General features: G+C 49.2%; 2 protein-coding genes across 3 annotated transcripts; one reads left to right on the plus strand and one right to left on the minus strand.

The window, feature by feature from the left end:
• Positions 1 to 824: 824 nt before the first annotated feature.
• Positions 825 to 20,913, minus strand: TAF5L (TATA-box binding protein associated factor 5 like). The gene is made up of 4 exons (XM_048505225.1): positions 20,580 to 20,913; positions 18,371 to 18,546; positions 3,053 to 3,267; positions 825 to 2,744 (listed from the first exon to the last, which is right to left on the minus strand). Exons 1-4 carry the CDS (start codon positions 20,585 to 20,587, stop codon positions 1,947 to 1,949), a joined length of 1,197 nt encoding a protein of 398 aa, XP_048361182.1. The 5' UTR covers positions 20,588 to 20,913; the 3' UTR covers positions 825 to 1,946.
• Positions 20,914 to 20,968: 55 nt separating this feature from the next.
• URB2 (URB2 ribosome biogenesis homolog) lies at positions 20,969 to 46,142 on the plus strand. Of its 2 annotated transcripts, none has more exons than XM_048486366.1 (10): positions 20,969 to 21,038; positions 22,900 to 23,036; positions 24,112 to 24,288; positions 26,325 to 29,712; positions 31,233 to 31,393; positions 32,860 to 32,970; positions 34,126 to 34,368; positions 36,779 to 36,869; positions 39,211 to 39,350; positions 42,801 to 46,142. In XM_048486366.1, the coding sequence occupies exons 1-10, from the start codon at positions 20,987 to 20,989 to the stop codon at positions 42,996 to 42,998; spliced, it is 4,698 nt and encodes a 1,565-aa protein (XP_048342323.1). In that variant the 5' UTR covers positions 20,969 to 20,986; the 3' UTR covers positions 42,999 to 46,142. The 2 variants fall into 2 exon arrangements, with proteins under 2 accessions (XP_048342323.1, XP_048342334.1); XM_048486377.1 differs by lacking the exon at positions 20,969 to 21,038 and adding an exon at positions 21,049 to 21,165.
• The last annotated feature ends 24,576 nt before the right edge of the window (positions 46,143 to 70,718 follow it).

The raw sequence follows: 70,718 nt of genomic DNA on the forward strand, positions 1-70,718 counted from the left end.
CATTACCTTTTTAAGCCCACCTTTTAAGATCTTCGTGCCACTTCCCCCACACACAAGCACCATGCAAGGCTTGACTGGGACACCCTTCATAGCTATGAGGATTTGAATCCTAATCAGACACACTAATCGATGTGCTGCATTGGTTCTTAGGATGATAGTGCATATGGTACCAATACAAATTGGGGCTTCCACAGTGCCCCCACGGAACTGCAGACTTCATAGAATCATGGCACTACATTTCTAGGTGCTCAACATCCATTTCTTTGTTTTTCAGCTAGCATGATACTTACCTAACTTCCCACTTTTTCAATTTACGTTCAATCCAACAGCAGTTCTTGAAGAAACTGGCTGAATGTGGTTCTCCCATACTCTGAGATAAGTTTATGTCTTTTAAAAGCATGTGCACACTGAAATCCCTGTAGCCCAATAAGAAGCATTCTGTTTGGATTGGAAACACACAAGCTCACATCTTAACTCTGCTCACAGGCTTTGCTGGTAGCTTTAGACAAGCTAGTTGGTGCTTTTCAGGCATTAATTTGCCTTTTAGCTCCTAAAGAAAATCCCTGATATATCTGGTTCCAATATTAAACATAATAGTGTTGGAGTACTACTTACCTGAATACTGAGAACCGTGCCGTTATTTATTATCTGCATTATGCTTCTGTGTGTGGATAGTGCTTTCATAAAGGCTAGTGACTGACAGGATCAGTAACTTTTCCACCTTGTGCAAACACACAAGCTTGTCTCCCTGGTTTAAAGCAGTGCAGAGATGGTGGTAAAATGACTTTAATCTTCCCACTCAATTCCAAACAGAGATGCCAAACCTTCCTTTAAACTAAATGCTTTAATAGAAAAACAAAAATACAAAATCTCTTTCCTGAAAGCAGAAATATTCAATCTTCTCTTTGAATGACAAAATTAAAGTTTGCTTTCCCCACCCCCACCCCCAAACCTTTCATTTTGCATGCTCACGTTTCCTCAATGAAAACTTCATGAAACTTATATTTCATTATTCAGTGGAAAACATCAGAAATTGGCCAGTTCATACTCTTTCACAATAATTTAGAAATACTTTCTCCACGTTCTGGGCACATTTGTCATTTACAGACAGTATTTTTGGCGAGATGAATTGTGCCCTTTTCTATTCAGTGTCCAAACATTCCTTAATAAATGCAAGCATATTTTTTTCTAGTTCAACAGGTGGGTTGCTTATTTCCTCCAAATTAATAATCTACTCTTTTGTATCGCCATCACAGAGCAATCGGATTTGGAAAAATCCCAAACTTCCCATCTATCAACAGCTACAAATATTATAGCCAGTGTTAACAAATCAAATCCAAATCGCATCTCTTCATAGAGACAGGCTATGCTCACATTCAAATTGCCTTTTTATAATTAAAAAAACTAAAAGCAAGCTGGAAGCCTGTCCCAAAAGTATTTTAAACATTATTGTAATGTCACTTATTTTTGAGAACTCCTTTACAATGAAACAGCTTTTCTAATCAATAGGATGACATGGTTCTGGTCCCACAAAAAAGTCAGTGGGGAACTGTGCTGAACAATTGCTGCAGACACTCTCTCACCAGCCTGTGCTAGCAGAAAGAAGGATGTGCCCATAATGGAATATATTTAAGTGCATATGCAAGGTGCACATGCCAAGGATTTTGGTTGTTACAGACCATGTTTTGGGCTGTCCCTTATTATAGCATAATATTCGGGGTTGTTGGCTTCCCCACATTGCTTGCACTACCATCATACAATGACAATAAAGATTTATTGGCCTCCCTTCTCTGACTTTTTGTAACAATGCAAAATATCTTCAAGTACAGCATTTCCATCATTCTGGACATACCCACCAATGGGAGAAAGAATTTTTTTCACAGTCAATTATATATAATCTCAATTTATAATAGACTCTGGCTTTTTATAACCCCCTTTTAAAAAAGTTAATGTTCTTGATTTTCTTGTGCAATTCCAGTCACTAAAAGGAGGTTACAGGCCATGAATTGTACACTCAGTACATTATTCATCTGTCCAGTATATACACCAACTAGCTCACTGGAGGAGCCATCAATGGGAGCATTGCAATGAGTGTTTCGAATGTCCCAAACCCGAACAGAGTTGTCCATTGATGCAGAAGCAATCAAGCTACTGTCCGGACTAAAAGTAAGGCTGGTGATATTATCTGTATGCCCCCTCAGTTCTTTGTAAAGAATGCCAGATGCCAAGTCCCACAGCTTTAACCGCTGGTCTTCACCTGCTGAAGCCAAATACTTACCATTTGGAGAAAATGCAAGTGACAGCACAGGGCCACGATGACCTGTGAACAGGCGCACAGTGTTTCCTTGCTGGGTACTCCACAGCCGAACTGTTTTGTCTGCGGATCCTGTTGCCAAGTAGTTAGAATTGGGATGAAACTTAATGCAGTCCACATCTGCCAAATGGCCTGCATATATTCGCAGTGGGTACGTCCGATCAAATGACCAGAGTCTTGCTGTGCGGTCATGGGAACCGCTGGCAAAATATAAGCTGCAGGGACTGATGTCCAGATCCCAGATAGGATAGGCATGCCCTTGGTACAATACAGTGTTTGTAAAACATCCAAGGTCCCAGTATCTGATGGATGTGTCTTCAGAACATGACAGAAGTCCTGAACTATCTGACAAGAACCTTGTGCTATATACCGGTCCACAGTGCCCTCTGAGTATCTTCATTTCCGTACCCATGTTATCATCATCTTCATCCTAGATGGAAGAACAAAGGAAATAGTTTAATTTGTTCAGTGCATACAGAGTTAAAGGCTTAAGATTTCTCTAACCAAGATAGCAGCCAAATGTGTAGTAGGATGTGTAAATATGTATCTATGCAATAATCTCTAGCAGCATTTTTACCTATTGAAAATCTAAAGGCAACAGCACCAGCATTTTTAAGCAGTGGCGAATTTGCCTAGGGACATGGGGTACCCCTTGTCCCCGGGCGCAACAATTTCGGTCACGTGAGGGGCGCCAAAATGTCCCCCCACAAACTGCACCATTTTGCCAGCAAGCTTTACACCAGCAGTCGGCTCAGGCTGCCTCAGCCCCGCCCACTCTGGACGGTGGCCCACTGGCCCAGTCCCATTGTGTAGTGTGCTCCGAGTCCCAGCTCCCAGCAAGCCACCAGAGCAGGAGGATCGGGAGCTCCGCCTCCCTCCGACCCAGCATGCCTTGCCTTCTCCTCGGCTGACTGGCCCGCAGAGGGAAGGGAAGTCGAGCCGGCCCCTGGAGCCTAGCAGCAGCAGCACAGGCACATTGAGAAGAAGTAGGCTTTCGCTTCCTGCAGACTTCAGCCGTCTCTCCCACACACTTTGAAGCCGCCCTGCCCCTCCTTCCTCGCCTGCCCCGCTTTCTCTCTGCACTGCGCCCCACCTCAGCACGTTTGACCAGGTAAGTGAAGACCGGCCTGGCAATGAGGGGTGGAGGGCGCTCGGCCAGCCACCATGCCCCCCCCACTCGGCTCTTCCCTGGTGTTGCCGCTGCCTCCTTGCAAAACCGGGTGCAAAAACCAGGACCTTGCAAAACCGGGCTTACCAAGCCCACAGGCGCTGCGCCCAGAGAGCGCACGGGAGTCCCTTTGATGACTTCAAGGGGCAGCCACAGCGAACAGAGGAGAGGTTTGTCAGCTCGATGGCTGGGCTGGCCCATCGCTCCTCCTCCTTTCCTCGCTAGGCCAGTTCAACTCTAGCAAGGCAGGTGCAGGGCTGGATTATGCGCAGGGGATGGCAGCTCTTTGTCCTTGCTGAGGAGGAGGAGAAGGAGGAGGGCGGCCTGGATTGCTTCTCAGTGAACCGAGGAGAGGTTTGTTGGCTCAATGGCTGGGCTGGTCCATTCCCCCCCCCCCCCCGCCGGACCAGTTTGACTCAAGCAGGGTAGGCGCGAAGCTGGATTGCGCGCAGGGGACGGCAGCTCTTTGTCCTTGCTGAGGAGGAGGAGGAGGGATACCTGGGTTGCTCCTTCAGAGCCTGTTTGGCTGCTTTCTTTCTCTCTCTCACACACACCCCTCCTCCAGGAGATTTGGGGATGGTGGATCCTGGGGAGGATGGGGGTCTCAGTGGGTTGCAATGCCCCACAGCCCACCCTCCAAAGCATCCGTTTTCTCCTGGAGAATTGATCTCCGTGGTCTGGAGAGGAGCTGTCATTCCAGGGGATCTCCAGGTCTCACCTGGGTCTGGCAATGGCATCTTTAGCCCACTGTGGTCCAGTCAGCTGTTTCTCAGGCTAACAGCCTACCTCATAGGGTTGGTGTGAGGACAAAATTAGTAAAGAGAACTGGTGGGGAGAGAACCATGTGTGTTTTGCTGGGGGTAGGAGATGTTTTGTGAGCTGGTGCAAAAAAACATTGTTTGGTTGTGGTGGGGGAGGATGGCCGGCCATACGGGGGGCGCCCAAACTCAGGTTTTGTCCCCAGGCTCCAGTTTGCCTAGAAACGCCTCTGTTTTTAAGAACTTGAACAAAATTCTGTGTGCTTTTTAAAGCAGCTAGTCAACTTCTACTATGAAGCTTGAATTCCTAATCACAACGTAACATATAGACAAAACCAGAAAGGCCAAACACAAGCCAATGGGAAACAAAGACAGTCAGACCTGGAGAATATTGTACTTCTTAGTGAATGCCCATCTTTAGCGAACAAATTGAGACAGCAGATGGTTTCGGAAAAAAGCTCCATTGTGACCAGAGGCCTAGCTGTTAGAACTACAGCAAACAAAGTAACCTTTCCAAAAGTAAATGGTTCCCTCCTGTTCCTGGCATTTGGTATCTGAACTGGTCAAGACTCCCCACAGAAAAATGTTACATACTCCCAAGATTTCTGAAGGATGCCTGATCTTTAATTAGCAGTTAACATAGTTCAATAGCAGTGTACACCTGAATGGCTCTACCGTAGTATTCAAAAGAACATATCAAGATTGTGATGACTCTTTCAAAATGCACAGCAAATTCTCCTCTAGTATGGAATTGAGAGAAAATTACCTAAAAGTATTACACAGGTGGTATTTAACCCAGCATAAACTAGCAAAAATTTATAAGGACCAATCCCCACTATGTTGGAGGTGTAAGAAAGAAAGAGGAACATTAATACATATGTGGTGGAATTGTTCTAAAATCAAAGGATTCTGGCAGAAAGTTCATAGTATAACGAAAGAGATTATGAAGTTAAATTTTGATTTAAAACCAGAATTATATCTACTGGGAATAGGTATTAAAAGAATATTAAATATTAATAGAGACTTGTTTTTGTATATTTCTACTGCTGCCAGAATGAAAATAGCCAAGACATGGCGGAAGGAACAACCACCCGCGATTGAAGATTGGTCGTTACAAGTGGCAGAGTACATGCAGCTGGACAAGCTTTCAACCATCGTAAAAGACTTGCAGTGGAAAAGGTTTATGGACACATGGACACAATATATCCAATACATAGAACGAGACAGTAAAAACAGAATTATTCAAAATTTTGTAAAACAATAAAATTGAAATGATCTTTGAGAATGTTACGAAACTAGAATAGCTAGTAAAGGAATAAAGACATACCTTCATTTTGCTGGGGGGGTGGGGGGGGGGGGGGGTGGGGGGGGGGGGGGGGGGGGGGGGTTGGGGTGTGGGGGGGGGGGGTGGGGGTGGGGGGTGTGGGGGTGGGGGTGGGGGGGGGGTGGGGGGGGGGTGGGGGGGGGGGTGGGGGGGGTGGTTGGGGGGGGGGGGTGGGGGGGGGGGTGGTGGGGGGGGGGGGGGGTGGGGGGGGGGGGGGGTGGGGGGGGGGGGGGGTGGGGGGGGGGGGGGGTGGGGGGGGGGGGGGGTGGGGGGGGGGGGGGGTGGGGGGGGGGGGGGGTGGGGGGGGGGGGGGGTGGGGGGGGGGGGGGGTGGGGGGGGGGGGGGGTGGGGGGGGGGGGGGGTGGGGGGGGGGGGGGGTGGGGGGGGGGGGGGGTGGGGGGGGGGGGGGGTGGGGGGGGGGGGGGGTGGGGGGGGGGGGGGGTGGGGGGGGGGGGGGGTGGGGGGGGGGGGGGGTGGGGGGGGGGGGGGGTGGGGGGGGGGGGGGGTGGGGGGGGGGGGGGGTGGGGGGGGGGGGGGGTGGGGGGGGGGGGGGGTGGGGGGGGGGGGGGGTGGGGGGGGGGGGGGGTGGGGGGGGGGGGGGGTGGGGGGGGGGGGGGGTGGGGGGGGGGGGGGGTGGGGGGGGGGGGGGGTGGGGGGGGGGGGGGGTGGGGGGGGGGGGGGGTGGGGGGGGGGGGGGGTGGGGGGGGGGGGGGGTGGGGGGGGGGGGGGGTGGGGGGGGGGGGGGGTGGGGGGGGGGGGGGGTGGGGGGGGGGGGGGGTGGGGGGGGGGGGGGGTGGGGGGGGGGGGGGGTGGGGGGGGGGGGGGGTGGGGGGGGGGGGGGGTGGGGGGGGGGGGGGGTGGGGGGGGGGGGGGGTGGGGGGGGGGGGGGGTGGGGGGGGGGGGGGGTGGGGGGGGGGGGGGGTGGGGGGGGGGGGGGGTGGGGGGGGGGGGGGGTGGGGGGGGGGGGGGGTGGGGGGGGGGGGGGGTGGGGGGGGGGGGGGGTGGGGGGGGGGGGGGGTGGGGGGGGGGGGGGGTGGGGGGGGGGGGGGGTGGGGGGGGGGGGGGGTGGGGGGGGGGGGGGGTGGGGGGGGGGGGGGGTGGGGGGGGGGGGGGGTGGGGGGGGGGGGGGGTGGGGGGGGGGGGGGGTGGGGGGGGGGGGGGGTGGGGGGGGGGGGGGGTGGGGGGGGGGGGGGGTGGGGGGGGGGGGGGGTGGGGGGGGGGGGGGGTGGGGGGGGGGGGGGGTGGGGGGGGGGGGGGGTGGGGGGGGGGGGGGGTGGGGGGGGGGGGGGGTGGGGGGGGGGGGGGGTGGGGGGGGGGGGGGGTGGGGGGGGGGGGGGGTGGGGGGGGGGGGGGGTGGGGGGGGGGGGGGGTGGGGGGGGGGGGGGGTGGGGGGGGGGGGGGGTGGGGGGGGGGGGGGGTGGGGGGGGGGGGGGGTGGGGGGGGGGGGGGGTGGGGGGGGGGGGGGGTGGGGGGGGGGGGGGGTGGGGGGGGGGGGGGGTGGGGGGGGGGGGGGGTGGGGGGGGGGGGGGGTGGGGGGGGGGGGGGGTGGGGGGGGGGGGGGGTGGGGGGGGGGGGGGGTGGGGGGGGGGGGGGGTGGGGGGGGGGGGGGGTGGGGGGGGGGGGGGGTGGGGGGGGGGGGGGGTGGGGGGGGGGGGGGGTGGGGGGGGGGGGGGGTGGGGGGGGGGGGGGGTGGGGGGGGGGGGGGGTGGGGGGGGGGGGGGGTGGGGGGGGGGGGGGGTGGGGGGGGGGGGGGGTGGGGGGGGGGGGGGGTGGGGGGGGGGGGGGGTGGGGGGGGGGGGGGGTGGGGGGGGGGGGGGGTGGGGGGGGGGGGGGGTGGGGGGGGGGGGGGGTGGGGGGGGGGGGGGGTGGGGGGGGGGGGGGGTGGGGGGGGGGGGGGGTGGGGGGGGGGGGGGGTGGGGGGGGGGGGGGGTGGGGGGGGGGGGGGGTGGGGGGGGGGGGGGGTGGGGGGGGGGGGGGGTGGGGGGGGGGGGGGGTGGGGGGGGGGGGGGGTGGGGGGGGGGGGGGGTGGGGGGGGGGGGGGGTGGGGGGGGGGGGGGGTGGGGGGGGGGGGGGGTGGGGGGGGGGGGGGGTGGGGGGGGGGGGGGGTGGGGGGGGGGGGGGGTGGGGGGGGGGGGGGGTGGGGGGGGGGGGGGGTGGGGGGGGGGGGGGGTGGGGGGGGGGGGGGGTGGGGGGGGGGGGGGGTGGGGGGGGGGGGGGGTGGGGGGGGGGGGGGGTGGGGGGGGGGGGGGGTGGGGGGGGGGGGGGGTGGGGGGGGGGGGGGGTGGGGGGGGGGGGGGGTGGGGGGGGGGGGGGGTGGGGGGGGGGGGGGGTGGGGGGGGGGGGGGGTGGGGGGGGGGGGGGGTGGGGGGGGGGGGGGGTGGGGGGGGGGGGGGGTGGGGGGGGGGGGGGGTGGGGGGGGGGGGGGGTGGGGGGGGGGGGGGGTGGGGGGGGGGGGGGGTGGGGGGGGGGGGGGGTGGGGGGGGGGGGGGGTGGGGGGGGGGGGGGGTGGGGGGGGGGGGGGGTGGGGGGGGGGGGGGGTGGGGGGGGGGGGGGGTGGGGGGGGGGGGGGGTGGGGGGGGGGGGGGGTGGGGGGGGGGGGGGGTGGGGGGGGGGGGGGGTGGGGGGGGGGGGGGGTGGGGGGGGGGGGGGGTGGGGGGGGGGGGGGGTGGGGGGGGGGGGGGGTGGGGGGGGGGGGGGGTGGGGGGGGGGGGGGGTGGGGGGGGGGGGGGGTGGGGGGGGGGGGGGGTGGGGGGGGGGGGGGGTGGGGGGGGGGGGGGGTGGGGGGGGGGGGGGGTGGGGGGGGGGGGGGGTGGGGGGGGGGGGGGGTGGGGGGGGGGGGGGGTGGGGGGGGGGGGGGGTGGGGGGGGGGGGGGGTGGGGGGGGGGGGGGGTGGGGGGGGGGGGGGGTGGGGGGGGGGGGGGGTGGGGGGGGGGGGGGGTGGGGGGGGGGGGGGGTGGGGGGGGGGGGGGGTGGGGGGGGGGGGGGGTGGGGGGGGGGGGGGGTGGGGGGGGGGGGGGGTGGGGGGGGGGGGGGGTGGGGGGGGGGGGGGGTGGGGGGGGGGGGGGGTGGGGGGGGGGGGGGGTGGGGGGGGGGGGGGGTGGGGGGGGGGGGGGGTGGGGGGGGGGGGGGGTGGGGGGGGGGGGGGGTGGGGGGGGGGGGGGGTGGGGGGGGGGGGGGGTGGGGGGGGGGGGGGGTGGGGGGGGGGGGGGGTGGGGGGGGGGGGGGGTGGGGGGGGGGGGGGGTGGGGGGGGGGGGGGGTGGGGGGGGGGGGGGGTGGGGGGGGGGGGGGGTGGGGGGGGGGGGGGGTGGGGGGGGGGGGGGGTGGGGGGGGGGGGGGGTGGGGGGGGGGGGGGGTGGGGGGGGGGGGGGGTGGGGGGGGGGGGGGGTGGGGGGGGGGGGGGGTGGGGGGGGGGGGGGGTGGGGGGGGGGGGGGGTGGGGGGGGGGGGGGGTGGGGGGGGGGGGGGGTGGGGGGGGGGGGGGGTGGGGGGGGGGGGGGGTGGGGGGGGGGGGGGGTGGGGGGGGGGGGGGGTGGGGGGGGGGGGGGGTGGGGGGGGGGGGGGGTGGGGGGGGGGGGGGGTGGGGGGGGGGGGGGGTGGGGGGGGGGGGGGGTGGGGGGGGGGGGGGGTGGGGGGGGGGGGGGGTGGGGGGGGGGGGGGGTGGGGGGGGGGGGGGGTGGGGGGGGGGGGGGGTGGGGGGGGGGGGGGGTGGGGGGGGGGGGGGGTGGGGGGGGGGGGGGGTGGGGGGGGGGGGGGGTGGGGGGGGGGGGGGGTGGGGGGGGGGGGGGGTGGGGGGGGGGGGGGGTGGGGGGGGGGGGGGGTGGGGGGGGGGGGGGGTGGGGGGGGGGGGGGGTGGGGGGGGGGGGGGGTGGGGGGGGGGGGGGGTGGGGGGGGGGGGGGGTGGGGGGGGGGGGGGGTGGGGGGGGGGGGGGGTGGGGGGGGGGGGGGGTGGGGGGGGGGGGGGGTGGGGGGGGGGGGGGGTGGGGGGGGGGGGGGGTGGGGGGGGGGGGGGGTGGGGGGGGGGGGGGGTGGGGGGGGGGGGGGGTGGGGGGGGGGGGGGGTGGGGGGGGGGGGGGGTGGGGGGGGGGGGGGGTGGGGGGGGGGGGGGGTGGGGGGGGGGGGGGGTGGGGGGGGGGGGGGGTGGGGGGGGGGGGGGGTGGGGGGGGGGGGGGGTGGGGGGGGGGGGGGGTGGGGGGGGGGGGGGGTGGGGGGGGGGGGGGGTGGGGGGGGGGGGGGGTGGGGGGGGGGGGGGGTGGGGGGGGGGGGGGGTGGGGGGGGGGGGGGGTGGGGGGGGGGGGGGGTGGGGGGGGGGGGGGGTGGGGGGGGGGGGGGGTGGGGGGGGGGGGGGGTGGGGGGGGGGGGGGGTGGGGGGGGGGGGGGGTGGGGGGGGGGGGGGGTGGGGGGGGGGGGGGGTGGGGGGGGGGGGGGGTGGGGGGGGGGGGGGGTGGGGGGGGGGGGGGGTGGGGGGGGGGGGGGGTGGGGGGGGGGGGGGGTGGGGGGGGGGGGGGGTGGGGGGGGGGGGGGGTGGGGGGGGGGGGGGGTGGGGGGGGGGGGGGGTGGGGGGGGGGGGGGGTGGGGGGGGGGGGGGGTGGGGGGGGGGGGGGGTGGGGGGGGGGGGGGGTGGGGGGGGGGGGGGGTGGGGGGGGGGGGGGGTGGGGGGGGGGGGGGGTGGGGGGGGGGGGGGGTGGGGGGGGGGGGGGGTGGGGGGGGGGGGGGGTGGGGGGGGGGGGGGGTGGGGGGGGGGGGGGGTGGGGGGGGGGGGGGGTGGGGGGGGGGGGGGGTGGGGGGGGGGGGGGGTGGGGGGGGGGGGGGGTGGGGGGGGGGGGGGGTGGGGGGGGGGGGGGGTGGGGGGGGGGGGGGGTGGGGGGGGGGGGGGGTGGGGGGGGGGGGGGGTGGGGGGGGGGGGGGGTGGGGGGGGGGGGGGGTGGGGGGGGGGGGGGGTGGGGGGGGGGGGGGGTGGGGGGGGGGGGGGGTGGGGGGGGGGGGGGGTGGGGGGGGGGGGGGGTGGGGGGGGGGGGGGGTGGGGGGGGGGGGGGGTGGGGGGGGGGGGGGGTGGGGGGGGGGGGGGGTGGGGGGGGGGGGGGGTGGGGGGGGGGGGGGGTGGGGGGGGGGGGGGGTGGGGGGGGGGGGGGGTGGGGGGGGGGGGGGGTGGGGGGGGGGGGGGGTGGGGGGGGGGGGGGGTGGGGGGGGGGGGGGGTGGGGGGGGGGGGGGGTGGGGGGGGGGGGGGGTGGGGGGGGGGGGGGGTGGGGGGGGGGGGGGGTGGGGGGGGGGGGGGGTGGGGGGGGGGGGGGGTGGGGGGGGGGGGGGGTGGGGGGGGGGGGGGGTGGGGGGGGGGGGGGGTGGGGGGGGGGGGGGGTGGGGGGGGGGGGGGGTGGGGGGGGGGGGGGGTGGGGGGGGGGGGGGGTGGGGGGGGGGGGGGGTGGGGGGGGGGGGGGGTGGGGGGGGGGGGGGGTGGGGGGGGGGGGGGGTGGGGGGGGGGGGGGGTGGGGGGGGGGGGGGGTGGGGGGGGGGGGGGGTGGGGGGGGGGGGGGGTGGGGGGGGGGGGGGGTGGGGGGGGGGGGGGGTGGGGGGGGGGGGGGGTGGGGGGGGGGGGGGGTGGGGGGGGGGGGGGGTGGGGGGGGGGGGGGGTGGGGGGGGGGGGGGGTGGGGGGGGGGGGGGGTGGGGGGGGGGGGGGGTGGGGGGGGGGGGGGGTGGGGGGGGGGGGGGGTGGGGGGGGGGGGGGGTGGGGGGGGGGGGGGGTGGGGGGGGGGGGGGGTGGGGGGGGGGGGGGGTGGGGGGGGGGGGGGGTGGGGGGGGGGGGGGGTGGGGGGGGGGGGGGGTGGGGGGGGGGGGGGGTGGGGGGGGGGGGGGGTGGGGGGGGGGGGGGGTGGGGGGGGGGGGGGGTGGGGGGGGGGGGGGGTGGGGGGGGGGGGGGGTGGGGGGGGGGGGGGGTGGGGGGGGGGGGGGGTGGGGGGGGGGGGGGGTGGGGGGGGGGGGGGGTGGGGGGGGGGGGGGGTGGGGGGGGGGGGGGGTGGGGGGGGGGGGGGGTGGGGGGGGGGGGGGGTGGGGGGGGGGGGGGGTGGGGGGGGGGGGGGGTGGGGGGGGGGGGGGGTGGGGGGGGGGGGGGGTGGGGGGGGGGGGGGGTGGGGGGGGGGGGGGGTGGGGGGGGGGGGGGGTGGGGGGGGGGGGGGGTGGGGGGGGGGGGGGGTGGGGGGGGGGGGGGGTGGGGGGGGGGGGGGGTGGGGGGGGGGGGGGGTGGGGGGGGGGGGGGGTGGGGGGGGGGGGGGGTGGGGGGGGGGGGGGGTGGGGGGGGGGGGGGGTGGGGGGGGGGGGGGGTGGGGGGGGGGGGGGGTGGGGGGGGGGGGGGGTGGGGGGGGGGGGGGGTGGGGGGGGGGGGGGGTGGGGGGGGGGGGGGGTGGGGGGGGGGGGGGGTGGGGGGGGGGGGGGGTGGGGGGGGGGGGGGGTGGGGGGGGGGGGGGGTGGGGGGGGGGGGGGGTGGGGGGGGGGGGGGGTGGGGGGGGGGGGGGGTGGGGGGGGGGGGGGGTGGGGGGGGGGGGGGGTGGGGGGGGGGGGGGGTGGGGGGGGGGGGGGGTGGGGGGGGGGGGGGGTGGGGGGGGGGGGGGGTGGGGGGGGGGGGGGGTGGGGGGGGGGGGGGGTGGGGGGGGGGGGGGGTGGGGGGGGGGGGGGGTGGGGGGGGGGGGGGGTGGGGGGGGGGGGGGGTGGGGGGGGGGGGGGGTGGGGGGGGGGGGGGGTGGGGGGGGGGGGGGGTGGGGGGGGGGGGGGGTGGGGGGGGGGGGGGGTGGGGGGGGGGGGGGGTGGGGGGGGGGGGGGGTGGGGGGGGGGGGGGGTGGGGGGGGGGGGGGGTGGGGGGGGGGGGGGGTGGGGGGGGGGGGGGGTGGGGGGGGGGGGGGGTGGGGGGGGGGGGGGGTGGGGGGGGGGGGGGGTGGGGGGGGGGGGGGGTGGGGGGGGGGGGGGGTGGGGGGGGGGGGGGGTGGGGGGGGGGGGGGGTGGGGGGGGGGGGGGGTGGGGGGGGGGGGGGGTGGGGGGGGGGGGGGGTGGGGGGGGGGGGGGGTGGGGGGGGGGGGGGGTGGGGGGGGGGGGGGGTGGGGGGGGGGGGGGGTGGGGGGGGGGGGGGGTGGGGGGGGGGGGGGGTGGGGGGGGGGGGGGGTGGGGGGGGGGGGGGGTGGGGGGGGGGGGGGGTGGGGGGGGGGGGGGGTGGGGGGGGGGGGGGGTGGGGGGGGGGGGGGGTGGGGGGGGGGGGGGGTGGGGGGGGGGGGGGGTGGGGGGGGGGGGGGGTGGGGGGGGGGGGGGGTGGGGGGGGGGGGGGGTGGGGGGGGGGGGGGGTGGGGGGGGGGGGGGGTGGGGGGGGGGGGGGGTGGGGGGGGGGGGGGGTGGGGGGGGGGGGGGGTGGGGGGGGGGGGGGGTGGGGGGGGGGGGGGGTGGGGGGGGGGGGGGGTGGGGGGGGGGGGGGGTGGGGGGGGGGGGGGGTGGGGGGGGGGGGGGGTGGGGGGGGGGGGGGGTGGGGGGGGGGGGGGGTGGGGGGGGGGGGGGGTGGGGGGGGGGGGGGGTGGGGGGGGGGGGGGGTGGGGGGGGGGGGGGGTGGGGGGGGGGGGGGGTGGGGGGGGGGGGGGGTGGGGGGGGGGGGGGGTGGGGGGGGGGGGGGGTGGGGGGGGGGGGGGGTGGGGGGGGGGGGGGGTGGGGGGGGGGGGGGGTGGGGGGGGGGGGGGGTGGGGGGGGGGGGGGGTGGGGGGGGGGGGGGGTGGGGGGGGGGGGGGGTGGGGGGGGGGGGGGGTGGGGGGGGGGGGGGGTGGGGGGGGGGGGGGGTGGGGGGGGGGGGGGGTGGGGGGGGGGGGGGGTGGGGGGGGGGGGGGGTGGGGGGGGGGGGGGGTGGGGGGGGGGGGGGGTGGGGGGGGGGGGGGGTGGGGGGGGGGGGGGGTGGGGGGGGGGGGGGGTGGGGGGGGGGGGGGGTGGGGGGGGGGGGGGGTGGGGGGGGGGGGGGGTGGGGGGGGGGGGGGGTGGGGGGGGGGGGGGGTGGGGGGGGGGGGGGGTGGGGGGGGGGGGGGGTGGGGGGGGGGGGGGGTGGGGGGGGGGGGGGGTGGGGGGGGGGGGGGGTGGGGGGGGGGGGGGGTGGGGGGGGGGGGGGGTGGGGGGGGGGGGGGGTGGGGGGGGGGGGGGGTGGGGGGGGGGGGGGGTGGGGGGGGGGGGGGGTGGGGGGGGGGGGGGGTGGGGGGGGGGGGGGGTGGGGGGGGGGGGGGGTGGGGGGGGGGGGGGGTGGGGGGGGGGGGGGGTGGGGGGGGGGGGGGGTGGGGGGGGGGGGGGGTGGGGGGGGGGGGGGGTGGGGGGGGGGGGGGGTGGGGGGGGGGGGGGGTGGGGGGGGGGGGGGGTGGGGGGGGGGGGGGGTGGGGGGGGGGGGGGGTGGGGGGGGGGGGGGGTGGGGGGGGGGGGGGGTGGGGGGGGGGGGGGGTGGGGGGGGGGGGGGGTGGGGGGGGGGGGGGGTGGGGGGGGGGGGGGGTGGGGGGGGGGGGGGGTGGGGGGGGGGGGGGGTGGGGGGGGGGGGGGGTGGGGGGGGGGGGGGGTGGGGGGGGGGGGGGGTGGGGGGGGGGGGGGGTGGGGGGGGGGGGGGGTGGGGGGGGGGGGGGGTGGGGGGGGGGGGGGGTGGGGGGGGGGGGGGGTGGGGGGGGGGGGGGGTGGGGGGGGGGGGGGGTGGGGGGGGGGGGGGGTGGGGGGGGGGGGGGGTGGGGGGGGGGGGGGGTGGGGGGGGGGGGGGGTGGGGGGGGGGGGGGGTGGGGGGGGGGGGGGGTGGGGGGGGGGGGGGGTGGGGGGGGGGGGGGGTGGGGGGGGGGGGGGGTGGGGGGGGGGGGGGGTGGGGGGGGGGGGGGGTGGGGGGGGGGGGGGGTGGGGGGGGGGGGGGGTGGGGGGGGGGGGGGGTGGGGGGGGGGGGGGGTGGGGGGGGGGGGGGGTGGGGGGGGGGGGGGGTGGGGGGGGGGGGGGGTGGGGGGGGGGGGGGGTGGGGGGGGGGGGGGGTGGGGGGGGGGGGGGGTGGGGGGGGGGGGGGGTGGGGGGGGGGGGGGGTGGGGGGGGGGGGGGGTGGGGGGGGGGGGGGGTGGGGGGGGGGGGGGGTGGGGGGGGGGGGGGGTGGGGGGGGGGGGGGGTGGGGGGGGGGGGGGGTGGGGGGGGGGGGGGGTGGGGGGGGGGGGGGGTGGGGGGGGGGGGGGGTGGGGGGGGGGGGGGGTGGGGGGGGGGGGGGGTGGGGGGGGGGGGGGGTGGGGGGGGGGGGGGGTGGGGGGGGGGGGGGGTGGGGGGGGGGGGGGGTGGGGGGGGGGGGGGGTGGGGGGGGGGGGGGGTGGGGGGGGGGGGGGGTGGGGGGGGGGGGGGGTGGGGGGGGGGGGGGGTGGGGGGGGGGGGGGGTGGGGGGGGGGGGGGGTGGGGGGGGGGGGGGGTGGGGGGGGGGGGGGGTGGGGGGGGGGGGGGGTGGGGGGGGGGGGGGGTGGGGGGGGGGGGGGGTGGGGGGGGGGGGGGGTGGGGGGGGGGGGGGGTGGGGGGGGGGGGGGGTGGGGGGGGGGGGGGGTGGGGGGGGGGGGGGGTGGGGGGGGGGGGGGGTGGGGGGGGGGGGGGGTGGGGGGGGGGGGGGGTGGGGGGGGGGGGGGGTGGGGGGGGGGGGGGGTGGGGGGGGGGGGGGGTGGGGGGGGGGGGGGGTGGGGGGGGGGGGGGGGGGGGGGGGGGGGGGGTGGGGGGGGGGGGGGGTGGGGGGGGGGGGGGGTGGGGGGGGGGGGGGGTGGGGGGGGGGGGTGGTGGGGAGGGGAGGGGGAGGTGGAAGGGGGGGGTTGGGGGGGGGGGGGGAGGGAAGGGGGGGGGGGGAAAGGTGGGTGGGGGGGTGGGGGGGGGGGGGGGAGGGGAGGGAGGGGTGGGGGGGGGGGGGGGGAGGGGGGGGGGTGGGGAGGGGGGGGGGTGGGGGGGGGGGGGGGGGGGGGGGGGGGGGGGGGGGGGTGGGGTGGGGGGGGGGGGGGGGGGGGTGGGTGGGGGGGTGGGTGGGGGGGGCATGGCCAATTGGCCATGCTGACAGGGGCTGATGGGAATTGTAGTTCCTGAACATCTGGAGAGCCGCAGGTTCCCTACCCCTGATCTAAAACCTTTATTCCTATACTGGATGCACTTTAAAAAGAGCTACTATGTACAGTGATACTGCACAAATGTTTCCCTTTCTTGCTAATCTGACAGCAATTAAGCAAGAAATTCAGCAAGGTGTTGAACTGTTGATGAAAGCATACCCAGAAGATGTTGACCTGAAACTTACTGATGAACTTCAGCACTTTCGATTGTAGGTGAGACAAAGCCATAGGCCTACAGAAGAACACTCTCTGACTCATACAAACCTTTATCAAATTATATACAAGGAAAAAATTCAGAGGCCTTCCCTAGCATGGAAGCAGTCTTGCAGCTATTTCTTGGCTTAATGGCCACTAACTGCTTGGCAGAGAGATCTTTTTCAAAACTTAAAAGAATTAAGAATGAATTAAGGGCTACAGTGCCTTAAGAGAGGTTGTCTGCACTGAGCATTCTGTGCATTTGAAAGTGACAAACTTAGACAAACAAACTTTGATGAATGTTTGGATGATTTTGCTATGAGGAAGGCTAGGAAAAAACTTTTCTAGTCTTAGTGGATTTAATTATTGTAGTTTTTTTAAAAATTGATAGTATATATTTTAAAACTGACTGTTTAATTACAAAATAAAGTAGTCATGATCATTTTGTTAACACTTCCCAGGCAATAAAGTTTGTAAGCTCAAGGTTGTTTTTTTTAAGGATAACAGTAAACACAATTTCATTTTCCTAAAAATTCCTGCTTACTCTAGAAATGTTTACAAAGTTAAGGCAAACGTTTTTCACAGTATTAATTTTAACATTTATGCTTTTTTTCCAATCACTACAGTATTTAACATCTTATGTCCATCCTTTAGAAAAGGAATTGTGGAATTTCAAACACCCATCATCATCTTTGGCTTTAAACACTCTTATTTTGTCCTGTAGTTGTAAGGGTGGGGGATCGTGAGGGGTGGAGTCTCAAAAGTGGAATAACCTAGGGCCTCTCTTCATCAAAATCTGATCTTGACTTCAGTGCTGCATAGAGATTAGTGATCAAATCCCTGATTCCTATGAAAACCCACTATGTGATCTTAAGCCAGTTGTTCTCTTTCAACCTAAGCCACCCCCCACGTGGCTGTGCAGATAAAATGGGGGAGAAGAGAGCCATGGACACAACCTGAGCTTCTTGAAGGAAGGACAGGAACTATACATCTACCCAATTTTTATCCTAGCTGTTTTCCAAGGAGCTCAGTACACCCAATGTAACTCTCTCAACCTTCCCTTTATTTTCATGCATAAATTTAGTTAATTCCCATGTGTTTCCCCTGCGTTGTTCAGTTTTCCCAGGCCTTTTAACCAGTAAGAAATAGTTGATGATAAAGCAACTACTGGAACAGGTTAAGAGCATTTGACCTGATCATCAAATAACCCAAGTTGGTTCATGGTGGGCACATGCCTGGTTTATTTTTGGGCTTACATGCTCCTTTCCTCCACTCTTTGTGGGCAGTGCACCAATGAAAACTTTATGGTTCCAAGGACTTTAATCTAACTCCAACTTGTGATATCTGGATTTAATGAAAACCTGAATTTTATTTCTTTCCAAGTAACTGGGATTCTAAACCAGGATGACACTATCATAAGATCCCATGAAGTGGGAAATAGACTCCAATTTATTAAAATGCCCACATTCAGACAGCACCAGAAATTGGCATTAGATTGGAGGTTTCCTAAACTTTGCAGCTTGATATTTGGGGGCACAAGAAAAGGACAGAGAGAGGCAGAGTGGGTAAGCTCAACAATAAATCAGAGAAACAATCTGGTTCATCTGAGAATAGACCAAGTACCTGAAGACCCTGGAAGTGAATTTGGGATCCAAAAAAATGTTAGGTAACAGGTTCCCCATGGGTGTTTAAGGATTCCAAAGAGCTGTGAGCTGATAGCGCCAATGGGGCTGAGTCGGGGCATGAGACAGGGGCATGGCCAGGCATTCCTGGGCGGGGCTGTGGCAAGGATGCAGCCGCTGCGCCGGTCCTTGGGCGGGAAACAAATGCACGCAGGCGCAGGCTGCCACGCACGCCGGTGCACCTCCTGCTAGACTGCTTCAAGTTCTGCGCGCTACTGCTGAGAGGAGGGGCGTAACTAAGGCAAAAATCACGTGGCAAAATCACCAACTAGTAACCCCCTCTCGGCACACACAAATAATTAGTAACCTACTCTCGGGATCCTGTGAGAACCTGCTGGATCCCACCTCTGCTGAAGACTAACAACCAGGGAGGGAGAATTTAGAATAAATGATATTTACCATAAATTGTATCCAACAAAGAAACCAAGGTGACTCTACTGTTTAGCTCTAACAGTTTGCTGATATTACATGCAGAAGGAGATCTAAATCATTTAAACTCACTGCATTCAAAATGCAGTTCTTAAGATTCCTGAATTTAATAATTTAGCCACACAGTTCTCATCTGAGTCATTTCAGAACAATATGAATGACAACATGCCTACTGCATACTTCATTGTTTTATAGTCTTGTATCAAGTACCAGAGTTAGTAAAGTTTGATCTCCCTGGCTTAAGAAATTACACCTTTTCAGTCTTTGACACAGCTGTGTTCCACCTGGGTGCCACAGAATCACATGATCATTTGTGTTGTAGTCTCTTTCTAATTGGTGTTTAGCAGTTTCACTTTACTGAACAGGAGCTTGCCTTTTTTCCTATGGATCCACAAGGAAATCTTGCTGATTACCTGTTAGATTAGCTGCCATTTCTTCTGCAGTCTGGCACAGTCGCAGCCCTTGTTTCGGAGGGCCTTCTGAGTCTACATACTGCCGGCGCTTGAGGTAGCAGGAAACTGCCATCTGAATCTGTTCTGAGCGTACACGTTTCATGATCTCCAAAAGAAAAGGAAGCAGGTTTGGGTCACTAAGAGATGACAATAACATGAAGTGGTTAGGATCACAATTTCGTAATGCACAGCTGCCACATTAGACACTTATAGGAAACTATAACTCAGCATTTCCTTTGTTCATCCCAAATGTTTTTAGAGTACAAGATAAATTCTTTAAAATGTACACTGGCAGATACTTGCAAAACACTAACTTGTAGAAGTCCAGCTGAGAAGAACAGAGCATTATGATACTGAAATGCTTTTAGCACCAAGGATACCTGCATGAAACCCTTACCTGACATTGGTGACAGCTTCAGAGTCATGACTGGCTTTAGGTTCACATAGGGAACATTCTAAGGTATTATTTTAACCATAAGCAGCTACACTATTGCTATTTAGGTGTTCTAGGCAGCTGACAATCAGTATACAGTTGATCCTAGCTAAATGCAATCTCTCAGCACTGTTTACCCTACTACAACTTTTCAGTCTGAAATGTGAATAATTAAGAGTCAGTGAAAGAGAAAAATTAAACAAAACTGAAACTAGCTACATCCTTTAGGTTTCATAATTTGCTAGAAACATGAACTTGCTTAGCAGTTTCTATATCTGGGAAATGTCAAAAATACATTTCACTTTCAACTTTATTCTTCACAGGTGTTATTGTTCTTTATATTTATAAAGTTAAAGGAAATGCTAGCTTTTGCAGAAAGCATAGCTACAAAAAAACTTCATAGAATCGAGTATCAATTAGAACTAAAGAGACTGCCAGAAAAATTACTGAGGCAATCTGAAGCAGAAAACATTCTGAGTATAACAACTTTTGAGATGGCTTTGTTTATTTGTTACATATGTATCCCACTTTTTCTTCAGCAAACCTCAAGGAAACTTCCATATTTACTCAAACTTGCTTAGCTTTTACAAAATTGCTATATCATGTACTTTTCAGACCATGCATTGGTTCTTATATAGAAGAATACATGTTAAAGCTGGGAGTTATCTTCACTGAGAGTTAGGCCCGTAAAATAGAAACTCTATTTTCAGCACATGACCCGTAAGATATTTTCAAACATTACTGAAGACCCATAGAAATCACCAAAATTTTCCTACAGTTAACCCTTGCCAAATCCAAAAGCAATTCAGCTAACATTCACTTTGATCTAATATTCACTTTGATCTGAAATGCAGGGAGAAAAACTGGTAAAATTTTATCTTCCAACACCCCACTAAGAAGCTGACTCTGGATGACAGACAAAATATGTCCCTTCTCCACATTTTAGGCCAAATCTGCCAAAGTTAAGGAAGTTTGCTACCTACAATCTGAACAGAGGATTTGGAAGTTCTGTGAGCTGCATTATCAAATAACACAAGCAATTTGGTAACATAATAATTTATCTTCAGCAATTCATGGATATGCTGTTCGGGAAGTTACCTCTGATGGCTACTATAAGGGATAATCAAAAAGATTGGCTTCTGCCCACAGAGAGTGTAGCAATCTATCATGTGCCACAGTGGATGCAATCAAGATTAACTGCTGAGCCACATGTCTGATTAGAGTGCAAGCTTCTCAGGGAAGACATATCATTTATTAGGGTTAGACTGCAAAACACGGAGTACACTGATGGCACCTCACCAATACCAAGCCCCATTGCGCAGCACCCTAGCCAACAAACAGGTTTTAAGGATCGAAGCTCCTTTTTGTTCCAAACTTTGCAGATAGTGCAAAGCTGCAGGAAAAGGGGCCTTTTCTACTCAAAGAACTAGCAGAGAAGCAACGTGGGAAGACAGTCAAACGGGAAGCTCTTGAAAAATGCACGAGGGGAGACGGGGCCAGGATGCACGAGGGGAGACGGGGCCACTGAAGCTCAGCTTTGCCTGCCGGCACCTCTGCGCGGCGTAGATGGACAGAGGCAGAAGTAGCAGCTGCGGGAAGAAGACGGGCGGCTGCCCGCCTCCAGCCAGGGAAGGGCCTTCCGCGCGCCACACTTGGCTCATCTCGCCGCTGTACCCGCCCGGGAAGAGCAGCCACCGCTGCTGCTGCATGCGCAAGGGGAGGGGAAGGAGTACTCACTTGAGCATCGCAGGCGGGGAGAGGAGCGAGAGAGGCGGTGTGTGACTCCTGCTGCAGGCACGAGACAGAATTCCTGGGCTCGCTCGCACCGTCAATCGCTGCGCCCAGGGGCGCGAGATGCCGCCGCCGCCGCCGCTGGTACCGCGAAGCCCGGCACGCGCAGCCTTCTCTCGTTACTCGCGCTCCTACTAAGGCGGCTGGCTTGGTCGTTCCGGGCTGCTGCTGCTGGTGGGGTGGCCGCTGCTTCTGGCGCCGCGGCTGTTAGCAGCCGCTCCATGACTGACGGGCTGACACAGAGAAGGAGGAGAGCGAGCGGGGTTGGAGGAACGAGGGAGGGAAAGAAGGCTGTCGCGCAGACGCAGGTCACCGACCAATGGGAAAACTCTCAATTCGGCGTTCGGCTAGCAATGTCTGCCCAATCGTTGCTCTCCCTCCTTCAACTCGTTGATGCGGCTAAAGGTTAGGGAGAGGAGAGAGTGAGGATGTGCCGGAAGAAGACGCACGTGCGCGGAGGGACCGGGCAAGGGGGTGGGACTAGAGAGCTGGAAGCGTGGAATTGCGAATGAGAGGAAGGGGCGCCTCTGCTGTGAGTTCGGGGGGGGGGGGAGGGGGGGTTGCTACTCTTTTGGCTGAGTTGGAGTTACGAATTAGAAATGCATGCTCTAATAATGGGGAGAAGATAACGAGGGAGTCACTCGCAGTTATGACTTGGGAAGGGTCTCCATGGAAGTGGTTCTGGCTTAATTCTAATCTAAATTATGCGATGACATGTTCTATAAAGAGACATACATTCTAGCGGAGAAATGTGTTTTAGGGGGTGCAAGAAAAATACTTTATTTCGACAGTGTTGACGATTGGGGGTTTGGGCTTCTATAAAAATAGTGTGATGTGGGTTGCTAGGAGCAGAAGAAAGAGAGGAAGGAGTCAATACAGTGTCCTTATAAAACTGTACTGGTCTGCCATTAAGTTACCATGGTCTTTGCTATGGGTTAAACTCAGACTTCAGGAAGTCGAGGACCCCTCTTCTATTTTGACTATTAACAGCATTTCAGTCTTCCCCCCCCCCCTTTTTTTCACTTTCCTCACCAGTTTTCACTGTTTAGTTCCTTTTCAGAGCATGTGCAGCAAGCAGTGTACACATTATGCAGGCTCTGACATGTCATCAGAACGAAACAGTAAATTCCTTACCTTCCACACTTTGACAGCAAGCTTAAGAGAAAAAAGGCTCTATTGTTTGTACGTGGCTTCAGAGGCTGACTGATTTTGAAGGGCCATGATGCAAAAGGCCCTGGCTCAATTTAGAATTGATCTCACAGCATCCCTTGGTTGTAAGGGACTTTGTGCTACGTGCAGAAATAAACTTGCTTATTGATTAAAAACTTAAAAGTCAGAGGCTGGGGGAACAGATTTGGGAAGTGACCTGGAAGAACTTTCAGAATTCACACAGAAATTTAAGAAACAGTACTGCATAAAACATTACTTGCTGATATTCAGCTGAAAATAGCAATTGGCTGTTAATGTTTGTGGATGCAAAGTAGAATTTCTATCACAATGACGAAATACAGTTCAGTTTTATACCTAGCTATGATTGTATTAGGGCTGTATCTCCTTGGAGCCATTCAATTAATTAGAGTTCCTATGGCTCAGCTCTCAGATTCCTAGCAACTAATCAGTGCATTTTCAGCCTAGTGCTGTGTGGTGACTGTGGGGTCTGAGCTCTCATCTTTTGAAAGAGGGAAAAGTTCCTGCAGTAGAGCATCTATGCCCCTATTCCTAGATAACTGAGAAGGCTTAATTTTCGCATTGGCCAGTTTGGTATGAGCAGGATTCATGCTTTGTTCTACACAGCCCCCACAGTGGTCCTTGGACTTCAGCTTCAGAAATGTTCTACTAAATAAATAGAAAAGAACAAAGGCCACAAAACATCCTTTTGTTGAAGTACTTAGAAGCTCAAGGTTCTAATATGGTATTCTTATTCTTATTCTTATTCTTATTATTATTTTCCTCTTCCTTTTTTCTCAGTTGAATCTTCTCTTATTACTCTCTAGTTTATGACAGTGAAGATAATTGATATTTATATAGTGCATGTTAAGAGTATGGAATACTTAAACATATTATCTCGGTAGTCTTTACAATCTTGTGAAGTACACCAGTATCATTACCCTCATTTCATGGATGGACAAATTATCTGTTGATAGCACAGGGACAAATAGAATATACCGAATTGCCTTGAAAAGAGCTTTTTTGTGGCAAGAAACTGGATTTGTAGCACAAATAATACAACAACTGAACATTTTTTTAAATATGTTTGACATTTCAGGTAGTATCTCCATGGCTGCGATTTACTCTGGCATTCACCTGAAGCTGAAAAGCTCAAAGACATCTTGGGAGGACAAACTCAAGTTGGCTCAGTTTGCTTGGATTTCTCATCAATGTTTTCTTCCAAATAAAGAACAAGTAATGTATTCCCCTAAATTTTGTAGCAGTGTTTTCCCAAAATGTTGTTGTGGCATAATGAATGAGTCCTTTAATATGTTTAATCCCAAGGAATTTCTTCAGGCTGTCAAGGAGGCCTGGTTTATTTGCCACTAAGCATTCAATAAAACAAAGATTGTTGTATATAAATGTCCAAATAAATACTGGATTATTAGGTTCTCTGAGAACTGCCTTTCTTTGTAAATAGTATCCCTCCTTCATTTAACCTTCCTGGCCTATTTTACTGATTCATCAAATTTTGAGTGTACAAAGGCCTTTACTGAGGCATATCTGGATAATTTACAATTGGAAATGATAAGAGGTCATTGTAATGAGGCTGCAACTCTTGCTGTCTTATTCCAGTGTACTGATTTATTATTCTACACTTGGAGTCCCATCTGCACAAGGTCTTATGCAGGCTCACCCCAACACACTTACTCAAAGTCATCCAGTGATCTACATCGCACATTGGGTTTGAATCAGGATTTCTCAGATCTAGTCCCAGCATTTTTAACTTCTGTACATATCTGTGATTCTTGAACAGTCCCATCCAGGAAACCTGCAGGGCCAGACCTGTTGAACTTTATCAATACAGCTGTATCATATACAGCTATTTCATATATTTCAGACCTGTTTTTATTTTTTTATTTGACGCTGTTGAGATGTGGTTAGTTTGTGAAAGGATGCGGCTTGAAAAGAATCACTCAAAACCTGGTTTGCCTTGGCATATGCTAGTTTCATTTCCTTCTCTGTTGCCTGGGCATTGAACCAGAGAACAATACTCTAATCATAGTTAGGGGTCTGGTCTTCAGTCAGTATAACCAGTGGTGAGATTCAGCAGGTCCATACCACTTCGGCAGAACTGATTGTTAAAATGGAGCTTTTAAACAACCAGTTGTTAAATTATTTGAATCCCATCACCGGAACCAGTTGTTAAATTATTGAATCCCAACACTGAGTATAACTATGGTTTAATTAAACCTTGGTTTTACACCATGTCTCTTCCCCTCCTTAACTCTAAAGTTTAAAATGCCACCTTTTTTTTTTTGGAACATAGGTCTTACTGGATTGGGTGAGTCATACACTGGTTTCTTGTTACAACAAGAAACTTGAATTGTCAGATGAAATTATTGAGAAGCTTTGGACATACCTGGACAACATTCTTCATAGCAAAAAACTGCAGTGTCTTCTCAAGGAGGGAAAAACAATCACCCTACGTTTTTCAATTGCACAGGTAATTTAATGCTTACATGCTTATAGGATTGTATGACTTTGTTCCACACTAGGTAGACCATGGCCCATGCTGGGCTCATTCACCCTCTTTGAAAATTGTGTATGAGCAGCCAGTGTAACACAGCAACAAAGAATGCAGATTTTATCTTTGGCTATATATCAACAAACGCATAGGGTCTAGTTCATGAGATTTGATAGTACCACTCTATACTGCACTGGTTAGACCCCATTTGGAGTGCTGTGTCCAGTTTTAAAGGTCTTTTTATAGACCAGGTCAGAGCCTCAGAGGAGAGTGACAAGGATGATTAGGGGTTTAGAGACTAAGTTTTATGAAGAAACTCTATAAGTTGGGAATATTCAGCCTGGAAAAAAAGGTTGAGGGCAAATCTAATTACTTTTTAAACTATTTGAAGAGTTGTCACTTAGAGGAAGGTAGGGCACTGTTTCAGTTGATAGTGGAGTACAGGACCCTTAATAATGGGTTTAAATAACAGGTGGGAAAACATAGATGTGATGTTAAAAAACTTTTGAACAATAAGGAGAGTATAGTGATGGAATTCATTTGCCAAGGAATGCTGTAGGTTCTCATTTCTTTAAGGTGTTTTAGCAGAGATTGGAGGATTATTTGTCAGGGATTCTTTAGGTCATCTGGCATGGTGTAGGGGTTTGGACAGAATGGTCTTTATGCTTGTTCCAGCTTTTTAATTTATGATTCTATCCCACAGGCCCTCTGCCCCGTCTCTTCAAGAGTCATTTTATTGTATTTCTCTGCTGATTTCAACGTCTGTTAGTGCTGACATCTGTCGGCCGTGTTCCATTATGATATTTTAGATGTCCACACAATTAAGTTTACATATATCAGGTTTATAGCAGTACACATGTGCATATAAATAATTAGATCTGTAAGATATTAGCATGGTGACACATCCAGTATACCCAGTTGTCCCAGGTCCCTGTCTGACACTGTAACCACTTCGCCACACCAGCTTTCATGAGCATGTGCAGAAATTTGTTTACTTCAGGTTTTTCTCCCTCCATTTTTAAAAACATATTTCAGATTTTTCTGTAAACCAAAAGTGTTGCAGAAACCTATATTCTAATCTGGCTGGACATGTTACAATGGTTTTTTTTTTTTTTGACTGCATGGAAGCCTCCTATGGCTATTAGAATTGAATTTTATTTGTTTTTCTTCCTCTGAAAAGTATATATTATCTGTGAATGAGAAACAAGTGTAGTAAAATATATTTAAAATGTTTAAGTTAGATGCCATCTCAAGATTATGGGTTAAATAGGCCCAGCTACCCATAGTCTGATCCTATGCATGTTTGCTTAGCAATAGACTGGAATTAAACAAAATATATCTTTAATCTAGCAGTGCACCAAAAATTGCATTAAAAGCAAAGCAGGCTTGTAGGCCATGTGTCACTAACTGTGCAGTGCACTTTACACCTGTTATGGTTCCTGTAAGTATCACAGATTAATCCAGTTACACAATATAAATGGACCAAACATGTTTTGACCATGAAGGCCTTCCTCAGTGGCTACAATCTGCTATTATATACACACTAAATGAAGGAGTAAAGAATGTTGTAAAACTATGTGAGGTCATGTATATTGTGTTAATGCATTAATCTGTGTTACTTTTAGGAACCACACTCTTTCCTGTATATTTCAGTCTCTCCAAGCACTATACAGTTTTCTTTGTAATTGGTGTCTTACCAGAAAGGCTAAATTTCCACACAACCATCTGTAGGGGATTCTCTGCTGGCTTGTTTTTGGGCCTTCACTCATAAGAACAGTTGAATTTGCAAAGAGCCTCAGTGGATGAGTTGAATACTGATATTTAGTAATTGAACAGGACACGGCGGGCGGGCGGGCAGGGAGAAACCTCATACTGGATGGATTAGCATAAATCAGTCACAGTATATGTGCATAAGTAATGCCAGATAGCAAGCAAAGAAAACTGACCTTTTGAGCTTAATTCTTGTGTGGAATGTTGACCATTAATAATTATTTGTTTTTTGTTTTAATCCCCAGGTTATAAACAAAAGGCTTTCTGTTTCTTACACTCAAAAGTCCTTGACGGATGTTGGTACAGTACTGAATTGTTGTAGGTCTATCCTTTCAATTTCTCCCCTCACCGTAGTTTATACCTCAAAATCTGAACTGCTGGTGGATCTTCTAAGTCAGCTGACCTGGTTAGCATGTTGGCAGTTGTCCTCAGAAGATGCTGTGTCCTTCCAGTTGTTTGAAGTCCTCAAATTGACCCTTGGGCAGTACCTTCTGACTCAGAGGCAGCAAGCCAATGCAAATCGTGTATTTGGACAGGTGACCAAATTTTTGCTTCAGCCATGCCTGCTGTTGAGACATTTATTGACAACCAGGGTGTGGAGACTGACAGAGGATGGCCATGGATGTCAGCACCTGAACAGGGACATCCGGAATGGCATAGAGGCTTTGGTGAAAGCCGGCATTTTCCAAACAGAACTCTTGCTGTCTTACAGAGAAGAACTGCTGCCAGAGAAGGAATCCCACAACATAAAGAAAGGAACTCTGAAAACTCGCCTGCTTTCAGCTAGTACCATCCAGATGGTGGTTGGGGACACTAGCTTTTGTCAACCAGCTCTTCATGGGAAAACAGTAGCAAGTTCAGTGCCTCTTCTCTTTAAACTCTTTCTGGAGTCTTACAGTAGGGCTGAAGACCACTTAGTTTGTTTTCACATGCTCACCAAACTTTTTGGCTGCCTAAAAATTTCTCGCCTGCAGGGGGTTCTTTGGACTGACCAGCTTTCCCCATCTGAATGGGGTCCAGAGCTCCTTGCAGTGGAGCAGCTTCTGAACTCAGTGCTGAGCAGCAGTATCTATAATGTTGCTGCTGACAGAATTCGACACAAGGAGGTCCAGTTTCACTTCTATCGTCAGGTGGCACAGACACTGGTGAATCACCCGCAGGCCACCATCCCTGCTTGGTTTAGGTGCTTCAAGGCCTTGATCTCACTAAATCACTTGATTGTGGAGCCTGATTTAGATGACTTGGTGGCTTCGGCTTGGATCGATGCCGAGGTTTCTGAGCCACGTACAAAAAAGGCTCAGGAGGCTCTTGTTAGTTCTCTCTTTCAGACTTATACCAAGCTGCGGCAATTCCAGAAACTCATTCAAGTGGTCTTGTCTATCATCTGCCGCCCTGCTGCAGAAGAATTAAGGCTCCCGCTTCTGCCTGCTGGCATCAGGACCAAGCTCTGTGAGTACCTTCTAGAACTGCCGCCCAATCAGATACTGGACATTTTGCACCTGATACTGGAGAAATGTCAGACTTCCATTATTCCTGATGTTAAAGGGGACTCAGACATGGCTTTGAAGCTGAAGTCCATGAGTTCATTGCTGCATTGTGTTTTGTTCAATATGAGGAGCTTAGATGACTCCACTCCATTGCATGTGGTCCGTCGGGCTCAGAATCTTCTGGAGACCATGCAGAGCGGGATGATCCAAGCTTTGTTGGATCTGCTGAAGGACTATCAGGCAGACGATACAAAGCTGGAGCATTGGGTTGAGAAAATTGGGGACTCTGTTCTCCTGCTTTCTTGCACCTGGGTAGCAACTGATACTTTGTTTGGTTTAAATTGCAGCAAGTATGTTTCCCTTCTAGGCAAAGCAGCTCTTGCTGTTGTTGATTCAGCTATAGATTTTCCAGACTTCTCAACTGTTCTTCCTGGTTTTGATGCACAGTGTTGGGAGAAAATAACTAAACTTCTCAGTTGTTCCTTCTCAGGGAGTAGATATTGTATAGAATGGCTGATGCTTCAGAAAATGCAGAGAATGTTGATGGGCTCCAGCTGTCAGACGGAGGTATCATATCAGACTATGCAGCATGCTGCAGCTTTTATCCTTCATTCTGGAAAGTCTTGCATGACTGAAATTGAGCCTGAACCATGGGACGGCAATGTAGGTGCCATAAATAGCTCCACTTACCCAACTGCTCACTGGCACCTTGTCATTTCAAATCTTCCAGTGTTGAGTCCCTTTCTTTCTGTCAGTGATACACTCTATGTTGCAGATGTGCTTCTGGAGATACTGCTGGTGAACCCAATGCAAACAGCTTCCTCTGATGCTGATGGTCCTTTAATCTTGGTTGAAAAGGTGTCTAGAGATTTCCTGAACAGCCCACTTCTTCCAGAGATGAGGATGCTTCATGCCTCTTTCATCAGCTGCATAGTTCAGCGTTGTGCCAGGGTGCTGTACCCTACAGTTCAGAATGCTGCCAATCAGCCTCTTCAGCAGCTATCTGCAGAAGGTATTCCACGGTACGAAGCTGATTTTTCCTCCCGTGTTGCCAGAGAGAGGTCTGAAGATGAAGCATCGATGTACTGGACAGTAATGGAGACAGTGTCTCAAAATATACTGTTGTTAGTGAAGGAGAGATCTTTTGTTATCTTAGAAGAAGAGCATATCAAAAGGCTTTTGGATTTGGTAGAGATCATTTCAGTATTGAATCTGGACAGCCTCTTTCCCACTGACCATACCTGGCTGTTCCTTTCACTTTTATCTTTGACTGTCAATACCAGAAGTAATGTTGCTTGTAGTGAAGCTTTGCCTTTGAAGTTCCTGGCAAGGTGCTTCCACCTCTTAGCTCATCTACAAACTGGCAGAAATGCTGGCTCCTCCTTTAAGGTGTTGCACGCCAGTGATGCTCTTGAGGCTGTCCTCACCTCTATGTTTGTGGTCTGCAAGACTTTCGTTGGTGTTTTGTCAGCTGCTCCTTGGGAGGAATTCCTTCAAGGGATCCAAGTCTTCTTGGAACACTATCTTCAGATAGTACTTGAAAGGCGGCTGAGTGTGAAACTGAACATGGAAAAGTTCACATTGTTTTTAACAACTTGCCAGCCACTGGCAGCCAGCAGTGAACTCCGGAAGCTGTGGAACCCAGCCGCTGACCAGCTTCTGCTCGTGGCGCTCAGTGCACAGTGTCATGTTCTGACTTTGCACGACCAGAAACACAGCGGAAACTGGAAGACTTCAGACATGGTGCTCGTTCTGCTTAAGCAGGCTGTGTTTCAGACAGGAGCAACCATCCAACTTTTCCTTCGAAATAATGCCAAAGGCCAGCCATTGCCTTTAGCATTTATTCCATGTGTTACAACCCTTCTGAAAGCAGATTCATCTTGTACCCATCCAGTCTGCCTTGTTGCTGGGGAGGACGAGCACAAGAGGCATAAAGAATCAAGCAGGCACCAGCAGCTTTCTCACAGTGATTTGTACCAAAGATTTTATACTCAGATATTGAGAGAACTGAATTTAGCCAGTGGCAGTGTTCAATTCCTTCGCTCTGCATTGCATTTCTTAGCTGTCTTCTGTTCCATGCCTGAGTTGCTTCCTGCACAAGAAACTTCTGTTGCTGTATTCTGTTCCATAAGAAAACTACTTTCGGGTAGGCCATCATTCTCCTCCTTTTCCCTGTGTTAAATGTGGAGGCACAGTAGCAGATTGAAACTGTTTAAGGCAGGGGTGTCAAGCATCCGACCCCTTGAGGGAGCCCACGAGCCAGTTGAGGCAATCCCCTTCCCCTTGCTCTTGATCTGACTTGGTGAGCCTGATAAGCCCTCTCAGCTACTCCACAATGCAGCAGGCTCATCAGTCCAGGGATACACCCCCCCCCCCCCCGGAACCATTCTGATACAGCCACACACACATACCCCTTGGGTTTGGCCACTAATAACAAGAGTCTGGAGTTGTCAGTAACATCTGAAAATTCTCAGATTTACAAATAGTTTTTTATAACCTTAAAAACAAGTTTCTATTCCTTGTAATTGTGGGCAGAATTCAAAAGCATATCTGGTTACTGCTAAATAGTTAAAAACTAGAGGAAATTCAGATTGTCTACTACTTGATAGTTTAAAAACTAGAGGAAACGCAGAACATTCTTCATCAGACAAGGCGTGATGCTTCTTCACAGCTTGTCTTCTAGTATCCCTCTTTGGTACCGAAGTCATGTGTCTCCATATACATGTCTGCCCTCACTAATGAGGTGCAGCCCTCCCCCGTAATAGAACCAGGGCAGAATTCAGCAGATTAAATTCATTATATCAAAAAAAGTACAAACAAATTGTTTAACTCAAAACAATTTAAACAAATGGGCCTGGTTTGCCATATTCATGCCTGATGTGCAGTTTGAGAAATTTCAGTAGAATCGTCAGCTTTGGAACTAGAGGGGATTCCCGTTTTTTTAAAATGTGGTCAGTGAGTCTCAACCCTTGGACCCTCAGGCAGTGCTTGGATAACTGCAGTTTGGCCTTGTAGGCAGCTGAGTTCAGGAGACACCATTTGGTTGCTAAGAAACCTCACTGTGTTGCTTCTTGCTTTTCTGTGAGAAGACATGAGCAATTAGAATTTTCTTTCCTGTTTCCCTCCCACCCTTCCCAGAACTGGTGCAAGTTGGGCTAAGCCACAGGATGCTGCAAGGACATAGCAGCAGGTCTAGGTAGTTTTCATTTGCTACCATGGTAGCATTAAGGAGGGAGGACAGGCCAGGGTTTCTCTTGTTTGCAGTGAATGGTACTGCCTGCCCTATCCTTACTTAATTGGGCAAGGTTTCTGTCATATCAATCAAGGGAAATGATCATGGAAGGAACTGTGAAAGATTTCTGTACACAGTTTCTGTTGCAAGAGAAACTGGTCTTTCCATTCTCCTCCTCAAGGTTAGACCTTTGGGAAACAAAAAGATATGTTGGTTGTTATCCTGTGTGGAGAAAGCTTGCATGTATGATGAAATACAGAAAATTCTTGATTACTGCTATGGGGGCCTTTCTGTATTGTTGGTGATGAGAAGCAGGGAGAGATGTCCTGTGCCTGCAGATCTGTTTTTGTATGATTCTTAAAATGTAGGAGCAACTAGCAGTGTTCCAGGGTCATAAACTACTCTGTTGATGGCTTTCTCTTGATCCGTTGCAGGTCCTGGAATCACACTTCAGGTGATTCAAAGCATAGAAATGCAGCTGGCAGAGTTGATTGCCCAGCTGGTGAAGCATTGCACTGATGACAACTTCTGTTTCATGTTGAGGCTAGTGCTTGAGGGACTGGACATTTGCAATGCTTGGAAACAAAACACTGATGTAAGATTTTTAAGATTCATAACCTATGTGAATCAGTGGAAGATCTACATTTGAGTCTAGTAGCTCCTTAGAAACCAAATAGATTTTTGAGATATAAGTTTTTGGAGAATCCGTGTGAATCTGTGACGGTCTACCTTACACCCCAGTTTTATTTCAGACTTTTTCAAGCACTTGGAAGGAGACATCAGAATGTGTAGTTTTGAGCAATTGTAGCCATGCTACCTGAGGTCATTTTTTGGGATGGAGATGTTGGGGGTTAATCCTGGAGCCTTTTACTTGCAAAGCATGTGTTCTATCCACTAGGGTCATGGCTTTTCTCCTAATTTTCCAAGTGGGGAATTGACTCATGGTGTATCCAAGTGTCCTGTTTAACTGGATACTCTGTGCCATATCCTGGCACTGTGGTACCAACATAAGAAGACCAAAAACATGGCCCTTTGCTTCCTAAGATCTTCCAGTTCAGGATCTTTGGAATATGGGCTGATATGGCAAAAGGAGGTCTGCCAGTTCTGTGCATTCCTGTTTTGTTTGCTTTAAATTATAGGATCAGACAAAGTGACCTTGGACCAAGCACTGTCTCCTGGCCTAGCCCACCTGACAGGGTTGTGAGGATAAAATGGGTTAAGGGACCTAAATTGTTCAGAGATTGGGTGGAATTGAAAAAAATCAGACGAATAATGAATCAAATATTATCATAAGTGTAATTTCATAGATTATCTCTTGCTCCTTGTTGAGAACATCTCTTCTGATGATCGTAATTTTTAAAAGATATGTGACATTAAAAGGTTTAGAAAAGAATGTTATCACACAAAGTAGCCTAATATAATGATTCTTTGTCATGATGGAGGGCTTTAGAAGGAAGTGCTCACTGTTGTATGGAAGAATTTCTATTTCTGATAAGAATTCTGTCATGAAGAAATTCCTTATCTATTTGCAAACACTGTGTATATAGTAAAGCTTTTAACACAGACCTTGCACTATCTTTCCCCTTTCCAGTTCCCATCTTTGGAGGAGGAAAATGAAATAATCTTATCTGGCTCAGTCAGTTTTTGGATCAGCCATTTGTGAATGTTTTAGGAATAGACCAATCATGATCTTTTTTGCTCCAAATGTGAGCCTTTGGTGAGAGAAAAGCAGAAGTCAATAGGAAATATTGAAGAACAATTTCACGTTAGTAGAGGTAGAAAACCCCCGAAGGTAATGGAGTTCAGCCAAAAGATAATCAGGAGGGCCCACAGCTGCATCTTTGGTACGGTTACTTAGAAGTGAGTGTCATGTTCTTATTTGTCTACCAATACGTAGATCAATTAGCTTCTCTCATTCCATACCTGCATTAAAATAAGTGTCAGAATTAATGATGTACCTAAATTATCTGTTTCTACAGCCTTCCAATTTATAATGCATTCTTTACTGTTGAAAGTGAATAGTAACTTTTTTCAATTACTGTATTGTGTTGTTTTCTTCAGCAAGTGCTGTCAGCTGTCACTCTAGTTAAATTGCTACTTGATTGCCCATTAAGTGGAGAGAAAGAGAAAGCTTTCTGGTTTTCAAGTCCTCAGTTAATCACCGCTTTAGTTGTAAGTATTCCTGCAATCTAGGCCATAGTGATTTGAAGCTTTTCCTTGCTGTTGAAAGGAAGTGCGAGGCAGCCACTTTTTGTTCTTCATGCAGGTATGACATGCACAACATGCCCAGGTACAGTTTCAGTGACTGGGATAACCCATTCTCATAGAGCACTACCTTTTCTGTTGTTTTTATTTGTCTCGCATAGACCCAATATTTTGTAATTTATTTTATCACGTGAAGTAAGTAGCCATGTTGCTGTGTGCTGTGCTTTAACGTGTCATTTAAATGAAGTTGGATACGCACCCATCACTGGGGTGGCAAAGCGAAAGAGCACACAGACATTCAGGAGATTAAAAAATCAAAGCGATCAGCAGGTTCCAGTGTGGAAGAGTAGCCTTGCAGCTTTTTGGCTCTTGTTTAAAAGTCAGATTGGGTAAACATTCTTGCCCTGGGTTTTCATAGTAAAGGAGTGCCTAACCGCCAATGGCAAAAAATAAAAGTGAAAAATATTCATCCAACGATATGAGGGTACGGTAGGGTTGCCAGTTCTGGGTTGAGAAATACCTGGAGATTCGGGGGTGGGGCTTGAGGAGGGTGGGATTTGGGGAGAGGGGACTCTTCAGTGGGCCATAATCCCAAAACTGCCATTTTCTCCAAGTGAACTGATCTCTGTCACCTGGAGATCAGTTGTAAACTCCAGAGATCGCCAGCTACCTGAAAGTTGGCAGCCCTAGAGTATGGTCAGCCAAATCAGTTCCCACATCACAGACAGTATTTAGCATTTTCCCATGAAAATTCTTGCAAACACATTCGAAATGGCAGTCACTTCTTGGAAGTGTTGCAGTTTCTCAGGTAGAGAATATAGTGCATGTCTTGCTGGAAAAAATGCTCTTTCACTGTAATAGATGTGTGGCCTTAAGATGTTTAGCCTTTTTTCTGTTTGTCTGTCTTTGTGTAGCCTAACATAGAAATGTATATAAGCATTTACAGTCATACCTGAGATGTCTTACTAAACATAGGATTGCTAGATTAATTAGCCTGACGTGTATTGGATATTATTGACTGGCATTGCTGCATTTGTGCAGCGCATGTTTTTGGTAACCCTGTTTTCATTGTTTGATGTTGTAGACATAATACTTTTCCCTTGCCTCTTCCTCCTGATTTAGATGCAAACTAAAGAGGCTTCTCAAGATCATGCGAGGATCCCAACCCTTATTGTACTTATATTGGAGTCAGCAGCAGTCCTCCTGAGGCAAGCAGAAGGGATTCTCTCCAACCCTCATCATGTCACTCTTGTGTTCAACATTCTCCTCACCATCCCTCTTGACCATTTAAAAACAGGGGACTATTACAGCATCTTCTTGGGAATTCATGAAGTTCTTTTTTCTATACTACAGTGTCACCCTAAGGTAATAAAGGGACAGTTTATTTTATTTATTAAAATTATTTATATCTTGCCTTTCTGTAGTCCATATTTAAGGTGGCTTACAAAATACAGTTCTCTACAGTGAGGGGGGAAGGGCAAGGAGATTGTAAGCCCCTTTGAGTCTCCTGCAGGAGAGAAAGGGGGGATATAAATCCAAACCAAAAAAAATACAATAAAATACTACAAAATACAACAGAATCACACAATATCATTAAAAAAAAATAAAAAATACTTCTGATAGATCTAAATCATAGAATAAGAAGAGACCACAAGGGACATCCAGTCAAACCTCCCGCCATACAGGAACACACAATCAAAACACTTCTGACAGATGACAGTTTAAAAACCTTCAAAGGAGGGGACTCCATTGCTTTCTAAGATCTCAGCTGTCAGAACCAGATGTAAAATTCTGTCCAAAATAAATGCCACTCTTTTCATTCTGTTTAAGGTCTATGGGTTCTGAAGTGGTCCCAACAATGTAGCTGTAGTATCAATAGGTAGCAGGATTTTTCATTTTTTAATATACTATAGTTCAGAATTAGATCCCATGCTTCGTATGTCATGGGCACTAGCAAAGACAGTTTTGCATCAGGGCAAGAAAAATATCTCTGATGTTGTATTTTCATTAAAACTAGGGTTGTGCATTATGCTTCAGAAAAATTACACTCTTTATTGTGGACAGTTGTATCTAATTTTGAAGTGCTGCCTGTCATGATGATAACTGATTCCATGCAGTGGGGGCCAGGCAAGCAAGAGGAATGTGATTGTACAGTTCTGAGTTAGATATGAAGAAAATGTGACTTTCCCTGTTTAACCTACAAATTGGAACCCACCCCCCACCCCCAATAGTCCATCCATGTGGGATGCATGACAGAGGATGCATGACAGATCAGCAATATTGCAGATGCAACTGAAATACCAGCTGGAGTCTGGAGAGACTTTCAGGAGCAATGTTGGGCTTCCTTAACAGCCTAACTTATGCTGAGCCGTGGTGCTTTGCTATACCATAAAGTGTTCTTGGCCAAGGATCAGATGGCAGTATGGACATTGCCTATGAGACAATCAGGAAAGTTGCTACAGCACCCAAAATGGCATTCATGGTCTCATGAGATCATTGTTCAAGACTTCAAGATTTTGAATAATTATAGCAATCTGACCAGATGATCAAGCTGAAGAAGAACCAGAACCAGAATGAAAAGCAGAATAGGAAGATTTCCCACTTGTCTTTTCCTAATAAAATGTGGAAAATGTCTAGCAGCCTTGTGTAAAAATGTCAGTAGAAAGTACACAAATGTTTCAGCATGTTAATTCACTCATGTTTTTCTGTTCCTAATCATGCAGACTGAGGATTTTTTGCGTGTTCATGATACATAATTCATTCTGCTTTTAGTCATTCAGAGGGGTAAGGTTGCACATGCAATGAAATCCTGTCCTCCCCCAAACACCACTTGAAATCCCACTCAGTGATCACCTGCCCTGGTTTCTGACATTTCGAAGCTTTCACTCTGAGAATGCTGATTCTGTGTCCCACAGCTGGTGTAAAGTTCAAGTCATCGTCACTTCTAAAGGGCTTAATGTGTGTCAGTTAATCTCATTATTCCCATGGCACATTCCTAGTTTCTAGGTTCTTCTGAAAGTATTTCTGTGTGATCAAACAAATAGGCATCTGGCCAATCTACAGCTGCTTGACAATGCAGAACCAAAAAATCTCAATACCTGTCATCCATGACCTACTTTCATACATTATTGGGTTTTACAGTGAAAGCATTTTTGGTAAACAGAACACAATGCAGATGTGTGTTGATGAAAATAACAACTGAAAATGGAGTTTTCCAGGCTTGATTGGTATTCTGTAGCCTGGGGAGGGCTGTTTCTGCTTGCAGGCCATGTGTTAGACTCAGTTCCATTGTCTCTAATGTTTGCAGGGCTTTTATTATGGACAAGCGTCCGTAAAATCTAGACTTCCTACATTTCCTTCTACTGCTTTGACTTAGCACTCACTTGGGTCCTGTCCCTGTTTCTTTTTGAGGAGGCCTTTTGGAAGAGTGATATAAGAGTGATAAATATTTATTCTGGAAATCTTTGAACAGTTTGATTGTGTTATCTTTAGGCCTGAGGTTTGAAGTCAACCTTATTTATATGGGTTTAGATTTTGGCATTTAAAATTTGGTTCTGCTGTATTGTAGACTGCTTTATGCGTTTTTTGAAAAATGAGCAAATGAAATGAGTAATTATGGGGAAATAGGTAAGTAAATGAAAAATAATCTGAGAATTTTTGAAAGATGTTTTGAACTTGTGAATTTGGGATTTGGGGGTTCTTATCAGATGTACTTTAAATTCCTTTTATCTAGTCTTGTTAAAATGTAGCAGTGTCATATTGAATTGCTTTGCAGGTGATGCTTAAAGCAGCTCCATCTTTCCTGTGCAGTTTCCACAAGCTGGTCCTTTTTGTTATGCACGAAGGAAAACAGAAAGGAGATGGAGGTCTGAGATTTATTGCTTTGTCTCCTTTTTTAACCCTAGCCCATGTAATGTATGTTTGCATAATGGAGGCAGGTTGTATGCAATAGAACTTCAGATTCTAATTTGTTTATTCATGTTGGGGCTTATTGAATTGAATGGAAAGCTGCAAGAGGCAATTTTAACCACCCAAGACCAACTGTTGGAGCACTCTATCCGTTTCCTCCCGACTACACACATGTAAATATTTATGTCGAGGCTTGTTCTTTCCAGCTGCCCCCCACAGAACCCCCAGTTTAGATTAATCATTATGTGTGACTTACAGGTGGAGCGTGTATATACCCTCCTACTAATGTCATTATGAGAGGGACAAGTGTGAGAGGGATGAGCTGTGTCTCTGGAATGGCTCCACTATTTTTATGAGTTTGAAAACATAAGATAGCCTAATGCAGGCAGGCACACCCCTGTGCCTATGCTCTTCATTAGTGTGTCCCTAGTTGGGTACACCAGTATAGTGTTGCTACAGCTTGCTGTTAGTTCCTTCCAGTTGGCGCATGCATACAGAAGATCTCAGATATGCTAGTGGAACTCATGTGCACAAGAGGTTCCCCATTTGCTTCAGTGGCAAGAGCAGTTCTGAGCCGGTGTCTCGTTGTCCCTGGGATGAGAAAATTGGTATATAGAGGCACTGCCGCAAAAATTTGTATGTGACCTGCTGTGAACAGCCTGGGGGGGGGGGGGGGCAGGACCCCACCCCTGTACTCAGTAGCAAGACTCACCTTAGTGCAGTGGTGGCGAACCTATGGCACGGGTGCCAGAGGTGGCACTCAGAGCCCTCTCTGTGGGCACAACCAATCAGAGTCCCCCCCACCCACCCTCACACATCTAGGCTGGCCTAGACCGCCAGGCTCGATTATTAGCATTCCCCTTTGGGGAAGCAGTGTAGGTAGCCCTGTTAAGCGCTGTTAAACCCCACTGATTTTCATGCAAAGAACTAAAGCTTACTTTACCTGGGAGTAAGCTCGGTTTCTGGCAATGGGGCTTGCTTCTGAGTAAACCCTCCTTGGGTCGTGATTCACCCATTGGAAGAGTTGCACGGTTGCTTCAAAGCAAAGCCACCAACTACCACCAAGCTTACTCCTGAGTAATGCATGCCTTGGAGCCAACCTTTTTTTCTAAATGAAAACCTCAGTATTCAGGTTAAATTGCCGTGTTGGCACTTTGCGATAAATAAGTGGGTCTTGGGTTGCCATTTGGGCACTCGGTCTTGAAAAGGTTCACCATCACTGCCTTAGTGGGACAAGGTGGGATCAGGGGCAGGAGGATGTAGCCAGTGTAGCCTCAGCAAGAGGGCAGTTTTGACTGCTGGCAGGAGTCTGAGAATGTAGTAGCTGAGCCTGGGTAAGGGAGCAGTGGCTTTCAGGGCCCAGGTGATTTTTGAAAAAGTGTAATTGTGGACAGTAGGAGCCGGCTAAGAAACAGAGCGCAGAGAAGAGGAGCATAGAGCTTTAGCTCAGGAACCCAGGCATATGGAAGATGTGGCTAGAGGGAGAGGTAACAGGAGAAAGGGAAAAGGAAGTTAGCCAGGAGGAGAAGAAGACCAAACAGAGGGAGAAGAATAGAGGTTCCCAGGTGCAGAGGCAGGTTAGAGTATTGTAGCTCTTCTCCCTTATAATTGTAACCCTGTGGTGAGTGAAATGAGCAATGGCTTCAGGTGCTTAGACTAGCCAATTTCTAATAAATGGCCTATACAAGGAAGCAGTGTCTGAACTAGTGCTTTCAAAACCCCATGGATTCCAGGTACGATGTTCCCCTGTCCTCTGAGGGTACCACGAACCCTTGTGACTTTAATTTACCTATACTGTATAATGCACAAGCAGCAGTAGCCAAAATCTGTTTTTCTTTTTCTACCCAGAATGTGGTTTGATTGCAAGTTACCATACACTGACTTACTGCTCATTATGTATTTCCTGTTTCCTTACAATTGTGGTTAGTTTATCATTAAATACGAAAAGACATTCATATTTTCCTCTTTGTAATTAATGGAGCTGAAGTTTGCCTTATACAGATCACCAAAGTGTTATGGTAGCACAGCCTCAGTCTTTGAATCTGATATGCAGCAGTTTATATAAAGGGCCACTCATTTCTTTTATGGAACAATTGTTTTTAAATCTCTGGGATTTACATTTTCCCACTTCCATTGTTATTCAAGCATTGCAAAGTAGTGTTGCAGTTGGATAATTCTGTTTTCTTTGTGTGTGTGTGTGTGTGTGTGTGTGTGTGTGTGTGTGTTTTTGCAAGAACAAAAACATGTTTGTATATGTATGAATCTCATTTTTTTAAAAAAAACCCTTCTTTTTCTAAGGGATCACTGATGAATTGGTAATTATACTTAAATGTGCCCAGTTGGTAGAACGGATGTATAGTTACATCGCTGCAAAAACAGAAGAATTCACTATTTTTTCTGCCTTCATTGTGGGCCAGTATGTGACTGAACTGCAGAAGGTAATTAACAGTTATTTTTTCCTAAGAAAATATTTAATAGTAGAAAACCTAAAATATATTTGGTGTCAATTATATAGATGGTAGGATTGGTCACCTGTACCAGCCACATCTCAGAGATGCCCAGTTCTGTGATCATTGGGCTGTTAAATGTTGTCCTAACCTGGGGGGAGAGAATGGAGCAACTTCAAAGCTAACTATGCCTGCTTGGAAGCAGCGGGACTTATAATCAGAGTGTAAGTATGCAGGACATACAGCTGCCACATGTGGAATTTGGGGGAGTTTGGTACTGGGTCAACAAAACTCCTAATACTTTTCCTGTGTAGATTTTCATCATTCATTAGTCTCATTTGTTCATCTTTCCTTGTGGAATTCGAACTTTTTCTTTTCCTTCTAAAACCAGTTTCTTTGCCTCTCTCTGATTGTTATACAGAATCTTCTTCCATAGACAGAAAGGTTCTACATGGTTGATTCGTATGTGTCAATGAATCAAGCATCTGAAAACATCATTTAAAGTGGTGGAGAATTTGCACAGTGTCTGGTTTTTAACTTGCCTTCTGCAGAATTTTCTGTTTGCTGATTTTGTTCTGCAGCTGGCATTTCATATAGTGTCTGTGTTCAGACATCACGTATCTCACAAACACCCACACGTGAAGCTGAATGAGGCCATTGGTCCATCAAAGTCAGAACTGTCTACTCTGACAGCAGCTCACCAGGGTTTCATGTAGAGATCCTTTACATCACCTGCTATCTGATCTTTAACTGGAGATACCAGGGATTGCCAAGCAGATGCTCTGCCACTGATTCTCTACCCCTTCCCACCTTAAAAGAGGTTGTTTTGTGAGAATAACAAACTGGGCTTGTTCTCATTCATGCATACCTTCCCTCTGTTCTCCCTGAAGAGTTCCTGGTTTAGGAATTTTTGAACTCCTGTCTATTACAGCCTAGGCAGGCAGGCAGGCAGGCAAATACCTGGATAAATCAAAGTTTGTTTCTTCCCTCAAACCAGGATTCTAAGCAATATTCTTGTTTACAATCCCAGTTTTCCAGAAGAAAGAAGCTACAGTTTGTGCAGTCTGTAGGGACATTCACATTTTGAACTGATTAAATATTGGAAGTTGTTGTTCTACTTGGTAGCTATAAAATCTGATCCCACTACAATAGTAACAGTAACAATAAGATAATTCTGAAACGAATTCTTATATTAACTGAGTTGGTATAAAGAAAAGAGTTTTAAATGACTGAGATTTATTGGTAAGCAGAAGAGTTTGAAGTCATAGTTATACAATTACAAGCATTCTCTCTCAGTGTAACTCACTTCACAGGGTTAGCATGAAGATAAAATAGAGGAGGGAGAATGATGTATACCTCCATGATCTTCTTGGAGAAAGAACAAAATAAAAATATTGAATGAGGACAGAGCTCTTGCCCTCCTTCCCCACCCGAGTTTGCACCACAGAACAAAATATATATCTAGTTTCTAAGTAAAAATTTAAAAAAACTAAAAAGGAAGGTTAAATTTCCCCAGTTTTAAAAAAACTGTCTGTCCATGTGTTGACAACCCACTTTTACTGTTTTTGAAACTGAAGATGGTTCCAGCAGCTGCAGTGAAGCCCTGGTGGTTTATGGCAGCAGTGGTTGCTGGGACCCACTCCAGGCATGGCCGCAGCAATAGGCAGTCACTGAGATATCTTCCTGGTCCTGCAGCAGCTCCCCAAAACTGTCACCATTGTGGCCAGGATCCAAGATCCCAGCCACAGTTGGCATGGGGAGGAAGGTGGGATATAGCATGTGGGGGAAGCTAAGATGTGCTGGGGTTATGGGATGGAGGAAGATAGGATGTGGTGTAGGGACAGTTGGATGGTGAGGAAGATGGGTTGAAGTAGAGGGGAGCAGCAGCAGGAAGCCTTGTTGGGGTGACAGACAGACAATGAGAGAGTACTGGGGTAGGGTGTTGGATTAAAGCACTTATTAAAGCACTTATTCCCTGCCTTTCCTTGTGGTTCAGGGCAGCTTGCAATAATAGCTAAAATGATTTCCAGTTAAAACCAGAATACAATAGTAAACCTTGAATCTCTCCCTCCCTCTCCCCCTTGAGTGGTGCCTGCAAACAAGCATCCCTTGCAGCCTCTGCTGAAGATCTCTATGGAGAGGTGACTTCCTGCCTCTTCAAGGAGGCCATTCCCTAGAGCGGGAGCCATGATGGATCAGGCCCAGGGCCCTCGGTTTTGCCAGATGGACTGCCCTAATGGGGGGGGGGGGGCGGCAGTTATTACAGCTTGTTGCAGTTGCAGAGAATGGGTTTTCTACAGCACAAGTTACTTCTTTTAGCAGTAAAGAGGAAAAGCCACACTCAGTCCCATTAAACAAGATGCCTATAAAGTTTATTTTCTTAGTGATAATAAATTTCAGAGCCTTGATGGTACTTGTTGATCATTTTATTCTTTTGATGGCAGCTGTCTCTTCTTCAGCGCTGCTGCATTATTTGTGTTGTCAGAGCAAGCAAAATTTCCCTGCATCAGGAAGGAGTTTATTACTTGCCTGAGGAAAAGAGGGTAAAGCTTGAATTTTAATGACAGCCTCTAGATTAGTTTCTGTTATTCCAGGAAGTTAGAATGACAGGCCTGATAGCTTGAAGCTAATTTGGATTTTTGGCACAGAGCAAGAACATTGCTGTGGCAAAAATAACACAGTCTCCTCCAGAGGGTAGCCTTGGCCCATAAGAAGAGGCTACTGGGGCTGATGTTTTGTTGTGTCATTTTTGAGGAAGACTGGAGGAAGCAGCTGGGGCCCAGGTGGATAAGATTTTACTTCTAACTTTGCCTGGTACTTCGATGATCATTAAGCATAGGTTTAAGAGGATAATAGATAATGAATGTATATCTTGCTTGTATAGAGAGAAGGGTGTGTACATGTAGCATTTTTACTGCAGTCATAAACTTTATGAAAGCTCAGTTGGTGTTTTGTCTACTTGCATGTCTTGTGTTTTGAGGGACAACATGTTCTTACTTTAGGTCACACTGAAATCAGCCTGTTATGTGGGTTTGAAGTTTTATTGCACATAGATGTGCTGATGAATCTCTATGTGTCAATCTTGGCTGATCTATGATAATAACAAATGGATATTAACTAACTGACTTCTGATTACTTTGTGGTGTGTAATGATAAATATTCTGATACAGTACCCTCTTTAGAATTTGAAGGATGATTTCCAAAAGCTGCTAAATATTAGAATTGACCATTTAGTTCTGCTGTTCCATTAGGATATCTTTCTTGAAAAATTCACAACAATTTCAGTCTGTCTACAAAATGATCGGGGATATTATTTTTGTACAACAAATTATTGGCTTTACTACAGATAGCCTAATAAACTAAGATAACTGTGCTTTTACTAATCACATGTGTTTTTAAAGTGGTAACCAGCTCTAATAAGTCATTTTGTATTTATTCTAGGTAACGTTGCACCCAGCTGTAAAGAAACATCTAACTGAAGGAATTTATCAGATTCTTGACCTTTGCATTGAACGGGATATCAAGTTCCTAAATGCATCTCTACCAATGGGAGTCAAGGAAGTCTTGAAGGAACTGTACAGTGACTACACTCATTACCACAAAAATCTAAAACAGGGGGATGAAAAGTATACAGCATGATGAATCCTACTATTTCAGAATACCATGGAAGACCCTCTTTCAAGGCAATAGGCACATGCTATTGTAAACGGGTTTTGTACTGCTTTATAGCACTTGAGTTAAAATCAAGAGTATGTTAATCTCAGTGGGCACATGTGAAACTTTCTCTGTGCCTATATGACTCTGGCAAATGATGTGTTACGCAGGATCAATAGCAGAATCTTAATCCCCTCTTCAGAAAGGGATGTTAAAATATTTGTACAGTTACAGTTGTTTGTAAAAGTTAATGCCAAAATTTTCAAGAGACAGTGTAGTTCTTACATTACTGCTGGAAGTGAGCATTTATGTTAAACAAGGTAACAGAAAGTTTTGCTAGAGGTTGGTTTTTTATTTTTTATATTCAGGGCAGAGACTGTTTGTGGACAAACTGATCAGATCATTAAAAAGCTGATAATTCTTTTTAAAAATCGTGAACTTTGTCCCTTGCACACATTGAAATACTAAGTCCCATGAAGTATTGTCTTAAGTTTTTGAAGTGTACATACACTTCAGTACTGGTCTGTGATGAGTAGCAGGTGCCTTCTCATGACCAGGTGTCCATCTTCTTCTGAGAGCCAATCTTTCCAGGTTAGATACACAGCACAGGTTTGTGGTGGCTGTTTTGTTGTGGTTGAGTTTTTTGTGGTCCTTTGCTTTAAATGGCAGCTGATAGAGGGCGGGGGGGGGGGGGGGGGTATGGAACAGGGTGGTTAATCACCCTCTGAATTATGAATTTAATCATTTTTATTTTGCGCTTCCTACAAGTATACTATAGCATAAAGTTAGCCCACTTTTTCTTCACAGTAGCTTAGATGACCAATGACATGGCTTCAAGGACAAAAGACTTCCCCAGTTCAAGGATAACACTTAAACCACTAGATTTCACCACCCTTCTTTTTTACAAACCTGTATTTTATATGGTGGTTTGGGAAATATTTGCCAAATATTGGCTTTTCTTTAGTTTCTTCTGCCCTCTTGTGACTAATTCATGAACTCTCAATGATTTAACCTGTGGTTACATAGTCCAACACTCATTATTTTTGCCAGTGTTAGACTTGCAATAGTACATCAGAACTTGGGAAGATGATAAGGGGTGCAGAGCTTTGCAAATACATCCTTCCATATTTGCCCGGCATTTGAAAGCACTGGAAAAGGGTATATGAGAAAGCACCAGAGAGAAAGAGAGAGCAGAATGTATGAACAAGAGCAGAAGAAATGCAAGGAGAAAGGGATCCATCTTTCCCTCTCTCTCGTCCCCTCCCCCAACTGCCCCCAAGCTGCCTATGAGATCTCATGACCGTTGCCTAGTGAGAAACAAATCTTTCTTTGACCGCCACTATCAGTACAATTAGAAGCCAAGATTCTGCTAACAGTAGAATTAAATCCTTTCTCCTAGTTTCCCTACTTCTGAATCCTTGTCAATATCAAAACAGATGTTTCTAGAGGATAAGCGACCAATGTGCCCAAACAAGGAATTTCAAAATGGTTTAGCTATTTAACTCTAGGTTCTCATGAGCCATTCATGTGTCACAACATCTTTCAAGAATGCTGCAGTAGCACTTGTCTGTGCATTGCAAAAATAATATCTTGTCTATTAGTTTCATGATTGATTATGCTGGGATAAGAGACCCCTGAGAGCCAGTGTGGTGTAGTCATTAAGAGTGGTGGACTCTGACCTTTGATTCCCCACTCCAAAGGGGCTTAGCTGTGTAAAAGTGCCTGGGGCTCACTCTGGGTGCTGACTCCATCACAGCTGCCCCCTGGCAACTGTGCCCTGCTCTTGAACTCCATATGGAGTTCTTGACAGGGGTGCAGTTGATTGCTTGCCAGTAGGGCTTGCTCTGCCCCCAAACTTCACAAGGAACTCAAAAGTGGGGGCAGCCACCTGAACGCTACATGAAGCTAGGGAATGGCACAAGCTCTTTTGATGCTTTCCTCAGCTTGTCCAGGTCTTTCAGCCTGCAGTTTAAAGCTTGACCCAATCCTCGCCAAAGCCAGGATCAAACTGAGCAGCTGGCCTGCCCAACTGTATCTTTATATTGTTGGCTCTGTCCTCCAAGCTCCACCTCCCACCAAGCTCCGCACACTGCTGGTCAGAGTTCAACTGCACCCCTTCTCCAGTTCAGTTTTATTATGGCCCCCTTCTCCAAATTCCATGGAAAGTGGGGCACAGTTGTGGGGGGGGGGTATGGCCCTGCAATGCACTCCTCACGTGACCATGGGAAGTGATATCCGGTGCTCTGGCTCCCCTTCAGACCCCCTTGGTACCCCAGTGCCTCGGATCAGTCATGGTTCTCTCAGAATTCTCTCAGTCCACATAGAGGCCAGAAATGGCAAACCACCTCTGAATGTCTCTTGCCTTGAAGACACCATAAGTCAGCTGTAACTTGAAGACACTTTCCACCACCACCAAGAGGCCCCTTGTTTTTTAGAAAATATTCTTCCCATTTTTTAACCTTTCGTTAGCCTTGAAATCATCCCTTCAGCATGTAAATATGTCTCGCCATCTGGGATTTTTAGCTGGATTGTTTTAAATGGTTTTATGATTTGTTTTTATTGATGGTTGTTTATAGGTTTTGTATGAATTTTATGCATGATTTTAGGTTATATGCCACTTTAAGTCGCCCTGAGCCCTTTGGGGGTAGGGCGGGGTATGAATATAAAAATAATCAACCAATAAAATCAGAAGATTGAGTCATGAGGTTGCTGCCCTTGGGTAGCAGGTATTAATGGGCTTGGGAAATGCAAGAAAAATTAAAAACAGAAAAATATATACTGTTTTTCAATGTACTACGACTTCATACTTTAAATGGGGAATCATGGTTTTTATTGTTCCCCAATGTTTTGAGTATTCCCTCAAAGTAGAAAAGTAGCACAACAGGAAGGACTGAGACTGACTATTTGTCCCTGATGGGTTAGTTTTCTACTTGCAGGGAGTTTTTCAATGGAACAGCATTGAAGAATCTACCTACAATGTGAAGTGGTACTGTCTGTGCTGCTGCATGTAAATCTCTTATGACTCATTCTGGGTAGACCAGACTTTAAACACAGTATAATATGTTACAATTGTACGGAAATAACTTTTATCTCTGCTTGTTTCTAATATACTTCAAGGTTTACTGGTGATTAGCTAGCACATTTTGAAATGATTTAAGCACAGTTTGCATCTTCTACTCTGTGAAACCAACATGTTCAAAATTTTCTGATTCTCACTGCCATACAACAATTTTATCACAAGGGGGAGCCATTGATAAGCATCTGTAGCCTGATTTTAGCACTACAGGGCAAAACTGTGTTTCTTAAAACATGCTAATCTCTGAGAAAGGAACTTTAAGAAAACTTGATTTTGTGAGAAGTACCTGTTGGCATTTTACCCTATGGTGAATGGATGCAGAATGCATGGATGCAGAATGCCGTGTGCTAGCAGTATTTAAAAAGGAATCTTGCGGCACCTCCAAGACGAACATTTACTGGGTCATGGGCCCAGGTTTTTAGATTCTGAGGTGAAAATTTCAAAATGGTTATCTGACAACATCAGCATCAATTGTAATAGGTGGGGATGGAGTAGACAACCACGTTAGAAAGGATAGCCCACATTGTCTTCCAGTTCATCTGAAGGACAGATTGTTGGGTTGCAGCTTGGTCACATTTGGTAGATAAAGGAGAGTTAGGCTGAATCACTGCTTCAGCTCCTAGACCAGTTAAAGATGAGTCAGAACCTCAGTTTCCCATGTAATAAATGACCTATTTTTCAGGCTTGTTGACAATGAAGATTATGGAATATTCGGATATAAAAGAGATTATATAAGTGATTAACTGTAATATATAATGCCTTTGTTAATGTTTATTTCAGGAACAAATAGAGATGCAGCGTTTGATACTAAAAGCTCAGTAAAGAGTTTATCAGTCTGGGAAGCTATAACTTAGCCACACCATGCATTTAATTTCAGAGTTGATTCTCAATCATTGTTGTTCTACTCCATGCAACTGGAGAGAGGGAAATTTAGATATGCTAGGACCATGTTTGCACAGTGTGGTAGAAGGGATGAATAACTGGTGGAAGTACATTTCAGCACACTGTTTCTAATTGCAGCCAAATACCCCTGGGAAGATATCAAGCAAAACACAAGGGCAAGAGCATTCCCCATTTGTTTGTTCCCAGAATCTGGCATTGAGAGGTATACTGCCTCTGAACAAGGAGATTTTAAAGCCACTGGGGAGTGTGGGGGAGGGTTTTGTTGGAGAGGATATTTTCTGGGGAAAATAAGTACATTAAGTATTGGCATGCCAAACATAAATCACATTTATCACTTTAAGAACCATTTACTGTGGATAATTCTCTAGCACATAAGATGAATGTATTTAAATCAGGAAGTATAGAGTCTGATTTTCAGTCAAGCATTTTGGTTGCTATCTAGCTGCAGTGATAGGCAAAGTCCACAAAACAACGACTGGTCACAGATGCAAAGCCCATGGATATATATATCTGGATAGTTTGGTGGATTTAAAGGGATACAGACAATCATCCAGATGTGCATCTGCCTCAGCTGTACATATGGAAGCCTGTTCAGTGTATGGATCTTTCTGATATTTATCTTTAGGTGCTACCACACAGAAAAGGTAGACAATCCAATTTTTAAAAAGCTTTTGTGCACAGTGGTGAGATTATTGCATGCACTACTCTGAAAACAACTCCAATATGTCATTCCAGTACTGGGACAGAGGAACATTTCCTTTCATTAAAATCAAAATTTTAATTAGTTAATTAATGGGAGACAAGCCATATAATTTGTCACTAACTGAATCACAGGGAACATCCAATCAGTAATCAGCCTTGTTCCGCGCTTGAATGGAAAGCATTGTAGAATTGTAACTGATAGTTGTGGATATTAGAATGAAAACACTCAGAACACTGGGAATGGCCAAACAGTGCCCACACGTAGCAAGACCTCTCTCTCCTCACCTTCAGACCTAGCAAGATTTTTCTCATTAGAATGCATTGGTTGCCTGCCTGCCCTCTTTCCCACTCACATTATCTTCCTTTTCACTGTCATTTCAGCTGCTTAAGCCTTTGGCTTTTGAGAATGTAAAAGTGTTTTCAAGGGAGGACAGGTATGCAAATAAGAGTAGCTAATAACTAATTTCCATATGCTGACATTTTTAACTTCAGGAACTAATTATTTAATAGCCCAGTGTAATGATGAACATCCTCAGTCTGGGATATCTGTATTCCTCCTGATATATGGGTAGCCTTCTTCCAAGGGCTATATGAGGATGATAACCAGGAAATTTTTAAGCCAGATCTAGATTCCCTTCAACCGTGGCCCCCTGTAACTATACAAGAAGTTAAGACCCATATAAACTGCTTAAACTTCAGGAAAGCCCCAGGGACAGATGGGGATACCTCCTGAGGTCCTGAGAATGTGGACTGGTGGACCCAATTTCCAGCAGCTTTTTTCACATATATAGACAGCACAGGACAAATGCCTAAGGCATGGAGTACATCCATTATTGTTCCTAAACTTTAAAAAGGGAACAAAAATGAACCGAAAAATTATAGGCCCATTAGCCTCCTGAATATTATAAGCAATCTTTATGCAAGACACCTATTAGATAAATTAGAACCATGGTTGGAGCAATAGGATCTAATTGCTCTAGAACAGGCAGGCTTTAGAGAAGGCAGATCAACAGAGAACATTATTTAACATTACAACACCTGATTGAAAAATTCGCATCTGTGCCTTCCTGCCATCAGCAGTAATAGAAGGGAGATATCAAACGACTCCCTATGAGGGAGCAAGCGACTCCCTATGCGCTTGCCCCTCGAATGCTGGCAGAAGACACGGATAGAGGGAGACAGATGAACTTCTTCCCAGGGAGATTTGTCTGTCTCCCTCATTTGTGTGTTCTGCTGGCAGTGGAGTCTTTTTTGTTTAATTTGGCATACTCTTAATAACTGTTATCGGCCTATCTCCTTAGTTTTGGTGCTGTATGTTTATGCATTGTTGTTGAATTATTATATAGTTTTAAATATTGTTTTTACTATTCATGTTTTCATGTTTGCTGCCTTGGGGACCCTAATTGGGTGGGAAAGTGACATAAAATGTTTTAAATTATTTGTTTATTTATGTCCTCACCTGAAGGATGCAGCAGATCTGCGAGAGAGCATGGCGGCCTCTCCCCTCAGACACCTCCCACTTTCAGGTCAGGCAGCACTGAAGGCATTAGATTTTATGCTGGCCTATGGACTTCAGCAGGTGCTTGCTTGTACTGGCCCTTGACTCTCATCCTGATTTAAATAGAGAAAAAAACCTCTTGCTGAATAAAAGGTTGCTTTGTGAGAGAGTCTGGCTACGTAGTCCAGAGCAATCAATGAAAGTTTTATCAAGAGGATGCTGGCTTTGGATGCTTAACCGTCTGGATGCTATGAATGAACTTGTACAGAAACCTTCCTTAGCGTTCCAAGATGAAGAACACCCCTTGGGAGAAATTATGTTTGGTTCATAATGCAGCTAAACCTTAAGAGCTGACCACAATTGTTCCCTGATTAGGTAACCGCATATTTTGGCAATATAAGTATGTACGACTTTGTTGACAATTGTAAAAATTGGCTCTCCTGTAGGGTACTTGGATTACTTGTATAGTCAGACCATCCTGGAACCAGAATCAATGCCTGTTTATTTCAACACGTTTAAGCCTCAAATGATGCCCAACTCCACAACTGGAGTTGTTCCTGCCATTGACAAAGGTCCTCTCCTTGAATTGCAATTTGATTGCAACTTGCAAGCAGCATCATTGAAGAAGTGAAATAATATACACTTTTAATCAGGCACTCAAAATCATTCTAAATTGCGTTGCAAATGTTTTGTGCATGCACATTCTCATACTGCTTTGCTACAGTTGCCACGGTTTGCCATCTGCGCACACCTCGCGATACGAAAAATATTAGCTTAGAAAAGCAGTACTTTCTTTGGCTGTACCACTGTTTATTTTATTTATTTATTTATTAAACTTTCTATACTGCCCACCCTTGAAGGGCTCTGGGTGGTTTACAACATATAAAATGGCAAACTAAAACCCAATACAATATAAAATCACTTAAAAACAATAAATTAACACATAACAATCAGTATAACAGTCATATTTGACACAATGAGGGTAGACAAGGTGGTGACTACATTAGATATTATAAATTCAACCACCAGATGAAATGTAGGGAATGACAATTCAATGACTAACCCGCCCCCCCTCCAAGGTCTAGTGGAATAATTCTGTCTTACAAGCCCTGCGGAACTGTGCAATGTCCTGCAGGGCATGGACACATGATGGGAAGGCGTTCCACCAGGCAGGGGCTAGGGCACTGAAGTCCCTGGCCCGGGTGAAGGTCAGTCATATTACGGAGGGGGCTGGGACCACCAATAGGTTGGCCTCTGCCCAAAGCAGTTAGGACAGTTTCAGTCCCATGCCCAGCATGGAAGCCAGACTGGAAGGGATCCAAAGCTGTTGCATCCTCCAGAAGGCCCTGAAGCTGCTCCCAAAGCTGTTTGTTTGTTTGTTTGTTTGTTCGTTCGTTCGTTCGTTCGTTCGTTCGTTCGTTCGTTCATTCATTGTATTTATAGACCTCCCTCCCCCGAAGGGCTCATGGCAGTGAACAACAGATAAAAATGCAATGAACAATGATTAAATTAATAACATGAAAACCAAGTCACCTCTATCTGAACATTAAAATCCTGTATGATATTTAATATTAACATATCTTAAAAACTCAGGAACCATACATAAACAGATGGCGGCATGCCCGCCCTCCTTACCAAAGCCGCATGTGATCATGTTCATAGTATGATAAATATTTTGCACATTCTTGCACTACTGCATAAGAACTATAGCCTGATTTCATCAGTTCTGAATACGAACGCCACCAGCTAATGAATGTTGCCAACTATGCAGTTGTAAAAAACAGTGCATACACATGAATTGTAGCTCATTTCAAATGGCGCATGATCTGCCCATGGTGGTTTGGGGGCAAACGCAATCCATACAAGTCAGTAAATGTTGAGCATGCAGCATGTGGCCAACAATGCAGATGGAAAATAGGTCAGCAAATAGCTTGTTTTAAACTGTGAACTACTCATCCATCTGACTGTATCAGGGGTTCAACTTGAAAGAAAACGGTTATTGTGAGCAAGATAAGCTCAATTTTCAAATGTGTCCTTTGCACACATTGAATCACCACTAATTGCTTCATTCTGCTCTCTTATATAGCAAACCAATCTTTGTTCACATGAAAGAAAATTCTGCCACCACCTTCTATCAACTTCTAAGACTAGAATTTCATCCTTTGCTCTTATGGCCCTTTTAATCTTCAAAGTACTTACAAACATTAATGGCATAATTAAGCGTTCTCTCCTTCCCTCTTGCTAATAAGGTTTATTAAGCTGAACGCATTTTTCTGTGGGCATCTAGGATAAGCAGTCGAATGAATAAAGTTCTTGTAAAATTTAACAGGTAAGATGTGAAGAGGAACAGGAGCTGACAGGAAGAGGGGAAGATAAACGATGACCTGCTGCTGCCAGAGAAGCCATTGGGTTGCCACCTGCCCACCCTCATAACCTGCCATTACAGAACCCCGATAAAGTCACTTGGTCTTCATTTCCATGCACTGATTTGGGAATAAGCTGCACCAATCATGGTTGGGTTCCCTTTTTAGAAAAGCAGCTCAGGATGGGGCCATGAGTCTTCTCTCAAACTCCTGTAGACAAATAGCTTTCTTTGTTGAATAGTAATACACTCACACACTCACTCACACACACACACACACACACTCACACACACACACACATACAACAAATGTAACAAACAGGTTAGGAAAACATGATTCGTTGCCAGCTTTTTGTTTAATGTACAGTCCATAGCAAACAAGGTTTTCTGCTATGAGATATGTGAAAGGGCTGTGATGCACTCATTCAGTGCACAGCATAGGAATAAAATACAACGAACTAAGTCATTGTTCAGAACAGTGATTCCCAGCCAGGGTTCCGTGGTACCCTGGGGTGCCGTGAGCATGTCTCAGGGGTACTGCAGCAATGCTACCAGCCCCCCTCACTTTTGTGGTGTCTTCTGCCGGTGCCAGCAAGGACATGGAGCTGGCCCAGGGGGCAGGACCTGCTGCAAGGCCAGCAGCCACTTCCCACCCCCCAGTCCCCGTGCTTCCCTTCACCCTGGGAGGAGAATTGGGGGGGGGGAGGAAGCAGGGCCACTGGGATGCGAAGGTGGGGGGGGGGATGGCAGGGGTACCGTGAGATATGAAGAGTGAGGTCAAGGGTACTGTGACATCGAAAATGTTGGGAAACACTGGTTCAGAACAACAAAGAGTCTTGCTGCATCCTAAAAATGAACAACTGTATAATGGAGTACATTTTGGGTGCTGCTGTTTGTTTTAAGGCAAGATTCATATGTACCAGCTGCATTGGGAAGACTGCTTCTGACAAAAGTGATCTGTCACATGGAAGTTTGTGGCACAATGCATGAGTAAGTTTGCTGGCAACAGCAAATGGACATGGCTACCCTACTAGAGGGTGCCCTTTTTTACAACTGTCTTTGCAATAGCTTCCACTAAAATTTGACAGATTGAGATGGTGATTGTGAAAAATGATATTCTTGAATGTGTCTTATTTTCTGAATATGGTACTTTTATTTTTAATCCTTTTATAGTTTGGATCAATTTAATGTATTTTTTAAAATTTGAATTCTATAATCCATAATGCTCTGGCTGGTGACCACCTGAGTGTGGCAGTAATTTTCACCATCTCATTTTTATATTACAGGAATTTGATCAGTCTGGACCCAACAAACCTGCATTATGTTGTGCACCGCCCAGAGCCCCTAGGGGATGGGGCGGTCTAGAAATCTGAAAATAAATAAATAAATAAAAATAAATCCTTGCAGTATTCTAGGTATAAATTAAGCAAACCATTGAACACCACATGGAGCAAACAGTTTTGTTACAGTTCCTTGTCCAGCAGGTCTAGCTGGTACAGTGATGGTAAATGTAGGCGCTGGCCTCATAAAAAACTTAGTAATCCTGTGTTCCTATACAACGAACTATAAATTATACACACATGCAGAAAATGAAGCCCTAGTGCTATTTGTTTTCTTTTAACGAAAAAAAGCTTTGCGAGGGAGATTCTGAATGAAGAAGTGGCATTGGTATTTAACCCTTTTTCTGCCTTCCCTGTTTTCCCTATTGTAATTTCCCCCATTGTTTTTTTCCCATTTTTGGTGTCCCAAATGTTTGGTGTCCTGAATGTATGTTTACCTTGAAAATATGCATCTGGAAACACACTGGAGGGAGGAAAAATCTGGAGGTGGAACACATCACTGGAAAAAGGGTTAACCATGCACCTAGCTACTTCTCTGCTCAAAGTAATCTCTTTCTGAAATTGTTTTTCATTAATTCACTAAGATCATTGAGGCTTGGTTATATTAATTGGTATGCAATTTGTATGGTGCCCACACCTGGAAATCAGGGGCTGTAGGGATATGATAATTCTGGGCTTGCTTTGTGGCTAGAAGGACTATTTCTATACATTGTTAGGGCTACCACACCATTTATGTGTTGCTTTCCTAGTGTTGTTTCTGCTGCTCTGGAAATTGGACTCATGCTGGTCTGGGATTGTGTGAAGAGTTATGTCTTTCTTTCTAGTAGATTTTTTCTAGGTTCTTCTTTCTAGTTTGATTCTGAACTACACAAGCAATGACCTCCTCAAAATGACAGGCAGTGTGTGGGTGATTTGCTAACACCCTAGGAAGCCAAACCACATGGGCAGACATTTTTACATACTCCCAGAGCAGTGTACTCACTGTGTGGTTCTCTGAGAACCACATTTGCAATTATTGTCAACCATGACAACCACACTTACACCCATCCTGTCTGCACCTCAGGGAAGCTTGCTGCTTACTCATTCCTCTGGCAATGTATAGAATCGCACCACGCGTCTGAATGCGTTTTCAAAGGTTTCTTCCTCAGTATACCGATTCTCAATAGCTTGGTGCAATTCTATACAGGATTCTCAGTTTTAATGTACCATCCATGTATGGACTCAAGAAACAGGATATACTAGCTCTGTTGTGAAGTTCCATTTGGGAATCACATAAAATGGAAACAGAGCCCTTCGGGGATAGGGCGGTATAAAAGTTTCAAAAATAAATAAATAAATAAATTAAATTTCCCTTGGAATTGAACATTGTACAGTCTCATATGGACTTATGAACATTTGCTTTACAATATATGTGATGAGAATCTGTGAAGCTCCATTTGGGAACCACATAAAAAATGGAAATGTAAAAATTTCTTGGAACTCATCAATTTGAAGTCTCATATGGACTTTTGAATATACACTTTACAAATGAAATGATGAAAATTGTACATTGATTTGTTTTATTGACACTGGCACTTTATGTAAATGTATTGTACTTTATTACTTTCATCAATAGTTTATTAGAATAGGGTTAGTATTGGTATAATTGTGTTAATATTTACATGAAAAATAATTGAAAAAATAACTTTGTACAAATGTTGTTGGAATGATTTATTACAATTGTCATATACACATAAGTCCAAGTTAGTGTGCCAATTTGGTTTGTTCATTCCTGTCATATTATACTTGGCACGCTAGTTTCAATCTTGTTTGCTAAGCTGGGTGAGATGCCTGCCAGAGCTGTGGGAGGTACCCAACAAAACCATTCAAAATGAGGGGATGGCTGGCTCTTTCTCTCTCCCTCCTTTGTGGGGGTAGGGGGGCATTGTCCAAGGCTTTTTTTCTCCTCTCAATCCTTCTCCCAACTGTTGTGGGAATTACTGAGACACTGAATGTGAGCTAGTGTGGACACTGGAAATACTATATTAATTAATCACTCTGATTAATTAATTAATCACTCTGGTTAATAAATACATACATACATACATACATACATACATACATACATACATACATACATACATACATACATACATACATACGTTTTATATGCCACCCTACCCCCGAAGGGCTCTGGGCGGTGCACAGCATAACTTCATGACAAATGCAAGCAAAACAGATGATGCAAATAACAATTACAAAATATAATAAATAACACAGGCTCCGTTAACTATAAGAGACTAAAAACCCATTAAAATACAGCGGCATCCAGCGATAAAACCCTCATTAAAACCCTCCCAAAGAGGAGGGGGGAACTGTGGGCCCCATTGATGTCAAAGGGACCCCAGATGTAAGGAGAATTAAAGGGGGCATTCCAATCAGCAGCTGGTCACTCCAAAGGCCCGGTGGAACAACTCAGTCTTGTAGGCCCTGCGGAATTCACCAAGATCCCGCAGGGCCTGGACAGCTGGAGGAAGAGTTGCAATAAGTACTTGTTGCAACTGTTATACTTAGAACTTAGCAGATGACTCATGGTCCTTATCCATCCAGGTTCTTTGCCTTTGTCATTTTATACATCAATGTATCAACAGAGGACTGTTCAAATCTAAGGGAAAGCCTTGGCAGACCACACAAGCACTGTGTGTTGATTTCTGTGTTCACTGTTGCTGGAGGGAAGGAACATCTTGGGTGCCGGCTCCGAGTTAGGAAATACATGGAGATTTAGGGGTGAGTCTGAGAAGGGCAGGATTTGGGGATAACGCCATAATGTCATAGAGTCCACTTCCATAGAAACTATTTTCTCTTGGTGAACTGATCCCTCTCACCTGGAGAACAGTTATAATCTCAATGGGATATAATGCTATACAGTCCACCTTCCAAAATGGCCATGTTCTCCAGGTGCTCTGTTGCCTGGAGATCCGTTTCAGTTCTAGGAGTTCTCGAGGTTCCACCGGGAAGTTGGCAGTCCTATGGCTTACTCTTACTCTCAAGTGTTACTCTTCATTTTTTTTTAAGGGGGAGTATTTCCACAGACTTTTCTCTGTCTTCTACTTAACTCCTTTTAAAACTAGCATCTGAAGAAATGCTAAATGTAAGTTAAAGCAGGACACTCGCTATTTACAGAACATTTGCATTTTGTTGATGCAGAATGACTGGTGTCCCTGAAATATTGTTATTTCCTTGCTCTGATCATTATTGTTAAGCATTATTGTTAAGTTTATTTAATGATGGGTGAAGTGATTGCTGTTTACGCTGTGTAATGTTCAGACTCCTGTGGGTTGGAAGATGCTATTAAATGCAAGGTTTTACTATTGAGCTTCTTAATTACAAGTCATATCTGAAAAGCAATATTTACACACCAGCCTTTTATCATACAGTAACCTGCAATTGCATTCCGTTAACCTGAAAAGGGATCCTTGGACATCACTGAGGATGAGTTGGGTCCTTTGCAGATCCAGGATTAGTTTTTTTTTTCTCCTTGTACCACTGAAGCCACTGGTTACAGGGTGGAGCTGCAGTTGTTCAAGGCACACTGCTGACACCAGTTCTAGAAATTAAGGGAGCTAGCTCAAAGGCCAGCCTAGATAACTGCAACACATTACACTGAAAGCAATAGACCAGCTATGGTTTGTGGCCTGCCAGGTAGAGCTGTGGCAAAGGAGGAATTCATGCATACTCTGCTGCCGCACCTGAAGTACTGTTTTCCCCATCTAGGATTTTTTCCCCAAAAAAATAGTTTTTAGTTTGTAAATACAATGTTTAAAGAACAGGGATTTGTATTGATATAAATTTCTGTTCTTTGAAAAATAATCTGTGTGTGGCAATTACGGGTTTAGGAGTTCAGTTCCTGAAGTAAAAAAGGCAGTAAAAATCTGACAAGCCAGGTCAGTGAGCTGTTTCCCTGCCTGGGTGATTTAGGAAGGTATGTGGCGTCTGTTGCAGCCCCCTAGCTGTGCTAGGAATGTACGTCAGGAAGACTGATATTTTGATTTTGGGAAGTTTAAGTAAAACAGCTCCTTCTAAGTTTTTCTGTAGCAGTGGTGGACTTTCAGGCCTTGATTAAGAGCGCCCATAGACAGCTGACAGCCAAGTAACCAGAATACAATGTTAAGGGTGGAGTTACAGGCTACAGATATGTGAAACAAATACTTCAGTGGCACACAGAGCTCTGTTTTAAACACAGTTGGGAAGGATCCATGTTTGAAGACACAGTAGCTATGTTTGTAGTCTGGCCCTTGACAATTCCTTCTCTCCCATAAACTCTCTTTCCCATTGGCCCCAGGCACAGAAAACTGTTCTTGTACAAGGGATGTATTCATGCACTGAGGTGCACATGACACATGCTGGCTCATCAGTGTGATATTTCTTTAGGGTTATTATTCATACCCTTTCTCAGGGAAAGATGGCAATGCAACCATGTGTGCTGTGGGAAGTTGAAGCAGCACACGACCGCATTGTAAAGTAAGGCAGATTCTCTTTAAAGATAAAAGAATCGTACTTATGCACTGGCTTCATCAAAACCATTGTCGTTGATCCGATAAAAGCCTTTTTAGTGCTCTAGATGGCTGTATAGCAATACTTTTCATTTTCTAAAGTTGCACTCACCATTTTGTGGGCTCCGTGCTGCCATGAGAAACAAAATGGTGGGCACAACTTTAGAAAACTAAAGAGTTGATGTATAGCCACCTGAAGCACTAAAAAGTTTATTTTATATATTTAAGATTGCCAACAACAATGGTTTTCACGAAGCTGGCACGTATGATTCTTTTATCTTCAAAGAGAATCTTGGGGAGAGAGGGGGATGGGAAACAGGAAGATGTGGCAGTTTGATTCACATTTTCCTGTCATCTTTTCATGAGAAGGGTATAGCATAGCTCTGGAAGGTAGGGGGAGAAATTGCCAAAAATATCTACAGCAGGATATTTCCAGTATAAATTTTATCTTTACACACATTTCCTTAAATTGCTGGCTCATGGTTCTCTCTCTTTCTCTTTCTGTTCTAAATGCTGTATAATGTTCTAAATGTTGTATAAATGCTGGCTGATATGTACTCACTTACAGTAAAGTCATGGTCCAGTTGTGGCTTTGTCCTGACAGCTGTAAGGCAGATGCAATGCATTGGAAGACTGACTCTGATGCAGCCTATTGTTAAACCTGCTGCAGAGGAAGGCATATTCTTGTTTAGCTTCTGTCATCAACAACTGCAACCATTTCTCCCTTGGCAGGGCTTCCTGTTGAAAACTAGGAGCCTTGAATTATGTCAGTCTGACTCCAGTTCTTCTTTACATGCTGTCTGCCTGCAGCCAAGCTCCTACACTGAACTCCTCCCCCCCCCTTCCTTTTTATGCTTGACATTTCGATGGTGGCACAGCAGTAGCCTCATGACTGACTGAGCAGAATTCCATGAACCAAAAGAGAGCCATTCTTTCTGCAACAGCCCTAGTTTTATTTCTCAGAAGCAGCTGCATTAAGCCTAATAGAGTCTAAGAAGTCCAAGGATAAAGACTGTACTTATTTATTATGCTTATTTCCTGTGGAACTGATTCCCCACTCCTCCACATGAAGCCTCTGCTGGGTGACCTTGGGCTAGTCACAGTTCTGTTAGAACTCTCTCAGCCCCACTTACCTCACAAGGTGTTTGTTGTGGGGAGGGGAAGGCAATTGTAGGCTGCTCCTTAAAGGGAGAGAAAGGCAAGGGGGGGAGAAGAAGGAAGCAGGAAGAAGGAAGAAGGAAGAAGGGAGAAGAAGAAGAAGAAGAGGGAGGAGAAGAAGAAGAAGAGGGAGAAGAAGAAGAAGAAGAAGAAGAAGAAGAAGAGGGAGAAGAAGAAAAAGAAGAAGAAGAAGAAGAAGAAGAAGAAGAAGAAGAAGAAGAAGAAGAAGAAGAAGAAGAAGAAGAATTTCTATCCCCCCTTTCTCTCCTGTAAGGAGACTCAAAGGGGCTTACAATCTCTTTCCCTTCCGCCCCCCAGCAAACACCCTATGACAGTGGTGGCAAACCTTTGGCACTCCAGATGTTATGGACTACAATTCCCATCAGCGCCTGCCAGCATGGCCAATTGGCCATGCTGGAAGGGGCTGATGGGAATTGTAGTCCATAACATCTGGAGTGCCAAAGGTTCGCCAACACGGCCCTATGAGGTGGGTGGGGCTGAGAGAGTTCAGAAGAACTCTCACTAGGCCAAGGTCACCCAGCTGTCATGTGTTGGAGTTCACAGGCTAACCTAGTTCCCCAGATAAGCCTCCACAGCTCAAGTGGCAGAATGGGGAATCCAACCTGGTCCTCCAGATTAGAGTGCACCTGCTCTTAACCACTACCCCCGCTGACTCTAAAAAACAACAATTCTTCTTCTTTTCTACTACAAAGTCCTCAAAGTAGTTCAAACTACTTCTTTCTTCCCATTCCCAATGCAGTAGTCTTAATTGATGAGTTACTGTTTTAGCCCCTCCTTCCAGGACAATAAATCTATTGGGTCTTTAAATCCAAAGAAATTTTTTTTCTTTGTCTTCTTGTGGCTTGCTAAAGGGCAGTAACAAACAATGGGAAAGCGGTAATTACACAAGGCATGCAGGGATGAACTGCAAGCGTAGGACAGACTGGACCCATACTACTTTTACCTGGTGACATTTTGTTCAATTAAAAGTGTTGTTGCTACTGTTGTTTTGGGTTTATTTTCTAATAGATCCACATGGCTGCTTGACATTTTTGGCTGACTTTTTAAAGGATATCATTACTTCATTTTCAAAAGGTAAATACGCGGCAAGAATATCAACAGTATAGTTGCCCTTATATTATCCACATTTTATTAACATATATATTTTTCCAAAGTGCACCATAGAGGATATGATCAACAGAGCTGCCAAACAGAACTAGGAACAGACTAAAGAGATTTCCCTACAATTCTGAACAAAGTCCCATAGATGAAAGAAAATCTGAAACTTTTTTTTTCAAAAAGGTACACGGAGCTACGTGGTCAGACTTTTCCCAGGAAGAAGTTACTATGGAGTAGGGAAGGATAGAAAGCTAAAAACTAGAGGTGGGTGGTGACAGGGAGAGGAATAATAAAAGTATATTGGCTGGTGGCTGGAAAGGAGAAACACAAGAATAAAGGAGAGGCTATGAGGGCTTTCAGGGAAGGGATAGAGGGATTGGCAAGGTAGGAGGATAAAGGGGGGAAATGGGGGGATAAAGGGGGGAAATGACATATCCTTTGGAAGTCCTTTTGTCAATTTTGATTGCTGATCCTGTCACACCTATAATTGCAATGACTTGATTTTTATCATCAGGTCAGCAAATGAGTTTAACATTTTCCATATTGATTAACCATTTTTTTTAAAAAAAACCCGAACTTTCAGTTAGCCTTGGGTAGCAGTTTTCTTTTATTTGTGATTTTCCTCTTGAATAGAGTAGAGTAAGTTCCATTGACATAAAAATTCCCAGGCTTAGAGAAACAGTGTAAAATTAAGGCCCAGCAGCGGATGGACATAAATGTCTGTTCAATACCTATCCATGGAAATCTTGAGTAGTCATAAATGTTGTTTATAACTGGAATGGTCTCCTAGAACAAGAAAGACAGACAATTTAAGGGTGTATCTATACTTGTATTTCCTGGAGTACAGCCCCAGATATCTTAAAAACAACTTGTGCAGCTCATAAATATCCTTGTTAAGCATCCATTTCTGAGTTTTGTATTAGGAAGTTAGAGCTACTTCAAACATTTAAACTTTAAAGGAATTGGAACTAGAGAAAGAATTATATTTCTTCTTATACTTCCTCTTCCCATTCCTTCTCAATGGAGGAGGCATGAATATGTTGCCTGCAGAGCTCTGTGTTAATATTAAGAGAACATGTCTCACTTACTCTGTGGAAAATATGTTCCAAGCATTTTTCCACAGTGTCCAAAGTATCTCAGTTAATCTCAATAAATGAGACATTTTCTCAAGGTGTGCCTTGTGATTTCTAAAAAGTGTTTGAAGCCTTTTGCTTGAGCAAGCTTATGCCCCTTCTGCACATGCAGAATAATGCGCTTTCAATCCACTTTCAATGCACTTTGAAGCTGGATTTTACTGTGCGGAATAGCAAAATTCACTTTCAAACAATTGTGGAAGTGGACTGAATGTGCATTATTCTGCATGTGCGGAAGGGGCCTTGATATGTCTAAGACAACACCTTCTAAGTTAGGAGAAAGTTAAGGTGGCGGCAGAGAAATTAATGTGTTCCATAACCACCATGAGTAAAGGCAATAACAGATTTTCCTAGCTGCTTAGACCACAAACCAAGCCTGACCCAGAACCTGTAGAGGTCTAAGAATAAGAAGCTTCCTTTCAGGTTTACTGTGGTTCCAATGTGTGGCAGGTAACAACTGGTGATGTTATGGTATACAGGATAATCAAAGATTATTACATATGATCATTATATGTTACTCCTTTCCATTCCTCTCCCCACAAGAGACACTTTGTGAGGTAGGTGGGTCTGAGAAGTTCTGACTAGCCCAAGCAGGAATGTAGGAGTGGGGAAACAAATCTAGTTCACCATGTGGAGGAGTGGGAAGCAAACCCAGTTCTCTAGAGTCCACTGCTCTTAACCACGCTGGGAGTTAATCACTCTTGACTGATTTACTACCCATAGGAATTAGTTGCTCTTACATAAATGATTCTTAGCCTCAACACAGTTTTCTTTAATTATCTGACACATTTGCTGTTGTTGGTTTTTTTTTTTAATATGGGATGTCAAACTCCTCTGGTCCCAAATTTTACACCTGCTGGTGGTGGTGTGGAGGAGATATCTTTTCACAGCTAGTAATTTAGGAATAGATGTACTCCACAGTGTGTGCTCTAGCTGCTGCTTGAAATGCAGACCAGGACACCTGTAGTGGTGTAGTGGTTAAGAGCAGGTGGCCTCTTATCTAGAGAACTGGGTTTATTCCCTGCTCCTCTACAAGAGCAGTTGAGCCTCATCTGGTGAACTAGATTTGTTTCCTGGTCCTACACATGAAGCCTGCTGGGTGCCCTTGGATCAGTCACAGTTTGTTCAGTACTCTCTCAGTCCCATCTACCTCACAAGGTGTCTGTTGTGCTGAGAGGAGGGGAGGGAATTTGTAAGCTGCCTTGAGATTCCTTACAAAAGAGAAAGGTGGGGTATAAATCCAAAACTCTTCGTCACTCTTCTGTCTGGAAATTAGATAACTTCTGGATAAAAGCTGCAAGTGTCAGACTCCAGGTTAATGCCGCAGTGAATTGTTCAAATGTTAGCTTGAGATCTATCTGTATGCTTCTATGCCTGACAAGTTCTGTTAGGAAACAGCTGAACCCTTTTTCACATACAGACTGACTCAGAAGGACATGCTTCAACGTTTCATATATCTCACTCTCTACGCTGTGGTCCTTTTTAGTCCTCTATTTGGTCCTCTATTTATGAACATATTGAATTATACTAACAGCAGCACTGGAATCAAGGGAGATATATAGAAGCAAAAAGGCAGGCAAACAGACAAACAAAAATTAGATAAAGGGCAGAACTAAAAACCAAAGTGTGGAGCTGTAAGAGCTCATGTAAGGGATCTGAGGTTACCAGCCTCCAAGTGGGGCAAGGAATTTTCCCAGGAGTGCAACTGGTCTCCCAGCTACAGAGGTCAGTTACCTTGGAGGAAATGGCAGAGTGACGCTATATGAAATTACATCCCTGCTGGGCTCTCTCCCCTCCCCAAACTCTACTATTCAGGCCCAACCTCCAAAACTTCAAAAAATTGAGTTGGCAACCCTAAAGGGATCACATCTGAATGTGACTGTTAAATTTTCTTGTGTGTGTAAATTTGGCATAGTGAGGAAAAATGCTACTCTGGATATAATAACTTTGCATACCAGTGTTTATATGGGGATCCTGTTAAATGAGTGTTTGCATTCGAAGGTGATATGGTAGTCTAAATATTTGACTTGGCTGGGCTGTGTTTTCTCTTGCTACTTTGTTTGGCTTTATAGTCAGAGATTATCATGAGGTACAGTGAGCCTGTCCTGAGCTACCAGAACAAGAAAGAAAAGAAATATAAAAAGGCAACAGTGAAGGTTTCCTTCCTTGAGAGGCAGGATTTACACATGAAAATAGCACTTAATTCTACAGTTTTGGCTGAAATTTCTTATTTTAAGGAAAACTGTGCTGAGGACAATCAGGATCTTGTCAGCACTTGACCAAAAGCAAGGCAAGAAGAAAAATATTCCTGAGAAAACAGCTGCATTTTCTGCAGCTGACTGCAAACTAACTGGAACAGGAACTCTGAAGATATACTTACCGTAGAAGATCTGGGCCACAGCCAGAAGGCAGATGGTTTGTAAAGACCAGTTCCCCTCCCCATCCTTGATAAAGAAAACCAGCTGTAGAATGAGCAAGAGCAACGAATGCACTGGCAGCCATTCAAGGCATGTCTGCTTCAAAAATCATCATGCAGGCAGTTGGGGTTCTCACAACGTAGCGGGAGATAGCAGCATATATAAGGCCATTCTTGAATCAGTAGTGCATGTGTAGAGCAACAAATGCTAACCTTCAACTGAAGCTGCCAATCAAAGCATATCGATATTATTTCTCTAGGACTTTTTTTGCCACAAAGCAAAGATTGGACAGTTAAGTCTCTTCTGGATAGGTTCTATTATGTAACAACAGGTTATAAAGTTAATTTACTTTGCACCTTAATCAAGTAATAATATTATTGTGTGATAGGTAGTTAGTGGTGTTGTTAGGCTAGGTAGTTAGTGTTTTACTAGTGCTGGTTGGTTGGGTGATTTGGTTTAAAATGGGCTTTTTTTCTCTGTGCCCATGCGGGGGCTGGAGGGAGGGCCGGGGATTCCAGTGAATTTGGGGCGTGGGAGATATGGCGGTAGACCTAGGCCATATGAGAGACACTGAGGGAGATATGGTTATGCTCGCTCTCTGTCTGACCTATGGCCTATCCCAAGAGCTGTCGATTGTGTGGATAGGGGTGTAGACTTTGCTCCGAAGTTGCTGTTGTTGAACACGAGGTCCAAAAACAATAAATCTGCCATCCTTTGGTATTATGTTAGTCATCAGGCTGTGGACCTTGCATGTATAATGGAAATCTAGGTGGGGGTGGGGGAGACAGTTGTCCTCAATGACCTCATCCCAGATGGTTTCACATTTGTTCAGCAACCTCGGACACAGGGCCGGGGTGGTGGTGGCATGGCGATGCTTGTTTGAGATTCTATCTCCTTTCAGACGTCCCCTGTCCCGTCGATCGTTGGATTGGAGTGTCTGAGCCTTTGCTGGGACTCCCCGCAGAGGCTGGCTGTCTTGCTGGTGTACCAATCACCTAGCGCGCTGGCAGACAGTCTGTCACAGTTTTTGGAGGATATCTCTGAGTGGGGGTTGCTATACCCTAACTTATTAGTGTTGGGTGATTTCAATGTCCACATTGATTCAACCTCCTCTTTGGTAGCCGTTGATCTAGTGTCAACCATGGTGACACTAGGTCTCTCCTTGGTAAACACCAAGACACCAAAACACCAAGTCATTGGGGCTGTCTCTCCAAGGCACCCTCTCCGCTTCTGCACCAGACTGGCACCTTGGTATACCGAGAAGCTGCGATGGATGAAGCAGGAGCTGAGACGGCTAGAGCGTGTGTGGTGGCAGGCTCTTGATGAGGGGACAAGACACTCATAAAAGGCGTTTATGAGATCCTACAAGAGAGCTGTGAAGGAAGTGAAGAGGACTTTTTTTTCCTTCCTGTATTGCAGCTGCTAGCTCGCACCCAGCACAATTGTTTAAAGTAATTTGGTCACTTACGATCTCTGCTATAGGTCCAAAATTGAAAGAATTGGCACTGAGCTGTGAGGCATTTGCGAGCTACTTCACAGACAAAGTCCTGATCCTCTGCCAATCCCTACCCACAATGGTTGATAAAATACATGAACTAGAGGCCACTTGGCCGTCTTTGGGTCTATGTTTGGACCACTTCAGCCTACTTGACCCGACGGATGTGAACTGAGATGGTTCTGGTCACTGTTGTGGATGAACTCCAGTTTCACTTGGATAGAGGCAGTTTGGCACTGCTGGTGTTGTTAGACTTCACAGAAGCATTTGGAATAGTAGATCATTACCTTTTGGTCCACCGTTCGGAGTTCGGGGATCAGCCTTGAGCTGGCTGACCTCATTTCTCTAAGACCGGGTATTGCATGTGATATCAGGGGGAGAGAACTCCAGGCGCTAACCCACTGGTTGTAGGGTGCCGCAGCGGGCAATCCTCTCCCCAATGCTTTTCAACATCTACATGCACCCCCTGGCAGGTCTGCTCCAGTGTTTCAAGCTGCAGTATCACCAATATGCTGATGACACCCAGCTTGTGTTCACGATGGAGGACAGCCCGTCTTCAGCTCCTGGAGCTCTCCAGTGTTGTTTGGAGGCCATTGCTGGTTGGTTGAGAGCGAGTCGGCTGAAGTTAAATCCTATGAAGATGGAGGTTCTGTGGATGGATCGGGGGAGCAACCGGTGGACTGTTGCCCGCCTTCGCTAGATGGCGAGACTCTACATTTGGCCTCATCTGTCCTAAGCGTGGGAGTGACACTGGACCGAACATTATCGCTGGAAATCCAGGTCACTCAGACAGCTTGGACAGCATTTTACCATCTGTGACAGGCATGGCAACTGTCCCCACATCTCTCCTGCTCTGACCTGGCCATGGTGATCCATACAACGGTCACATCCAGGCTTGATTATTGTAACCCGCTTTATGCTAGCCCAGGGGTAGGGAACCTGCGGCTCTCCAGATGTTCAGGAACTACAATTCCCATCAGCCCCTACTAGCATGGCCAATTGGCCGTGCTGACAGAGGATGATGGAAATTGTAGTTCCTGAACATCTGGAGAGCCGCAGGTTCCCTACCCCTGTGCTAGCCTGTCTTTGGCTGTGATCTGGAAACTCAAACTTGTATAGCGTGTGGCAGCCAGGCTCCTTTCGGGTACATCTAGTCGGGATTGGATTACACTGGTGGAGATTTATGGCCCTGGCCCCTACGTGGTGGAACAGGTTCCCTAGAGAGACCAGGGCCCTGCAGGACCTACAAAGTTTCTGCAGGGCCTGTAAAACGGACCTGTTCCGCCAAGCGTTTGGCCAGCTGGGTTGATTGCTAGATCCCTGTAACATCTAGGCCTCCCGTGGGTACAGAAAGGGGGTGGATAAATGTCACTATCTGAGCTAATTTGTTTATAATGTATATCTGTTTTTATATCGTATATTTATTATGATTTTATTGTTTTATGATTATTGTTCTTCGCCCTGAGCTCTTCGGGAGAGGACGGTCTAAAAGTTTGAAATTAAACAAACTAACTAACAAACAAACTGATGGCTAGTGGTATGTTCTGACAGCTTGAGGGTACCATACCTGAACCAAATATCTGACCCACAAATTCATTGGATAACCTGAACCAGGTTACTGTTTTCTCTGCTTCAGTTCCTTCCATCTGTACATTGGGAATAATAAAGGTCACTACTGCTACTTAAAATATGCAGCTGCTGTTGAAAACATCAGTCCATTATGCATGGAGTTCTTTCTTTGGGGCTTTTCACTCTGCAGTGGGGTTATAGGGAGGTCTCCTCACATTTCTCTGTTAACATGCAAGCAGATCCCTGCTGCCTGTTGTGCGGCTTGCCTGCCCCCACTTCTAGATTGCTTCTGGTCCTCGCAAAATTGCAGCTTTGTTTTTAAAGCCCTTAAAACTTTTATATCAGAATTTCTTATATGAATCTTTAGATGGCTTGTTATTATTGATCACTGCAAATGGCAAGTGCAGATGGCTGGGCTTGTGTTTCATCAACAGAAGGGGTACAGAAAGAGGTGTGGGCGCTGTCAGAAATGTGAACATGAAAATTGAGGGTGACCCTTCTTGATCCTCTCCAAAACCCCACATATGCTCCTTTTAACCCCCCACATACAATCTTCTGCAAGACACCTCCCCCCACCCCCTTTCTGATGAATGTGGCTCAACAGGGAAATTGACAAAGCCTGTCTCTGGAAGCATTTAAGCAGAGCCCACCAGGGGCTTCAAACCCCTGACATTTTCTCTACTCCCTTCCTCTTTGGGGGGCAGAGCTACTCTAAGATCAGGACCCCTTCCCTTCATTTGAGCTTGAGGTACTTGCAGAGCACACAAGAAAGAGAAGAGGAAAATATGCCCACCTCTTGGTTCCAAAGCCAGTTGAAATTGACAAGCTAGCTGGTGGAATTTCCCAGCAGCCATCCACATTACAGATTGAGAGTGAAGAAACCTAGAGTGCAATGATGTTGAAGCACAAGGTGAGCTCTATTGTTTATTTATTATTATGTAAGTTGATTACCTTGCCTTCTATTACCAATAATATGAAAGCTTACTTACCCAAACAGGTAGAAAAACAAAAGATAAAAACATTAGAAACAAAAACATATATCTTAAATCAGCAATCTGAAAATCAATAATCTGAAAGAGCAGCCCATATCAAATGCAAGTAAAACAACAATAATCAAAAAATTTTTAAAAACCTAATGAAAAACTAGGTTTAACTGTGAGCTGGGAGCTAACCAGAAGTTGCTATTTCCCCCCTCATCAGATGCATGTTAAGGGAACAATCTGAACTAGGTCTTCTCCTTACTATAGTATCTAGTACAGTTTTCACCTTAATACTGGTCTACATGTCACAGCTGTTGTTAGATTATGAGTATGACTCAATTCAGATATGGCATTAAACCATGGGATAATTAAACAGACTGCTTCCCCATGTATGATTTGCTCTGCCCCAACAATCAGACTGCAGTGGGCATTTTCAGAGAATCTGCATCCTCTTCTTCTCTTTCTGAGGTTACCCTTCTTATGCTTGAATTGTGTATTTTAAAAACTAGTAGTATGTTTTTCCCTATAACCATTTACTAGTATTTGTTGAGGCCAGGCAGAACCTGAGTGGTCAGCTGTGCAAACCTGATTGTACAGACTCACTGTAGACTATCTAAACCATGGCTTTGCATGAGTTTGAACTGAGCTGATGTGTATGAAGCACTTAAAGCACTTGAAATGCACTACATAAATACTGCAATTAATTACGGCTCAGTTGCAGAACTGTATTCTGTTTTCTCTGTGTTGTGCTGTTGGGTTAAAATCATCCAAGTCATAAAGGTCTACTTTTTAAAAAATCCACACAAAATGTTTTGGTGTGGTATATGAAAATGTAGGGCAATAAATATTAATTTTCACTTCTGAGATGCATTTCTTTATGCACAGAAACAATAAGAACTTAGCTTCAGTGATTTTCTTTCCTCTCAATATTTTGTCCATGGTAAAAAACAAACCCTCAATGAAATATTGAGGTATGTTGACTCTGGACAGAAATATTCTAAATAATAAAACAGCTGAAGATGCACGTAGTAAAAATAAAGAATTTCCACAATACCTAATTCCTTTGTATTATACCCCAGCGGCTCATCTTTGCATGATGGCTATTCCATGGTTGTTCCCCTTAAATTCTTATTATGTTTAATTTGTTTTCCACACTTTAAATGTATGATAAACAGTTTTATGAAATGCTGGGGAAAGAGAGATTCAGACACCCACTGAATTGTTGCCAATTCAAAATCTTAAATAGCCCCTTGAACATAAGTGAATTAATCAGTTTTTCAGACTGATTGCAGAAAACGTGCCATTTTGATTACAGTCTAGATTACAATTTGCCTGCCAGAAAGACTTCTACAGGGAATGCTTAAGAATCAAGGTGGGGAAAGTTCCAACAACTTAAAGACTAGCAAAATATATACTTAGCATTGGATCAGAAAATGTGACCTGCTGGGTTGTAACTATGATGATTTTAGTAGTACCTGGGACCAGTAATTAATCCTATCTCTTCCATGTGTAAAATACTACATGCAGTCCTTGGTGGCCAGGGGAATTAAGGAAAATGGCACTAATGTTGTCATAATTGTAAAAATCCACATGGATTTGTAAAAATCACATGGAATCCAAAATCCACATACTTCCCATTCACATGGCATCTTTCCAATAAGGTCATACCAAACCATATCTAGGAAAGATCACAGCAAAGCACAGGAAAGCAGAGAAGCAGGACAAATCATGTGGATGCTCTCCAAATCAGTGGTGCAGTAAAGATGCCAAGGTGGAGCAAGCATCCAGGCCTTGTCTTCTGAACTATTGGCACAGTCCTCTGCTCTGTTACCTCAGTTACCTCATTATCCATTTTAAATATGTTTGCTTGCAGCTGGTAGTTCTATAATCCCAGCCTCAGATTCATATTGCCATAGAAACCATTTTCCTCCTCCTTGTGTTGCTCTCCTTAGCAAGCCCTTCTTTTTTGCTTATCCTTCCCATTTATTCATTTACTACCTACTTCACTTTTCATTATGCTGTCCAATTCCTCCACCTTTTTTCTTCTGCAGCTACAGCAAAACATTTCTGCCATCCTATTCCACTTTATCTTTGCTACTGTCGGAATTCCCTGGTGATATTTTGTCTAATGCTGGGCAGAAATGGGGCAGTGGGAGGAGGAACACATTCGGCAAACATTTCACATAGAGACACATGTTAAAAGTGTCACCTTTTGTGAAAGGGTGTTGACTTCTTGAGGCAGAAAGTGGCTGCACATCCAAATGTGGACATAGCTCATCTGCACTACTTTGCTTTTAATGAGATGCACATTCAGAAGTGCATCGCATGTGCATTCTGATCCACATTTTCACTTGGCAAGTCACCAATCAGAAAAAAAAATCCACAATGAATCAATGCACACATGGCAAGACATCACTGAATGGTGTTGTGGTGTCATCATGATTATTACATGATCACTGACCAGCAGGAGGGACCATACAGCAGAGAAACCCATTTAAGTAATAAACAGATAAATGGAGCTGAAACATTGTCAAGGAAAGAGTGACTGCAACCTGTGTGCAAAAAGATGCAGAGGCAGACATAAAAAATTCCCCGTTAACAGTACTGTTGTAACAAACAATAGGTAACCAAAGAGTTAATTTCCCCCACATTTTCAATGCATATTTGTGGATTAAATGGACCTTTCTCATTATTCTGACTTAATCTGGAATATAAAACAGTGGTTTTGAATGTGGTTCAAGGTGCCACAGGCCTGTTTCACTTAAATGGGAATAGTAGCTGCTTCGTTTCTAATGGGAAAAAACAAAACAAATGAACAAAGCAAAGGAAAAATGCCTGCTGGAGCTCTGTGTAGGATTGAAAGAAGCAATAAAGGCCACAAATCCAATCCATCCTTTTTATTGATCCTGAAAGCACAGTAATAGGCATGCCAGTCTTTTGGGGTCTCTTCTTGTCTTAAAAATCTGTCCACCATCAGAAATGGATTTAGGAATTTTTCTAGCTTCTTATTCAGTGCACAACTCAGCTGGGCTTTCCTTCACTTTTACATCCAAGGACTGTAATCTGTTTACAATATACATCTACTAAAATCAACCCCACAAGGCTGTTTCATCTTTTCTGGGACAATCTCGACCCTATATAAATGTTAGTCTTTACTGAATGATGACAAGGTCTTTCCATCCACCCTGTAGTTGTGGTGGGAAAAGCTAGGATGAAAAAGAAGCATATTTTTGTAATGTCTTTTACAGGTTTACAAGTGCGAATGCCTGGATGAAATTGGTTTTAGGTTTGGTTATGCAGCTGAAACAGCATTGGTTAGAGTTAGACAGGAGGAACCCCACTCTTCTGATTCTCTGGGACCCCTCAGTGAATCTTGACACCATCAATCATAGTATCTTTCTGAGCCAACTTTTGGGCTCAT

This window comes from Sphaerodactylus townsendi, linkage group LG01, assembly GCF_021028975.2.
Source record: "Sphaerodactylus townsendi isolate TG3544 linkage group LG01, MPM_Stown_v2.3, whole genome shotgun sequence".
Lineage (NCBI taxonomy): Eukaryota > Metazoa > Chordata > Lepidosauria > Squamata > Sphaerodactylidae > Sphaerodactylus > Sphaerodactylus townsendi.

Bases quoted from the DNA above. Each gene is read 5' to 3' on its own strand.
- TAF5L (XM_048505225.1), bottom strand. The intron at 3,268-18,370 runs GTAATCAGCAAG...TGCTGCTGCTAG, and splicing joins AATGGCAGCTAATCTAACAG to GCTCCAGGGGCCGGCTCGAC. The intron at 2,745-3,052 runs GTAAAGCTTGCT...TCTTCCATCTAG, and splicing joins AGCCTGAGCCGACTGCTGGT to GATGAAGATGATGATAACAT.
- URB2 (XM_048486366.1), top strand. From the start codon at position 20,987: ATGTCTGCCCAATCGTTGCTCTCCCTCCTTCAACTCGTTGATGCGGCT. The intron at 29,713-31,232 runs GTAGGCCATCAT...GATCCGTTGCAG, and splicing joins CATAAGAAAACTACTTTCGG to GTCCTGGAATCACACTTCAG. The intron at 31,394-32,859 runs GTAAGATTTTTA...TGTTTTCTTCAG, and splicing joins CTTGGAAACAAAACACTGAT to CAAGTGCTGTCAGCTGTCAC.